The sequence below is a fragment of the Heptranchias perlo genome, chromosome 9, assembly GCF_035084215.1.
Source record: "Heptranchias perlo isolate sHepPer1 chromosome 9, sHepPer1.hap1, whole genome shotgun sequence".
Taxonomy (NCBI): domain Eukaryota; kingdom Metazoa; phylum Chordata; class Chondrichthyes; order Hexanchiformes; family Hexanchidae; genus Heptranchias; species Heptranchias perlo.
The window spans coordinates 65,236,941-65,309,029 of record NC_090333.1 but is presented as its reverse complement, the minus strand read 5'-3'; the positions used below and the strand labels follow the sequence as shown (position 1 = coordinate 65,309,029).

The window sequence follows — 72,089 nt, the reverse complement described above, 5'->3', positions numbered from 1 at the left end:
ATGCTTAATGCTGAACTGTACAAAATCACTCTTTTTGTGAAATGTGCTCATAGCTCAGTGGATGTTATGCCTGTGGTTTGTTAACATTCCTGCCCCACCCACACACCAGGAGTACATCCAATTGTGTTTGAGGTTTTATTAGTAAAAGGAGAGTTAAATATGGACAATATGCTAGATTTCTACATTAGTACTTATCTCTTTCATCGACCATATCTGAAGAAGAAGGCTCACCACCACTTTCTCAAGGACAACTAGGGATAGGCAATAGATGCTGGCCTTGCCAGCGATGCCCATATCCTGAGAATGAATAATTTAAAAAACCACACCATTCGTTATGGAAACCAAGCACAATTGGTTCCTACTGCAAACCTGGGCACGTGGAGACGAGGAGGTAAACTATACGTTAGAAATAATTGCTTTGTCCCTGACTGAATAACAGCCGTCACTCCATTTTGAGGTGTGGAGCACTTAAAAAAGTTTCTGAGAGATGTGACAAGGCACTACGGGGTAATTTTCTGAGCACACGCTGACAAGGAGGGATTGTGGATTGAAAATCTCAGGCTGCGCATTCCCAATTTTTCAATATGTGGTGCTTGCGGGCAAGGTTTCCTCATCGTCACGCGTACTCCGAAAATTAGCCCCGTAATAATGCATATTATATAGAATTCACAGCACAGAAACAGGTCATTCAGCCCAACTGGTTTTTGCCGGTGTTTATGCTCCACACGAGCCTCCTTCCACCTTACTTCATCTAACCCTATCAGCATATCCTTCTATTCCTTTCTCCCCCATGTGTTTATCTGGCTTCCCCTTAAATGCATCTATGCTATTCGCCTCAACTACTCCTTGTGGTAGCAAGTTCCACATTCTAACCACTTTCTGGGTAAAGAAGTTTCTCCTGAATTCCTTATTGGATTTATTAGTGCCTATCTTATATTTATGTCCTCTAGGATCGGACTCCACCACAGGTGGAAACATTTCTTTCTTTCTGCCCCTTGACCCTGTGTCGGAGCTGGAGATTACTGACTGAGATGATTGTACTTTCTTCCTTGCCACTAAGAGCAGTGTTATAACAATTATACATAGTCTCCAGTGATACTGTGAACAATACCAGCATCTTTCAAAGTTCATCACAGCCCTGTGAAGAAAGCCTGAAGGCTCGGCTTGCCAATTAGTAAGATATTTATGCTCTTCATAAATACCAAGACAGGGAGGAATGATGAAAGTAAACACATTGCAACTACAGCTGTGCGCTTTGAATTTAATTTAAAGCAATGCTACAGGGCCCACTGTCGGTGATGATGTATTTTAGGTGCTGTAACTTTTCACTGAAATGCCAATCCTCTCCCACACTGCAGTGATCTATATAATTGATAAACTGTAATTATTTAACTAGGCAGGACAGAACCTCACTGTCGGATTTAAGACATTCAATGGGACGGACGAGAGCTTGGTTATCACCATTTTATTGGATCGTTTTAAGCTGACTACCCAATCATATGCCAAAATTTTCACACCCTTTCTGTCTAGGGTCTGCTTTTGGTACGTGTTATAATTTGTGCTCTGTCCCAGTTCTGCTTAGTCATGGTGACAGCAAAAGACAGTTTCCATGAGCTGACCCACATCCCCGATAGTCTGAAGCATACATCTTTATGTGTGTCACACGATTAGCAATCACCTTTTTACTGCAATATTTCACATTGGAGATGCGTGGGCTGCATCCCTGCACAACCGTTCACCCCAAAAGGCAGAAACTGTCACACCGCGTTATTCAGACTAAAGCTAGCAATCAGATTTATTTACAAGAATTCGGAATTGCATAAAAGAAAAAGAATTCAGCAAGAAACCAGAGGTACAAATACTCACAGAACCAGAGAGATTGAATCAGTCCACAAGAGTTCAGAACACATTTTTATGCAACTTTTGCAGTATGAGAATAGACTGGTGGCCAATATAAAAGGCATGTAAACAGTAAAAGGGTAGTAAGAGGAGGGTGGTGGTGGGTGGGGGGGTGCTGATCAGGGACTATAAAGGAGATCTATTCAGGGAGGCAGAGGGGATGGCCGAGGTACTAAATGAGTACTTTGCATCTGTCTTTACCAAGGAAGAAGATGCTGCCAGAGTCTCAGTAGAGCAAGATGTAGTTATCTGTTTTTAATACAACTGGACATTCTCTCTCTTTCTCTCTGCCTTTCGGGTCTCTTTCTCTCTCTGTCTTTGTAATCTGACCCATTGTGTATTCAGTGTACTGGGATGTACTGTTTTCCGTGGCTAACCTGTCTGAACACCAACGACACCTTTGATTACTGTGATCGTCTCCCAGGTGAGGTGTTATAGGGGGCAGTTGGAAAGATTATCTGTAATCACCAGGCATTGTTCTCTGACTATATATACTATGCGTTTTTTAGAATCCCTTCACTCACCTGACGAAGGAGGTAAGCTTCGAAAGCTTGTGATTTAAAATAAAACTGTTGGACTATAACCTGGTGTTGTGCAAGTCCTTACAGATGTAGTTAAGATATTGGATGGGCTAAAAATTGATAAAGAAAAGGTTCTTGAAAGGCTAGCTGTACTTAAAGTAGATAAGTCACCCGGTCCAGATGGGATGCATCCCAGGTTACTGAGGGAAGTAAAGGTGGAAATTGCAGAGGTACTGGCCATAATCTTCCAAATATCTGTAGGTACGGGGGGTGGTGCCAGAGGACTGGAGAATTACAGATGTTACACCCTTGTTCAAAAAAGGATGTAAGGATAAACCCATCAACTATAGGCCAGTCAGTTTTAACCTCAGTGGTGGGGAAACTTTTAGAAATGATAATCCGGGATAGAATTAACAATCACTTGGACGAGTGTGGATTGATTAGGTAAAGCCAGCACGGATTTGTTAAAGGCAAATCATGTTTAACTAACCTGATAGAGTTTTTTGATGAAGTGACAAAGAGGGTAGATGAGGGCAACGCAGTTGATGCGGTGAATATGGACTTTCAAAAGACATTTGATAAAGTGCCGCACAGTAGGCTTATCATCAAGATTGCGGCCTATGGAATAAAGGGGGCAGTAGCAACATGGATACAGAATTGGCTAAGGGGCAGGAAACAGAAAGTAGTGGTGAACGGTTGTTTTTCAGACTGGAGGGAGGTGTACAGTGATGTTCCCAAAGGGTCAGTGCTGGGACCATTGCTTTTCTTGATATATATTAACTTGGGTGCACAGGGCACAATTTCAAAATTTACAGATGACACAAAACTTGGAAGGGTAATAAACAGTGAGTTGGATAGTGATAGACTTCAAGAGGATATAGACAGGCAGGTGGCATGGGCGGACACGTGGCAGAAAAATGCAAAGTGGTACATTTCGGTAGGAGGAATGAGGAGAGGTATTTTAAACTAGAGGGCACAAAGGGGTACAGGAACAGAGAGATCTGGGGGTATATGTGCACAAATCGTTGAAGGTGGCAGGGCGGGTTGAGAAAGCAGTTAAAAAAGCATACAGGATCCTGGGCTTTATAAATAGAGGCATAGGGCACATAAGTATGGAAGTCATGATGAACCTTTATAAAACACTGGTTCGGCCACAACTGGAGTTTTGTGTCCCGTTCTGGGCAACTCACTTTAGGAAAGATGCGAGGGCCTTAGAGAGGGTGCAGAAGAGATTTACTGGAATGATTCCGGGGATGAGGGAGTTTAGTTACGTGGATAGACTGGAGAAGCTGGGGTTGTTCTCCTTGGAACAGAGACGGTTCCGAGGAGATTTGATACAGGTATTCAAAATCATGAAGGGTCTAGACCGAGAAGATAGAGAGAAACTTTTCCCATTGGCGGAAGGGTCAAGAACCAGAGGACATAGATTTAAGGTGATTGGCAAAAGAACCAAAGGTGACATGAGGAAAAAGTTTTTCACACAGCGAGTGGTTAGGATCTGGAATGCACTGCCCAAGGGGGTGGTGGAGGCAGTTTCAATCATGGCCTTCAAAAAGAAACTGGATAAGTACTTGAAAGGAAAAAATTTGCAGGGCTACAGGGATAGGATGGGGGAGTGGGACTAGCTGGATTGCCCTTGCATAGAGCTGGCACAGACTTGATGGGCTGAATGGCCTCCTTCTGTGTTGTAACCTTTCTATGATTCTATGATTCCATGATTCTCCCTGATGGGACGTTTGTATGCGGATGAGGTCAGATTCCTGCCTCGGCCGTCGAGTCCACACCTGAGACAACATGGAAAACTGGATTAATGAAACAGGGATAACCCTCTGGGTCTCCAAGACAAAGGAACAGGAGTAGCCATTCAGCCCCTCGGGCCTGTTCCATCATTTAATTAGATCATGGCTGATCTGCACCTCAACTCCATTTACCCGCCTTTGCTCCATATCCCATGGTACCCTTACCCAACAAAAATCTATTAATCTCAGTCTTGAAAGCATCAATTGACCCAGCCTCCCCAGCCTTTTGAGGGAGAGAGTGCCAGATTTCCACTTGCCTTTGTGTGAAAAAGTGCTTCCTGATTTCACTCCTGAATGGCCTGGCTCTAATTTTAAGATTATGCCCCCCCCTTGTTCAGGGTCTGTAGTAACCCAGATTAATCCTATTGCCTGTCTTGAAAATAGATGCCATTAAATGCAACGCACAAGATCAAAGGAGCCCTCTCATACCAGACTGATAATTATTATTCAATGTTGTATTTCAAGCTGAAGAGAATGAACAATGGTCCATTGGCTGTCTGTTGGCAGAGTTTACTTTTAAGACTTCACTTGCATATCAAAATATTATAGCTTGATTTTAAGAAAAGTTTACGCAGTCTGATAGTTAGCTGTAAGTTTTGCATATGTTTAAAAAATTAAAAGGCATGAGGGAATTGCTTATATAATTAATTTATAAGTGGAGACAATCTGTAACATTATGGGAAAGCAGCTGGCTACCTCTCAACACCAGTAATGCTCTCTAGGCATTGGGCATTGTCTTACTTCCTTACTGACATAAAAATAAAATAAACTATAGTCAATTCTAAAACAGAGTTTTAATCTTAAAATGCACAGAAAATAGATGTAGTACAGAAATTTTATTATGTGAGGCATGACGGGGCTCTGCACCCATCACAGTCCAGTCAGCTCAATTTTTAAGCTGGCTGTCCAGAAATTTCTAAAAGTTGAACAGGACACCAAAGTTCAACTAAAGATTGGTCTCAGGGATGCTCTCACGTCACCAGATCAGTGACGTCACTCCCTAGCTACGCTGCAGTTTCTGAATTGACGCAATGTGAAAATTACAAGAAATCAACGTAAGTACTGCATTATAGCTGGATCATTGAACTGAAATGTCAGCGTGGGCCTTTCCTTTCAGAAGTGCCGCACGAGTGGAGTGGAACAAAGGCAATGCTGAAGTATAGTGCACAGACTTGCGCATCATGTGTCATGTACATAGGGCTTTAAGAACTTATATTTTACTGCTCTGTATTAAAGCTTTATGGGGGTATTTAGTTAGGGGAAAATAACTTATGAAGCTGAAGATAGATAAAATGAAAACAAAGTAAAAAATAGAGAAGGTTTGCACAGTGAAAGCTCATAGATACATATATTATTGCAAATATCATTTGTAATTAATGAACAAAAATATTAGTGCAATGTGTGTTTGTCCTATTGGCAGGTTAATAGTATACTTAATTTTTGTTAGCCATCACCTAAATTTATTGGAAAAGGACTTTTTTTAGACCTCTTTAAAGCTTCTAATCCTGGGACTTAGCCTTTGGACATCTGAGAGGGAATAGAGCCTTTAAAGTTTTATTGTTGTCTAGTGTTTCAATGAGGCACTGCCAAGGCGTGCCATCGATCAGGCACTATTAACACTGAGAGGATATTCTCACTAAACTCTGAAGACTATGATATTTTGGTTTTTGGTAAAGGAGGTTTAGACAAACTGGTAGCATTTGAAGCAACTATAAAAAACAAATAAATTAGCTAACAAGTTTTATACATTGGTACTGCACCCACTGCCCTCACCTCTGCCTTATATATTGAGGCAAAGTGGATATATGTTGTACATTATAACTACTGCTGATAAGTGAAGTTAATGAAGTTAAATCCATCGGGTAAAATGATAGGCAGACTCGGTCCTTGTTTCTTGTCGTGCCTTTATTTCAATGTTTCAGTGCAAAAAGCAGGATACTGTCAAGCCTAGGCACGAGCTCTTCAAACAATACCATAGCTTTAATCGAATCATCCCTTTTTATCCATTCAAATCTCCCGCTTATTTCCCTTAACTCTGTGATTAGTTATAAGTTTGTGCATTGCCTTATATGGCACATCACCCTCTTTTCTGTTTGTGCTACCCTCAGCAGTCTTGCTGTTCCCAGTTTCGGCCTGTGGTAAATGAGTTTTCAAAATATTAATTTATTCAATTGCTGAGGTGATCAGGGCCTTTGTCTTCTGCTAATTTAGTCACGCACACATTATCATATGTCCCAACTGTCCTTTCTGCTCGTTTTCAACTTAACTCCTTCCCATGTCTCAACAATAAGTAAATAGCAGCATTACTAGAATGATTCCAGGTATGAGGGACTTTAGTTACGTGGATAGACTGGAGAAACTGGGCATGTTCTCCTTGGAACAGAGATGGTTGCGAGGAGATTTGATAGAGGTATTCAAAATCATGAAGGGTCTAGGCAGAGTAGCTAGAGAGCAACTGTTCCCATTGGCGGAACGGTCAAGGATCAGAGAACATAGATTTAAGGTGATTGGCAAAAGAACCAAAGGTGACATGAGGAAAAACCTTTTGAAACAGCGAGTGGTTAGGATCTGGAATGCACTGCCCGAGGGGCTGGTGGACGCAGATTCAATCATGGCCTTCAAAAGGGAACTGGATAAGTACTTGAAAGGAAAAAAAAATTCAGGGCTACGGGGAGGGGGGGAGTGGGTCTAGCTGGATTGCTTTTGCAGGGAGCCAGCGCGGACTCGATGAGCTGAATGGCCTCCTTCCATGCTGTAACCTTTCTATGATTCCAGTAGTCTATGATTGACATTCATAGCCATAAGACATGGTTCACAGTACATAGGTTATAATGCCTACAAGTCAGAATTCATTTACCTTAAATGAATTGATGCCTTTACATTGCCATCAAAAATTTCTCTACCAATTGCTGTTACATTCATGAAAATATCAAATAGAACTCAATGCCTGTCAGACATACACATCATTTTATATATCATAAAAAGTTCCAGATACTGATATTCTTAGACAATGCTTCACCGTTGAAATGTGTAAAGTAACTAGTGCAACAAACTCTGAACAATCCTGTATTCTGGATACTCTTCAATTCTCAATTCAGAAAACCTTGAATCAACTAAAGACACCGTCATGAGTCGGATTGGGCCTCAGCTCTGCTGTTTTCCCATTCTGAAATTTACCCATATGCACCATAGCAAGGTATAGTGAGTATTCCAGTCAACTGAAGGATATAACCTGAGATTTTAATCTTCAACCACATAGCTTATTATCATTCCCCAGTATAGTGCAAGCACTCATATGTTAATATAGCTATATAAGCTATTGTGCCATTAGCTTTTTTACAATCTAATGATAAAATAGCATAGCAAACTATAAGTCCTGCATGTAATCCAATGTACCTTTAAGTTTAGTGCTTTAAGCTGGTGGTGATTTCATTTTGCCTATATGGCATGACATTATCTCAAATAGCACCATTTCTTTTTACAGCAAACTGAACTGACTGACACCAATTAAAAAACAATCTAACCCAAAACTTCACTTCAATGTAAAATGAACATTTACAACAGCAATTTAAGGCATTAAGCCAAATCTGGAATAAACTTGAAGATCGTAAAGCACTGATGCTCTGCACTTATGGTTTATAATGTTATCTGATCCCTTGGGTGGATTATTGTCTTTCAATTTACTTACGGGTATTCTTAACCCTCCATAAAATCTGTTCAGTCATTACTTCAGTGTACACCATGGGTAAGGAAAAGAAAGACATTAATCAACTCTACTATCAATTTTATGTTTACCGGTCTACTTATTTAATTCTTTATAAATGGTTTTCTAAGATGCTGTTGCTGCAAATTGAGGATGAAAGAATGAAGGAAGGGCAAAAGGAATTACTAATTCTGGAGGTGCACCCTTAATATTACCATTGAACGTATGGGGCACGATTCATAACTGGCCTGGCTAGATACAATAATGGACATTATAGAATGGCACATAATGGGCACACATCATGCATAAAGTTTGTGATTAGGATTACTTATATCTCTGTGCATGGCAGAAGAACAATTTGGCTAAGGAAATGAATCATTTACATTAAATTTATTTAGTTAGTGCATTGGAGCATCAGGAATTACCATTGCTGTTCCAAAAGTGATCACAAGGGGGGTCAGTGTTGTTATGCTTTGAAAGGCTTTCCATAACCTCAAAATTCCAATTGCTATGTATTGAGTTTTTAACCATTTATTATTGAAAGGTTACGAGTTTATACAATCAAACTTCCTGACTTAGGAGAGGTGAGAAAAGTCCCAAGTGCCCCAGATTTGAATGTATCTGGCACACAACTTCTTTAACCATCCATTGTCAGAGCTGGTAACTCACATCAAGCACTATCGGGTCCTGCTCTCCTCTGCCAAAACCGTCCACTACTCCAGGAATGCAAAGATAACCCCTGGCTTCTTTTCTCCACTGCCAACCATTTCCTTAAACCCCTCTCCTCTGCCTCCTCCATCCTCACTTGCAACAAGTGTGAGGAGTTCATGGACTTCTTTGTCACTAAGATTGAGACCATTCATTCAGCTTCCTCTGCCACATCCACCCCTTCCCCTAGCCCACCAAGCCAAACTTCCCCCAGAGTTAACCCTGCCCTCACCCTGATCCTACTTCTTTCTCTAGTCTCTCTCCTATCTCTCCTCATGCCCTCTTTGGGCTCAACTCGTCTGTGAGAGCCACCTCCTGTTCTCTCAACCCCATTCCAACTAAGCTGATGACCACCCAGCGTTCCTCCTGGCCCCCATGCTAATTGACATTGTAAACTATTCTCTCTCCTCAGGTACTGTCCCCCTCCCTTTCATAACTGCCACCATCACCCCCTACTCAAAAACCCCACCCTTGACCTTTTAGTCCTTGCAAACTACCACCCCATCTCCAACCTTCCTTTCCTCTCCAAAGTCCTTGAACGTGTTGTCACCTCCCAAATCTGTGGCCATCTTTCCCGCAACTCCATGTTTGAATCCCTCCAATCATGTTTGTGTCCTTACCAAAGCAGTGAAATGGCCCGAATCAAAGTCACAAATGACATCCCCTGTGCCTGCGACCGTAGCACACTATCATTCCTCGTCCGTCTTGACCTCTCTGCAGCCTTTGACAATGTTGACCGCACTATCCTCCTCCAATGCCTCTCCTTCACTGTCCAGCTCAGTGGGACTGCCCTCACTTGGTTCCACTCTTACCTATCCAGTTGTAGCCAGAGCACCTCCAACAATGGCTTCTCTTCCCACCCCTGCACCGTTATTTCTAGAGACCCTTGATGATCCTTGACCTCCTCCTCTTACTCATCTACAGCTCATCCAACATTTCTAATTTAACAGAAATGTCCCCCAATATTTTCATTAAAACTTTCATCCTCATATTTAAATGCCTTCATGGCCTCGCCCCTCTCTCTCTGAAACCTCCTCCAATCCTCTGAGAATTCTGCATTCCTCCAACTCTAGCCTCTTACGTGCATCCCATTTCCTTCCCTCCACCATTGCCAGTCGTGCCATCAGCCATTTCAGGCACTAAGCTCTTGAATTTTCCGCCTCTCTACCTGTCTCTCTTCCTTTAAGATTGTCCTTAAAACATACCTCTTTGACCAGTCTTTTAGTTGCCTCTTTTAATATCTTCTTCTTGGGCTTAGTGCCAATTTTTGTCTGATTATGCTCCTGTGAAGCACCTTAGGAACATAGGATCTACAAGGCACAAGTCAGGAGTGTGATGGAATACTCTCCACTTGCCTGGATGAGTGCAGCTCCAACAATACTCAAGAAGCTCGACATCATCCAGGACAAAGCAGCCCGCTTAATTGGCACCCCATCCACCTCCCTAAACATTCACTCCCTTCACCACCAGCGCACTGTGGCTGCAGTGTGTACCATCCACAGGATGCACTGCAGCAACTCGCCAAGGTTTCTTTGACAGCACCTCCCAAACCCGCGACCTCTACCACCTAGAAGGACAAGGGCAGCAGGCACATGGGAACAACACCACCTGCACCTTCCCATCCAAGTCACACACCATCCCGACTTGGAAATATATCGCTGTTCCTTCATCATCGCTGGGTCAAAATCCTGGAACTCCCTACCTAACAGCACTGTGGGAGAAACTTCACCACACTGCAGCTGTTCAAGAAGGCGGCTCACCACCACCTTCTCAAGGGCAATTAGGGATGGGCAATAAATGCTGGCCTTGCCAGCGACACCCACATCCCATGAACGAATTAAAAAAAAAGGAACAAGAGTAGACCATTTAGCCGCTCTGATCTGTTCCGCCATTCAATGTGATCATGGCTGATCTGTGACCTAACTCCATATATCCGCCTTAGCCCCGTATCCCTTAATATCTTTGGTTAACAAAAATCTATCAATCTCAGATTTAAAATTAACAATTGAGCTAGCATTAAGTGCCGTTTGCGGAAGAAAGTTCCAAACTTCTACCACCCTTTGCGTATAGAAGTGTTTCCTAACTTCACTCCTGAAAGTTCCAGCTCTAATTTTTAGGCTATATCCCCTAGTCCGAGACACCACAACCAGTGGAAATAGGGTAGATAGAGAGAAACTGTCAGTTCCCCTTAATATCTTGAAAACTTCGATCAAATCACCCCTTAATCTTCTAAATTCCAGTGAATACAATCCTAATTTGTGTAATCTCGCCTCAAAATTTGACCCTTGGAGTCCAGGCATCATTCTAATAAATCTACCCTGCACTCCCTCCAAGGCCAATATATCCTTCCTAAGATGCGGTGCCCAGAAATGAACACAGTACTCCAGGTGTGGTCTAACCAGGGCTTTGTACAGCTGTAGCATAACTTCTACCCCCTTGTATTCTAGTCCTCTAGATATAAAGGCCAGCATTCCATTAGCCTTTTTGATTATCTTCTGTACTAGTCCACGACATTTTAATGACTAATGTACATGGATCCTAAGTTTCTTTGGACCTCCACTGTTTCAAGCTTTTCACCATTTAGAAAGTACTCTGATCTTTTTGTTTAGGTCCAAAGTGGATAACCTCATACTTGCCTATATTGAAATCCATTTGCCATCCAATGCTGCCTACCTTTGTGTCATCTGCAAACTTGGATATCTATCCCGTCAACTAAGTCATTAATAAATACAGTTGAGGCCCCAACACAGATCCCTGTGGGACACTACGAGTCACATTCTGCCAATTTGATTACCTGCCAATTTCCTAACCAGGTCAATAACTTGCCCTCAATTCCACGAGCTTTAGCTTTAGCTAACAGTCCCTGGGACACTTTCCTATGTTAAAAGCGTTATATAAATACAAGTTGTTATCAGATGCACATTACAGATGCGTTCTGTCTTTGCACACTTGCTGTATTAATAAGGCTTCGAAGAGCCTGTTCTCATAACATAAATGCAACAGAAGCAAGAAAGTCACTAAGTATTTTCTGAGTTGTACTTAGCATTAGTAATTCTTTTATGCAAGTATGAACCGATGGCAGTCTGTGTTTCAGCAGTTAGTAAACAGATCCTAACCATAGTTTTCAGATAACGGTCTGGCCCATGTTATTGTCAAAGCATCATCCTCAGCATAGCATTAGGTTCGTACTTGCTCTCTGTCAAAATATTCACTCAACACAGCCTTATCACCAAATTAAATTGCCAACATTTTCTCTTAACATGGTTCCAGTACTAAACTGAAATATTCTCTTAACATAGCTTCATCAGTGAGCTAAATGCCGTCAAAATATTCTTTTATCACAGCCTTAATACGGAAGTTAAAATACTCTTTCTCGACACCATTTTAGCACTGAACTAAACTATCTGTTATGATGTACTTCTAGCTTGGCTCTGAATTAGCCCCTGTTAAAACATTCTCTTAGCACAGCTTTGACATTGACGTAAACTAGTCTCTTCCAAGAACCGATCAAACATTCTTTGCTCCCTGCAATCTAGGGTTGCCAACTCTGATTGGACGTATTCCTGGAGTTTCCATCACGTGACCTCCTGCCTCCAACTGCCCCGCCCCCACACTCCCACCATTGGTCGCCCGATACGTCCATCCTCGCCTTCTCAGCCAATCGGAGCAACACACTGCCTTCTCAGCCAAGACTCCTCGTCACGTGATTTGATGAATCTTGACTGTCAGTCAAACAGCACTTTTGCCCCAATTGCCAATATTTTTAGAACTAATAAACGAAAGTGTTTAAAGAAAATAAAAAAAACCTTTTTCTTTTAATGCCCCTATAATTTTTCCCCAGGTTGCTCACAGCAGTGTCCTGGAGATTATCAATCTTCAATTCCTGGCAACTCCAGGACAATCCTGGAGAGTTGGCAACCGTACTGCAATCCCTCACCATGTCAAGTAGCAACGCTGGTATTATTGCAAATACAGAACGACCCATTAAAAAGCAAATCCTGCAAATGCCGGAAATCTGAGACAATAACAGAAAAGGGGCTGGAAACACACATCAGGTCAGTTGATTGCATTTTGGGCTGACCTTCAAAACTGAGAAATAAAAGAGGAACAAGATTACTAATATAATCCAAAAAGAGGAAGGGAGTGGGAAAAAAACAAATCAAGAGGAAGTATCAGCTCTGAAGAAAGACCCAGCCCATAATGTTGACTTGTCTGTCATCTCCACAGGAGGACCTGTTCTGCGTTGCCAACTTTTGTTTCAGAATTTTCCATTTGTTGTTTTGAGCAGGTTTCTCAAAATGGCTAATCCTGTATATCTTGGGGCCTAGTTTGTGACATCAGGCTGAGCCTGCACCTCCAGCAGTCAATTTCTTCCTGAGGTTGCTGGCTTCTGCTGCGACACCTTTCCATAGATAACAACAAGCTTACCCAAAGCGACCATTCTTCGCGTGAGCCCGGACGAAACCTGTCAGCAGGCTACTCCCCGTCACCTTACGACCTTCAAGCAGGACTAACTGGATAGCAATCAGGCGTGGGTACATTAGCTAATCTTAAATCTCCTCCCTTACCCTAGAACACTAAAGGCAATTGTATCACTCCTAATGCTACTCTGGCTGAAGTCAGCCCAGACTAGGAATGTACCCACTGAAAACAAAACCTCGTCAGAGAGGCCTTCATATTTTTTTTTAAATACATTCGGATCATAAATGACTTCCCCACCTTATTCATTGAGAGAGGATGCAGAGGAGATTTACTAGAATGATAACAAGGATGAGGGACTTCTGTTATGTGGAGAGACTAGAGAAGCTGGGGTTGTTCTCCTTAGAGCAGAGAAGGTTAAAGGAAGATTTAATAGAGGTGTTCAAAATTATGAGGAGTGTTGATAGAGCGGACAGGGAGATTGGCAAGATTGTTTCCACTGGCAGGAGGATCGGTAACTAGAGGACATAGATTTAAGGTAATTGGCAAAAGTACCAGGGCGGAGATGAGGAGAAATGTTTTTACGCAGCGTGTTGTTATGATCTGGAATGCACTGCTTGAAAGGGTGGTGGAAGCAGATTCAATAGTAACTTTCAAAAGGGAATTGGATAAATACTTGAAAAGGAAAAATGTGCAGGGCTATAGGGAAAGACCAGGGGAGTGGGACTAATTGGATGGCTCTTTCAAAGAGCCGGCCCAGGCACAATGGGCTGAATGGCCTCCTTCTGTGCTATAAGATTCTATGATTTTATTTTTCCTCATTTGGCTGAGGGAAGTCAACACCGTGGAATGGAACAGATTTTTTCTATATTGGGCACTGCCAGATATAGCTTGGGCAGATGCTTCCTTTACACTGCCCCATTGTACATCACTAAATCCCAACTCAGAAGAGCGGCCTTTGACTGCACTAATATGAATTTTTCTGCTTTCCATACCAGCCTTTCTTATGGCCTTTCAGATTGAGGGTGAGCTCGCTAACTTACTGGCAATGAATCGACAGTTTTATGCTGTGAACCCAGGCCCATCACCCCTTATAACTGGATTACGATTACCCAAATTCTTTTCACTTGAGATCATTACAGACAGCAGATAGATAGAAGTTTAATTACGTCAATCTAGGTCAAATTCGAACTAAGGTGCCAGCAGCACCCAAATCCGTAGGAATGAAATGTTTTTAACAGTAAACATTAAATATTGTAATTTCATTCTGATAAATTAATATAATATATAACAGGAGTAAAATTTCAATTCAAATTATGATCGTGGGGAAGATTTCCTCTGTGTATTGTGTAACAAAATCGTAACCCTAACATACTGGCTTCACCACGAAGCTTCTAATCTACACTCATTGATGTCATTCTACAAGTTAGTTGGTCAAGACTTTTCTGCTTGCACCAGAATACTTGTAGCTTTAGTGATTTTACACTTTCTTGTCAGCGTCTTTCCTCTTTCTTCATCTGTTAATAAAACCTGCCTTACCTGCCAGATGCGGTACGTCACCCGTGTGTCCAAACAAATCAATAATAGGTCAGCACATATAAACGACACGTGCATTACTCTTCAGCTTGGAGAGGCATGGTTTGACCAGCGTACCTTACTGCCTGAGACCAGCCACAGCCGCTATTACTGGAGTACGCTGTAACAGATATACCAGTTACAGGCAGGTAGTGCAATCATTGCTTCAGGTGATGTGCAATCATTGCCAAGCTTCATTCTCATGGTTTATGACATTACCTATGTGAATTCAGCCTTGGTTCTGACTTTCAACAACAACAACTTGCATTTATATAGCACCTTTAACGTTGTAAAATGTAAAAAAGAGCTTAGGGCCCAGGCAGTTGACGGCACGGCCGCCAATGGTGGCGCAAAGGAAATCGGGGATGCACAAGAGGTCAGAATTGGAGGAACGCGGAGCTCTCAGAGGGTTGTAAGTCTGGAGGAAGTTACAGAGCTAGGGAGGGGCGAGACCATGGGGGGATTTGAATACAAGGATAAGAATTTTAAATGTGAGGCATTGCTGGACTGGGAGCCAATGCAGGCCAGCAAGAACAGGGGTGATGGGTGAACAGGACTTGGTGCGGGTTAGGATACGGGCAGCAGAGTTTTTGGATGAGTTCAAGTTTACGGTAGGTGGAAGATGGGAGGCCGGCCAGGAGAGCACTGGACTAGTTGAGTCTGGAGGCAACAAAAACCCGTGGGCGAGGGTTTCAACAGCAGATGAGCTGAGGCAGGGGCAACCAGTTCAACTTTAACTGACCTCAAACTCCAATCCAGGGCCAAACCAATAAAATTGTTATGCTTAGTTGAGGTACATAAAACATTAAACAGCTCGGATAAAATAAGTCCTGAATAGCACTTCAAAAGAAGGCAAGATAATAGGATCAAAGGTAAGAAATATAAATTAATGAATAGTAAGATACGAACAGGTATCAAAAGGACGTTCTTCATATATATGATTGGTCTGCCAGGAAGGGAAGTAGAGATGTAAACTTCAGGGTATTCAAAATGAAGTTGGATACCAGGCTGGGAGAGCTGGAATAGTAGAGAGAAGAGCTTTAGTGGGCCCTACGGCCTTGACTCATCTTTAACATTTCCTAGATTATTATGAAATCTTGGTTCCAATTTGCAGAAATCCTGCGCTTCAATAAGGGATTTGCACATTTGAGTTTTTGCACTTGCCTCTGATTTTGGGTCTCCACCGTGCATCCATTTTTCACAAAAATGGAAAAGGCATAATGTTCCCAACTCTTCCCCACGCGCCCCTCCCCCCCCCCACCCCCGTTAAAATCAAACATACAGAGAGTGCGGGAGGTGTTTCTTCACAAAGTTCTCTTAAGCCCTCTCCTCACCTGCAATTTTCAAAATGTCATCAAGCTGCAATTGAAACCTCTTACAGAAATATGACACATTTAAAGAGGTACCCTCTTAGTCAAAAATTGTCCATCTAACCCTTTTTCATCTGCGCCATTATGGAAACTGTGCCAATCGCATTCTTGCGTCACTGGTCCCTAATGTTGCCACAATGAATGTGACATAATGCTCTTCTGCTTTCTAAACTCTTTTCCCAAAGACAATTTGCATCCAGTGTTCCTTAGAACACGATTCTGGCGCCAACCTAGTGATCACACTCTCCAGTGCCCTCCGGCACTGACTCCGCTGGATTTTGGGAAGTGGGGGGGGAGGGTCAGTGGGAGGGAACCTAAATTGCATGGGACAGGTAGACGCACACACCACTACAGGTGCATTGTCCAGTACCCACTTGCCCCATGTGCCCACCTCTCACTGGGGTGAGGAATTTGCCCAGGCCACCCCTCTATAGGCCTCCTAAGTAAAGGGGCTGATCATTTTGTTTGTTTTTTTAAAAATTCACCCTTCCTTCAGGGGCCCAGGCTAGTTCCTGAGTCTGCAAACCACCAGTGGGGCCCACTTACCCCCACCTGGAGGCTAGTACCCCTCAACTCATGTGGCGTACCAGTCTCCAAAGCCTGACTGAGCCAGGCAAGCAGGAACTGCCTTGTGTAAGGAGTCCCAGGCCCTGGCTTGGCACAGCAACCCCTCCCCACCAACCCCACAACCCCAAATACCATTTGCCTCTTCAGGGCCGGCAGAGGTCCCACCCCCTTAAAAGGTCGAGGTAGATACTCCTGGAAACGACCATAACCTGGCGCGATCGGGTCTCTGCCGCTTTCTTGCGCTTCTGTTGGTCTCTCACCGGAGTTGAGGCGAGGGATGGGCAGACCCCCAGCAGATTATCGGGACCTATGACTTTAGAATCATTCTTAGTCATTCACAAGGGATATCAAAAGGCAGACAACTTTGAGCTTGGTATTTACAGGATGTCTTCATGAGAGGAGTTCCCTCGCCTCAAGATTATCTCCCTAAGGTAGCATTCCTGTGCCAGCTGGAGAGTTACATTATATGGAGTCATTACCATAGCTAAATGGAGACTTGTGCAAGGAGAGCCCTACAGCCAGGAGGTATATACCCGACGGTCATACTAAGAAAGCTGCCTCCTCCCCATAGCAGCGGCACCTTCCAGATGACAGATTAGTCTCTGTTAGACATTTGGTTAGGTATATGGGGTGCTAAATTGAGCCACATAGTGCCCGTTGTTTCAGCACCAAGTGGCCTTTCGAGGTGCCAAGATGGCATGCACGTTTCCAGTGTGACGTCCACTGGACGCCATCTTGGTACAGGAGTTAGTGCATGCGCAAATAGTGAACACTGGCTGTATGTAAAGTAAGGAGAAAATGGACACAATTAGTGTGCAACGCTGATTTAAAGTGATAGACACCATTTTGGCACTTAACGCTCAACCCAATGCATAGTCTTAACTCCAACCATCTGAACATGTCTTATAGTGCCTGGAGGACCTCCACCAGTGCTATTTAAAGGGACCATGCAGGATTTACAGGTTAGTGGCTGGATTATTGCTTCTGGCTGCCGAGACATTTGTAACTGTTTTTGGAAGTCTCCTATACTTGAATCTTAGGATGCGGGGACACAGCCTAACATTTAGAGCCAGGATGTGCAGGAATGAATTTTGGAAACGTTTTTACATGCAAAGGGTGGGAGAAGTTTGGAACGCTTTTCTGCAAACGGCAGCTGATGTTAGCTCAATTGTGAATTCTAAATCTGAGATAGATAGATTTCTGTGAACCAAGGGTATTAAGGGATATGGGGCTAAGACGGGTTTATGGAGTTAGGTCACAGGTCTGCCATGATCTCACTGAATGGCGGAACAGGCTTGAGGGCTAAATGCCACTGCCACTTGCTGCCTCCTGATATGCGCAACCTTCTCCTGCAAGAAAGCAGGAAGTGTGTCTAGGTGATGTGCCTGTCATGGTTGAATAGCTGCCAGTGTGAATGGCCTCTGAGTTGTGGGTGTACAGTGGTAATGTGTAGGGGTGAGAGGAAGCATTTGATTGGAAAAGCTGAGTACTGATGGAAAGAGTTTGTTGGTATGTGTGTGATGGGGGGTGTAGTGCATGGAGCAGTGGATGCGGCTAGTGGTGCAGTTGGTAGGAGATGCCATGTGACAGTTGACCTTACTCACCTTGACTAATCGTGTCAAACATTGAATTTCTTACTGCACTGCATCCATATTTGTGGTGTTATGCTCCTGGCATTGACTTCATCCTCTACTGCCTCCCACTGCCTTTTGGGCATATGTCTGGAAGGCCTCTTGCCTCCCCCCCGGGGGTATAGGATGTCCCTCCATTTGTCCACCTCTTTCACCAAGGTCTCTAGTGTATCAGCAGAGAACCTTGGTGCATGCACTCTCACAGGCCTGGTACAAACTCAGATCGGCAGATTGGTGAGGTCTGATATGCAGATTGGAGGATGTGGGATTTAGTAGTGCACAACCTTTATTCAATTTTTTAACATAACTCATCAGTGTGTAATCATAGGGATGGGACCTGCATCTGTGTTTTACGTGCGTGATGTCTGATCTCCATTCAGACTCCGTGCAGACAGCAGACTGTTATTTTTAACAAATAGCAGGTACCGTCTACCTTTAAGAGATTTGAATAGACAGCCTCCCTTTAAGAGATTGGGGCTCCCCCTGCTGGTGGAAAGTGCGAATTGCATTGAATCAACGTGCAAGACCTGGATGTGAACGCAACTTGCAGGTGAGTACTGAGGCAGGACAAAGTTCTCGCCCTGCCTGCGCAGGGGCCATTTGGCGCGGGTTAATTGCGGATCACGCTACCTACACCCAATAATAGGCGCAATCAAATTTTTCCCCCATGTTGCCTTGATTTCCATGAGCAGTTTGTTGTATCTGTTTCCCCCTGACATTGCTGTAGCAACATTAAGTTAAACGGGAGCTGGGAGCTGTCTCTGGGACTTGCAGTGTTCTGGGTGCGATTGATTGCATGCATACGTCCCACTAGCACCCTCACAGGGATGAGACATTGACCATAACAGGAAAGGTTTTCACTCGTTGACGCTGAAAATGGTGTGCAATGCTAAGTATCAGATCAGTAAAGTGCTTGCCAAGTTTCCAGAATCCTGTCATGAATGTTACATCCAGCTAATAATGGCTTGGCTGACATATTCAACAGGAATGGACTTGGAGGAGGCTGGTTTTGTGAGTATGTTTGCCTGCTGAAATTTTTGAATTATGGCAATAATGCTTTGCACTCATATTTCCACACTTTCCTCCATAGAACAGTAACTATGGCTTGAAAACCTGAACAGCAGACCCCCAGGACCCACCGGTGTATCACAGTGCAGTGAATTGCTTGGGTATGTTATAGATGGAAAGTTTGGGCTTTTGAAAAGATGTGTAGGATGTCTTAATGTTTCAGATGTAGCAATGCAGCGCAGCGCTGGAAATATCTCTTTATGGATCATGCTGTGTCTTATACACGTTAAAGCTTTGTGGAAATTCAACTGACCCTGATTAAAATCATTCACCCACTGAAGCAGAACCAGGATAAATTCGACAAGATCTTCCCTCCATTGTTGGGTTTCTGTCAGCAGTAAATATCAGCATCAACATCACCCCTTATGCCCACAGCTAGAAGTACAAACAAAGCACACAGCAACTCCCTCAAATTAAAGAAATGGCTAGAGCAGCAGAGAAGGTTAAATAACCCATTAAATCATTTAGGTTCTTATCATAACGTGTAAAAAGTAGCACATTACCGATTTTTTAAATAAAGTACCATCCATTCCCAGTGCAGATTGGCCTAGAAATTTGACTGCAGCCTCCTAAGTCTTCTATATGGCCAAAGAATCGCATGTAGTGCCCATGCCTGAAACAGGTGTTAAGACCTTTTGCACTTACAAATAAGGGGCCTAACGGTTAGGCCCCTTATTTGTATGTGCAAAAGGTCTTAACGCCTGCAAAATTGGTTTGCCCTAAGGCAGTTGGCACACTGGTACCTATCAGAGTGATTTATCAATACAGCGGGTCATTTCAGAGGAATTGATAAATACACAGGGACCTATCAGACTAATCAGTCCCTGCGCCCCACGCCCGAATTTCCAGGCCAGTAAATGTCGTCACCTATGACTTTATAGACGGTATCATCAATGTAATGTGACATTACACAATGTAACACAACTGTGGCCGAGGTATTCCTCCAGTTATGTTTTCATGCGTGAACTTGGCTCAGTAGGTAGCACTCTTGCCTTTGAGTCAGAAAGTTGTGGGTTCAGACTTCATTCACAGACTTGAGTACATAATCCAGGTAGGTACTGCAGTGTGTTATCAAGGGAATGCTGCACTATCGAGCTGCTGTGCTTCAGATGAGAGGCTAAAGCTGGATGTAAAAAAAATCAAGAGCCCTGTTTTCCTCCTGGCACCTAAACCAGTGGGACTTTGGCGGAGCGGGATTTCCAGTGGGCTTCCTGTGGTCAGGCTCATGTCAATAAATTTGGGCAGATTCCAATAGGATTCCTGCCTGTGTGGACCCAGCTTCAGGGAAGCGAGAGGAATCATTGCCACAAGCCTTGGGAATCCTCAACAGCGTTAACATTGCCAGTTGCCCCTTGGACAGGCGAAGAAGATTTATATATTTAACAAAATTGTTTAACAATGGGCAGGTAGAATGCAATCAATTGATTTGCATTCAATTGCACTTCCTTTGGGACATTTAAAATTTCCAATTCTGCAACCTCCCCCCACCAAAGCAATGGTAAAACCGTATACCAGAAACACACAACGCTCCCAGCGTTTAGTGTCGCTGTGGTGACAATAACAGGAAATTTGCATGTCATTATAATATGCCCATCCATTTTTGGGCAGAGGTATTGAATGCCTGTTGTCAATTCCTGCAGGGAATGCCAGAGGGAGCAATAGAACAACTCCCCGCTCCATTGTTCACACCTGTTTGTTGGGATTACAGCAGAGAGGCAGTATAATATCAGAGGAAAATCTGTCCCTTTGACTCTCAGCCCAGAAAGGAGGCAAATAAGAAGCAATCTTTCAGAAGTACAACAAAGTGCATTTATATAGCGCCTTTAACGTAGTAAAATGATCCAAGGAGCTTCACAGGAGCGTAATCAAACAAAACTTGACACCAAGGCAAAGCAGGGGACATTAGGACAGGTGACCAAAAGCTTGGTCAAAGAGGTAGGTTTTAAGGAGCATCTTAAAGGAGGAGAGAGAGGTAGAGAAGTTTAAGGAGGGAATTCCAGTTCTTAGGTACATAGGATACAATTAGAGTAGAAAAGGCTAATCATAAGCACGATTTCATGAGGACATTGCTGCAAAGGCTGGTTTAGGGCTGGTGTCAGGAAACACTGCTTCACTCAAAGAATGATCAGAACCTGGAATAGTCTTCTGGGTAGTGTACCTGGACAGTGGGAGAAGGTACCTCTGTAGTCATTCAGAGGGAGATAGATGTTGGGGTGGGGTAAATTGGTAGATTTCTATGGAAGGATGAAGCAGATGGCCTCCCTCATCATTATTTATCTTTGTGAAAGTCCCTGCCAATTCAAGTGGACATTAAAAACTCCCATTGCATTATTCAAAGAGTTTTTCTAGTGTCCTCAAACAACACCACCAAACAGATTATGGGAAAATTCATCTCATCCTTTTGAGCACAGCACCCTGTGTGGAGCACAACATAGGTGAGTTAACATTATATATCCTCTCTTCAACCTCACTGCTAATATTGCCTAAGTGTGTATGTCTCTGAGTTACTGATTGCTTTATATGGTGCTGTTGAAGCAGGGGATGGGGGATGATCCGTGAACTGTGACACATTCCCCAGAAGCATTCAAGGTCCTTTTGACCAAACCCGCCTGTTGGAAAACTGAGGGGATCAGGTGCGAGGCTGGTTTTACACCCCGGCCAAATTTACTTTCCATTGAAATCAATAATATTGGGCAGGGTGTAAAACCAATGTTCCACCTGATCCAGTCAGATTCCCGCCAGGCGGGTTTGGTTCAAATTGTCCCCACTGTCTTTGTTACCGTTGGGTTTTTTCCTGAAAAGAGAGGGTGGCACATTGGGGTCGATTTTGACTTTTGGTCGGCCGCCCATTCCAGCGGAGAAGAGCCCCCCTCCCGTAATTTCGAGGCTCCAGCCTCATTTACATTTGCCAGGCGAGCTGCAAAGCGCCAAACAGGTGTTCCGAGACAGCTCGCCAGATCGGCCGAAGGAAAATGGACCAGAGTTGCCGCCAGGAAGATAAGTTGTGATCACAGAGGGTGGGGGTTCCTGGGATGGTAGCGGCCAAAATTATTTTTGTGGGCCCCGGAGGTGCACTCCTGCTCTTCCGGGATCTACAAACATAATTCAAGACTTAACTTTGCTGAGCGTCCTCTCTTCCATCTGCGCATACTCTGACCTGTGCCGACCTATAATTCCAAATTAAAAGGGGCCTTTCGCCTGAATTAGGCGGGTGCTTTGGACACGCCGTTTTAAAATGCGCCGGCCGCATCGCCAGTGTTAAAAGGACGGTAAGGCTACTGTCCAAATTTTGAGGCCGTTACCTCCCCTTTACCCAAGGTAAAGGGAGTCAAAATCGACCTCACTATGAGTACATAGGTTGTATTATCTATATTGCTGCAGCACATACTTTGTTCTGCACTGGTATTAGAACATAAGAAATAGGAGTACATGTAGGCCATACGGCCCTTCGAGCCTGCACCGCCATTCAATCAGATCATAGCTGATCTTTTAACTCAACTCCACTTTCCTACCCTATCTCCATATCCTTTGATTAGAGTTCAAAAATCTGTCGATCTCAACCTTGAATATACTCAACGACTGAGCATCCTCAGCCCTCTGGGGTAGAGAATGCCAAAGATTCACAACCCTCTGAGTGAATCTTTCTCCTCATCTCGGTCCTAAATGGCCAACCCCTTATCTTGAACCATGACCCCTCGTTCTAGACTCTCCAGCCAGGGGAAACAGCCTCTCAGCATCTATCCTGTCAAGCCCTCTAAGAATTTTATACGTTTCAATGAGATCACCTCTCATTCTTCTAAACTCCAGAGAGTTTGAGTAAATGAGAGTGCATTTACGTTATATCAATGCAAAGCAAAAACCATTGCACACCAACGCTACAGCTGGAGTGTAAACGTGCCCTGAGAGTGTGCAGTGTGCAGTGAAAATGTAATCATGCAGAATAGTCTAGATGATATCATGGATAGTGAACACAATCTGCATGTCGAAACACTTACTCCCTAAATTTGGATTGTCAGTTCTTTAGGCATGTGTACTTGTTACCTGTAATTTCCTATAATGACCACATATTATCTATTTTGTGGCTTCACATTAACAGTTATTGCTTAACTTTGTGTTTCACTTGCAACATGTTGCTTTATTTATATCATTTGGTTTTGATGTAATTTAGCACTATTTCTGTGGTCAACAGGAACTTCCTATTACACTTGTTCAGGTATTTCACATTAGCCTTTCACATTGCTCTTGTTGTGCTGATATGTGGCACATCCAGATAATTTGTATTAATGCTCAATGCTCACCTGTGCACTCTCATTGAGGTCAATCATTTTGCATATTTCCTACCACATCCAATGGGTGTTATTCACCACGTAGACCCCACTTGTGACTTCTTCCTATGCGTGCTGTACCCTTTAACTATTGGTGGAATGTGCTTTCAACACAGAGAAGGCACCCCCACCCCCATCATTCTGCCCATCAGAATGTGCAGGGCTTTGTTACAGAGATGGGAGTTTCTTCTCCGAGTCCATTACCACACAATGTAACTTGCGCCCAAAACGGGCACAAAGTTGGCAGAGCGACCATTCCTTTTGGTGGTCTGCCATGGCCTGAAAACTGAGCTAACTTCAGCTTCAGGCCTCATTTAAATGTCACCGGCGCCAAAACGGGGCCCCCACTGCAGCATGCTGGCCAGGATGCCTATCAGCTCCCGTGCGGAGCCGGCTGGCTGTCAGCTCGGATGTGGGGGGGAGGGGCGGTTAAGTGATCAGGGGGATGGCCTTGAACGGCTGGCAGAAGGCCGGAGCTTTTTTTATGGGCCCAAGAGGAGCACTCCTGCTTCTCCTGGGTCTACAAAAATAAAAACTGAACATTTCTTGGGCTTGTTTTTTTTTGAGCGACCTCCAGCGGTCCCTTTAAGGACCACTGGTGAGGCCACTCAAGTGTAAAACTCCACCCATTTGTACCAGAATTTCGCACTCGGCATCCAACAAACAGCATAGGCCCCTGATTTGCATATTTAAGGAGCCTTACGCCTGTTTCAGACAGGCGCTCTGGACAACTAAAAACTGCCTAAGCTCAGTCTGGCGCTCTTCTGGTCCAGAACAGGCGAAACAAATCGTGCCGTGAATCGAGGGCTAATGTCCATTTTGCAGGCGCAAAACAGGCAGCCATAAGTTAAATTTCTCCCCCAATATTGTGCACTCCACAGATGGTTTCAGGAACTATGTGTGTTTTATACTGGTTAAATGGCCCATCTCATGTTAACCAAATGGCTTCACAACATTATTGCTGGTTTCTTCATGTTTGGTTCATCAGCAGTTCTCGCAACACTGACCTCACATAAATTACATTATTCCAAATAGTGCATTCCTGTGGGTTCATTAAAATGGCAAGCAAAAAAAAATCCACTACATTAGCACAAAGACAAATTTTACACCCATAATACAAAAAAAAATCTAGTTTTAACTCTCTCAGCTCTCCCAACAAGATAACTCCTTTTGTTGTACCTATCTCCCTGGGTCACTAATGATTTAACTTACTGGCCACATTGGGCTTCCAAATAACAACTTGAAAAAGACAAAGTCTGACCAGTCTTTTGGAACCAGTATTTGCCCAAAGGGAACCAAATTTTACTTATGAGAGTCCCATGTCCAAAATGGATGGTAGGGCAATAGCAGGAAAGAAAAACAGGTACACCTAATATTTGAACTGAAAGTAATAAAACTAAATATAGGTAACAAGTAATGTGAATTAAAAGTTAAAATTGTAAATAAAGAACAATGAGAAAGGAGAGGACCATAGAACTATAGAAGGTCATAGCACAGAAAGATGACATTCACCCCATGGTGTCTGTGCCAGCTCTTTGCTAGAGCAATCCAAAACTAATTTCATTGCCTCACTTTTTCCCCGTACACTTGTATCTTCTTAACAAGGCGTGAGCCTTGGCTCAGTGGTAAGACACTCATCTCTGAGTCAGAAGGCTGTGGGTTCAAGTCCTACTCAAGAGACTTGAGCACACAATCTAAGCTGGCACTTCAGTGCAGTACTGAAGGAGTGTTGCACTGTCAGTGGTGGCATTTTTTGGATAAGACATTAAACTGAGGCCCCATCTGCCTCTCAGGTGGATGTAAAAGATCCCACGGCACTATTTGAAGAAGAGCAGTAGAGTTCTCCTGGTGTCCTAGCCAATACTTTTCCCCATATCATCACCTAAAAACAGATGATCTGGTCATTTATCTCATTGCTGTTTGTGGGATCTTGCTGTGTACAAATTGGCTGCTGCGATTCCTACTTTACAACAGTGACTACACTTTAAAAGCATATCGGGATGGGAGGTCATGAAAGGCGCTAAATAAATGCAAGTCTTTCTTTCCTCTGCTTCAAATATTTACCAATTTTCCCCTAAAAGATGCAGTGGTCTCTGTCTCAACTACTTCCTGTGGCAAAATATTCCATGCTCCAACAACCCTCTGCATAAAGAAATTTCTCTCAACCTCTCTCCTCGTTCCCTTAGTGGAAATTTTAAATTGAAGACCTGACTTTCCAATCAGAGGAAATAGTTTCTCCCTACTCACTATCAAAAACCGTCATAATTTAAAAACTTCTATTACATCTCTTCTTAACCCTCTCTGTGCCAGTGGTATGAAGCACTTTAAAAAGCCTAACTTACAGGAGCTGCTTTAATGTTTTCTTCAAGGCCACTGGCAATGCTGGATGTGAATCTGTGCCCCATTATAGGACTTGAGGAAAGCACATGGAGAGAAAAACAGTTCTTTTAAAACTTGGGCTCTTGGTTCAAAGGAATCTGCCGTTTCCCAGATCAAAATTGATCCAAACCCAGTTCAAGTTCAGACGAAGCAAGTACATCTTCCAGTTCTGACGAAAGGGTCATCGACCTGAAACCTTAACTCTGTTTCTCTCCCCACAGATGCTGTCTGAGCTGCTGAGTGTATCCCCAGCATTTTCTGATTTTATTTCAAGTTCAGATGAGTTTGACTTTTCAACCTCAGGCTGGACCCACTCCAATAAATTAATTCCAATTTACAGGACTACCTGAAAATTGCATCAGGAGGGCTTTGGGCGCCCAAGGGTCGTCTGAGGTTCCCCCATCACCCTCTCTCCTTCCCCCATCACGCTCTCGCCCCCCACCCACTGATTTTCCTCTGCCGGGTGCCTGTTTTTCTGGCGAGAAATGAGTAGGTGGCAGTTGCAAATCGCCCCCTATTAGTAATCACCAGCTGGAAGTGTCTATTTTAACCAGTGATCTCAGTAATCAAATTATACCAATACATATGACGGTTCCACACACACTATGCAAATTACAACTGGACATTGTCGCTCAACGTGCACTCTACCCGTATCTGCCAGAGTACATTTGGTTCCAAAGAGGTAATTAGATGTTTAAAAACCTATCAACGTCACTAACATCAGATTCATTCAATAGGTACATCTGAGGGCAGAAGCTCCGACCGGTGAACTTCATGTACAAGGACTTAATGTTCCCGTACTTCTTCCTGTGTGCGCTATTTTTATACAGAGGATAAGCCTGGGGTTAGGTTGCCTGCAAAGGGATCCAAAAACAAGTGTGTGAAGGAGTAGAAATTAATTTTCATCATCAAACTATGATTGACCGCTGGAGGGTAAATAATGCTTCAATCCGCATTATAGTGTAGTATTGAGGGGGTATATATCTGATCCGATCAATCTAGAACTGGGTACGCAGCTAAATCTCTGGTAGCCTAGGGGGTGGGAACGTCCTACTCTGGTGATATGACTGCCATCATGCTCCCGAGTCCCAGGCATTTAAATGTAGACGGTTCAGTGCCCGGTGTTCTGATGGAGATACGCAGTGTAGTTCTGCTAGACATGAGGGAAACAATTGAACATTCTTCCCATCAAGGCTTTCCTTCTGCAGACCATGTATAACCCACCCTACTATTGTCTCTACCCCACATACATAATGTCCTGAGAGTGGAATCATGCCAGACATTGCACAAAAAATGGGGCAGTGAGGGCTAGCAGGGTTTCCCTCCCCTGCCCCCGCCATGAAAATTGCTATCCACTCCTTCCCCACCCACTGCAGAGGGAGGATGGGGCACCAATCCCAGAGGGCTCTATGGAGAAGGTGGCGGTGGGTCCTTGGAGGTGGCGGTAACTGGTAGCTGCCCTTAGGTGCCCCATGGAGGTAGCAGCCTCCTCTCCCTCCCCGCTGTCCCCAGTGACTTACTTGTTGAAGGACCTGGTCTCCGCCGAGGCCTTCAGAGAGTACTTTGTTTCAGATCTTGGGGGCGCGTCTGCCCCTTTAAGAGTCCTTCACTTGATGTTCTGAAAATCTAAGTAAATGACATCCGCTACATAACCCACAACTACTATTTGAGCCATTTCCTCAAAAATTTGAATAGATTCATGAGACACGACCTTTAGCTCCCAAAGCCAAGTTCCTTGCAGCTTCTCTGCTCTTTAGCTCGACAGTGACAACATCCCATAAATTGGGCTTGAGCACTGTTCTCCACCACAGATGCTGGTCAGTAATTTTGTAATTCATCTCATTCTGCGCTCTTGAATATCCAGATAACATCCACGATCCTCCAGCCCCCAGGCACCCCTTTATTTGAAGAAAAAACATTAACCAGGGCCTCCCCTAAGTTTCTTACTCATTTCCTTCAGCATTCTGGGGCGATCTCATCTGGAGCAGGTGCCCTGTAGACATTTCATTTTCACAGAAGCCAAACATACTTGGAGCAGTGTTTAAATCGACAAGGAGTTGGCATTTGTATCGTTCTGTGTGTCTTAACCTAGACGATCAAGAACAGCTGCCAATCCTGCACCCACTCCACGCAAGACGGCCACAGGAGCACTTAACTCTATTGGAAACTGTTCAACAATTTCTCAACAATGTAATATGAGAATATAATGGAAGATGGCGGGGGGGTGGGGGGAGGAGGACTTTTCTGGGACATCCTAATTTAAGGAAAATACCCCATTTTCACATATAAAGAGCAAGGAAAATGAAACCAGCATTATCACAGTTACACAGTTCACAGAGGACAACCAAATTTTGAGACAATCCCTCAGGCAATTACTGCAAAAATAAACAAATGCAAATCAATATGTCCTCCCAGCTCTGCATAAGAAAATAATGTACCTGTTACAGGTGACAACTCTTCAGCAATGGAGAACTGGAAAAAAAACTGCACACACTGCTCGACAAAGACTATTATTTTTTTACAAGATAAGGTGCGTGTACAAAATTCTACATTATTACATACCTGTTCAGTTTGACCCCAGGGTTACACTGGAGCCTGTTTCTACTGTTTGCTTTTTTATTCTGTTCTTTAAAAGACGTCTTCTACATTCATAATGCATCTGATCTGGTCGGGCTTTGTTCTTATTATAGCCTATTTCATGCACTTCTTCAAGATCAAGTGTAAAGCCAAGCATTCACCCACATAAAAAAACACACTTCTCTTGTTGTGCACTACAGGGGTAACTCCACCCTTAAATAGTGAACAAATGAGCATCCGTGACCATTTTGTTTTGTGTGCCAAAGAATAGCGATCACAATTAATCAAAAAATTCAGATTGCAACAAACTTTCTTCTTAATTAAGAAAAACTGCAGGGTAAATTTTCTAAGGCCAGGATGGAGTGGGTCAACGGGAGGTGGGGAAATCAGGCAGGGATCCGACCATTGCCAACTATACACTAACTGTAGGTTGCACATGATCATCCATCACTGGCACACCGAGCTGCAGTGTGTCCTATCTACAGCATGCACTATAGCAACTCACCAAGGCTTCTTCGACAGCACCTCCCAAACCCGCGGCCTCCACCACCTCGAAGGACAAGGGCAGCAGGTGCATGGGAACACCATCACCTCCGAGTTCCCTTCCAAGTCACGCACCATCCCAACGTGGGGATATATCGCCGTTCGTTCATCGTCACTTGGTCAAAATTCCTACCAGCAGTATTGTGGGAGTACCTTAACCACACAGACTGCAGCAGCTCAAGAAGGCAGCTCCCTGAATATGCTGCGCATTCAGTTCACCTGTACAAAAATGGCCTATCTGGGTCAAGAATGTGTTTAAAAGGACAGCAGCTGTGTTTTTTATTTTGATTGTATATGCGAAAGGATTTTAACCTTGGGTTTGTGAGAGCTGTAATTTCCAGTGATTTTTTGTTTTGCAATTTGTTTACCTTTGGAGGTTTTTGTCCCAGATTTTTGGCAGCAAGGGACTATGATTGAAAGCTGGACATGGAAATTCCAAAAGGTATTCCTTTCTTTATATTTTTAGTTGGAGGAAGGAGAAGATAGAAGGTGGAATCGAGGCAGGTCCAATTGCACCAGAGACAATCTGCCCGCAGCTGTGCAGCATTTCTTATGGTGTAGAATAAGGTACTAACAGGTCAAAAGACTGGCATTCATGATAGTTCAGTTAGTGTGGAGGGCAATGTTGCTGAAGCTGTATTGACCCTGCATCGTGCTCATGTGGAGAGTTTTGTCTATGATTCTTGCTACCTGTGAAGGAGTCCCTAAAGGTTGGGTTAATTGAAATTTTCAAGACTGGAATCAGCAGATTTTTGTTGGATAAGGATATCGAGGGATATGGATCAAAAGTGGGTAAATGGAATTGAGATACAGATCAGTCACGATCTAATTGAATGGTGGAACAGACTCGAGGGGCTGAATGGTCTACTCCTGTTCCTATGTTCCTGCAGGGTTATCTTTTGGCTGATCATCAGTGTCTTACTCTGCCCTTAGGCTGTGGGTGGGCCTGCTTCATTGTTAGGCCTCTCTGGATGCAGAGCTGTGTAGCATGCATCAGGCCATGACAATCTTCAAGACCCTGACTAGGCTGTATGGGATCTTTTACTTGACCAGAGAGGGTAGACAGGGCCTCAGTTTAACCTTTCATCCGAAAGACAGCACCTCCAACAATGCAGCACACCCTCAGTGCTGCACTGAAGTACCAACCTAGATTAAGTGCTCAAGTCTCAGGAATGGGTCTTGAACCCACAACTTTCTGACTCAGAGATGAGAGTATTACCACTGAGCCAAGGCTTTGTTGAGGAAGATACAAGGCTGTGGGGAGAGAGCGTGGCAGTGAAATTAGTTTTGGATGATTCTAGCTAAGAGCTGGCACAGATACCAGGCGGTGGAATCATAGAAAGGTTAGAGTGCGAAAGGAGGCCATTCAGCCCATTGAGTCCACACCGGCTCTACGCAAGAGCAATCCAGCTAGTCCCACTCCCCCAGCCTATCCCCGTAGCCCTGCAAATTTTTTCCTTTCAAGTACTTTTCCAGTTCCCTTTTGAAAGCCATGATTGAATCTGCCTCCACCACCCCCTCGGGCAGTACATTCCAGATCCTAACCACTCGCTGTGTAAAAAAGTTTTTCCTCATGTCACCTTTGGTTCCTTTGCCAATCACTCTTAAATCTATGTCCTCTGGTTCTTGTCCCTTCCGCCAATAGGAACAGTTTCTCTCTATCTACTCTGTCTAGACACTTCATGATTTTGACTAACTCTATCAAATCTCCTCGCAACCGTTTCTGTTCCAAGGAGAACATCCCCAGCTTCTCCAGTCTATCCACATAACTAAAGTCCCTCGTCCCTGGAATCATTCTAGTAAATCTCTTCTGCACCCTCTCTAAACCCTTCACATGTTTCCTAGTGCCCAGAACGGGACACAATACTCCTGTTGTGGCCGAACCAGTGTTTTACAAAGGTTCATCATGACTTCCATACTTTTGTACTCAATGCCTCTATTTATAAAGCCCAGGATCCCATGGATGAAAGGCTTCCTTCTATGTTGTGTACTTCTATAGTTCTATGGTCCTCTAATCTCTCTTTGTTCTTTATTTACCATTTTAACTTTTAATTCACATTACTTGTTGCCTATATTTTAGTCTTATTATTTTCTGTTGTTGACCGGAGGTCACCGGTTATTGGCTTAGTACAAAGAGGAGAAGAGTCAATTCTCTCTTAACTCTCAATTCATTTTATTCACGTCGTTAGATCATATACATATAACTTATACGTCTGGTTAGATATAGACATGCAGTTTACACCAGGTTATACAGTTTTATACCCAAACTAGGATCTAAACGCACACCCACTAGGTTTCTCTGACACTCCAAGTGGTCACAGAATAAAAAGACTAATACCCGAAAAGGAGAGCTGACGCTGGCCATGCGTTCCGTTCTCTCTCTCTTTCGACGTCGTCTCTACGTCCCTGACATAGGTTCTTCCACTTCCGCAATGGTTGGTCTCCGGAGTCTTCCCTGGCTCCATGCCCGAGATTCTTCATTCTTATTCCGAATCTTATCTTTTCAAGCTGTGCTGTCTCTCTCTCCCTTTGGTTTAGGCTTGCTCGAATAGTCCATGTCTTCTCCTCATTGGCTCTGTCCCAAGGACTTAGGTAGCATTACCTCATTACTCCTTTTCTAAATAAGGACTTGTGTCTTATCACATCTCCTTTGCCTTTCACAAAACTTAGCTAATTCAAACCGGTTCCAGTCAGCTCAGGCCAGCGACTGAACTCAGGTTACTTCAGTTCAAAAGTTGCTTTTGCCTGTGTGTCAGCAATTCAGAATAAACTCGGTAGTTTCTGCATCCCCTGGCCAACACTGTTTAAATATAAGGTTTACCTGTTTATCTCACCTGCCGTGGACCTATCATCCATTTTGGGCCTGGGACTCAGGTAAGTAAAATTTGGTCTCCTTTGGGTAAAAACTGGTTCCAAAAGACTGCTGGGTCAAACTTTGTCTTTTTCAAGTTGATATTTGGAAGCCCAATGTGGCCAGTAAGATAAAGCAGTACTGATCCTGGGAGATAGGCTATGGAGTTTTCTCTGACTAGCCTGTGGGCACACTGGTAGAAATTCTGCAAGACATTCCATGTAATAGCAATCACCAAGACATGTGGTCTTTTACAACTGTTTCTGACTGCACCCCATTGTTACGGTACCTGATATATAAAACTAATGACTTAGAAAATAATTGGCATCCTCAAAACACATTTCCTTGTTTCATTTTTATAGAAGTCGATCAAAGAAGTAGCTTTGCGAAAACTTTATTCCCTGCACAATATAAAAGAAAGACTTGCATTTAAATAGCGCCTTTCATGACCTCAGGACATCACAAAACATTTTACAGCCAATGAAGTACTTTTTAAGTGTGGTCACTGTTGTAATGTTGTAACGTAGGAAACACGGCAGCCAATTTGCGCACTTGGTGAATTAAAATTTGTTTTTCTTAGTTTGCCTACTGTCCCTACGTGGTGCGACCCCTGGGGCTTCACCAGAGGTAGTGGCAGGCTGCTCAGATTCCTGCCCTGACTGCTGAGATGCTCTTGGCCTTCGACCTCTGGGTGTTGGAGCCTGTGAGGGCCCCGCCTAAGACTGCTCCACCTGCACCTGCGCAGGGGAAGACTCGGCCATCGGGAGAGGAGGCAGCATATCGGGTAGTAGCTGAGGGGAGGGGTGAAAGGGCAACTGGTGAGACGTGGGAATGCTTTGAGTGGAGTTCCCACTTCCACGTCCCCTTTCGCCATCATTCTTCTCCTGGGCCGGCGCAACATCACTCGTCTGGACAGCAGCTTGGTGCAGATCAGGGATGCCTTGTAAGGCCACAGATCCTGTTTAAGGTGGCAGACACGTTGGCATCCAAAGTCTGCATGGCCGTGGTCATGGCCTGCATGGATTGGTTTGATAGCTGCGCTTGAAGCTCAATGGAGGGGGCCACTCTCTCCATGGCAGACATTCTTGCAATGGCCTGCGACATCAATCCACAAAGGATCGAACTGGGCTCCTCCAACCTCTCTGCTATTGTGGACAGTGTGCATAAGAACATAAGAAATAGGAGCAGGAGTAGGCCATATGGCCTCTCGAGCCTGCTCCGCCATCCAATAAGATCATGGCTGATCTTCTACCTCAACTCCACTTTCCCGGCCTATCCCCATATCCCTTGATTCCCCCAGAGTCCAAAAATCTGTTGATCTCAGCCTTGAAAATACTCAACGACTGAGCACCCACAGCCCTCCGGGGTAGAGAATTCCAAAGATTCACAAGCCTCTGAGTGAAGAAATTCCTCCTCATTTAGGTCCTAAATGGCCGACCCTTATCCTGAGACTATGCCCCTTTATTCTAGACTCTCCAGCCAGTGTATACAGCCACTCAACATCACCTCTCATTCTTCTAAACTCCAGAGAATATAGGCCCATTCTACTCAATCTTTCCTCAAAGGAGAACCCTCTCATCCCAGGAATCAATCTAGTGAACGTTCGTTGCATGCCTTCCAAGGCAAGTACATCCTTCATTAAGTAAGGAGACCAAAACTGTACACAGTACACCAGGTGTGGTCTCATCAGAGCCCTATATAATTGCAGCAAGACCTCCTTACCCTAATACTCCAACTCCCTTGCAATAAAGCCTAACATACAATTTGCCTTCCTAATTGCTTGCTGTACTTGCATGTTAACTTTGTGATTCGTGTACAAGGACACCCAAATCCCTTTGACTACCAACATTTCTTAGTCTCTCACCTTTTAAAAAAAATTCTGCTTTTCTATTCTTCCTACCAAAGTGGATAATTTCACCTTTCTCCACATTAAACTCCATCTGCCACCTTCTCGCCCACTCACTTAACCTGTCTATATCTCTTTGCAGCCTCTTTGCGTCCTCCTCACAGCTTACTTTCCCACCGAGCTTTGTATCGTCAGCAAATCTGGATACATTACACTCAGTCTCCTCATCCTAAGTCATTGATATATATTGTAAACAGCCGAGGCTCAAGCATTGATCCTTGTGGCACCTCACTAGTTACAACCTGCCAACCCAAAAATGATTGTCTGGCAGTACCTTGCAAATGTGCTGCTGTCCTTCAATAATTCTCCTTTTCTTCGATGGTCCCAGAGGTTCAGCATCTGTATGCAGCTGAGCAGAGCTTAGAGAGGAGTGCGCCTCCTGACACTGACTCTCCACAGCTGTCCCTGCCACCATTCTCTGCTCGTGCTCACTTGAGTGTGGTGAATCACCAGGTGAAAATCCAACTAACTGTCTAACTGGACCCACCAAAGTGTGAGTATTTGCACGTGTACATCCTGTGACGGTGCACCCTCAGAAGGAATTAGGTCCTCTATGGAATCGTCCTCAGGAAAGTAGTCAGATTGCTGCGACTGCTGCTCTACTTGTGAAGGCCCTGGAGGAGAGAAGAAATGGATTTGAATTAGTACTGGCAATGTTGCAATGTTAGCACTTAGCATAATCATACTTATCATATTTCACTTGTTGCTGAAATCAAGTCAACATGACTCGGTCCTGTATGAGATGTGGGTCAGAGATATTTTTAATTTTGTCACCAGGCAGCTGTGAAGTCCCAGTCTCTCCATCTCCGATGGTCAGGGACGCAGAGATGCCAATGATCTCCATGGCCTCTTTCTCTGCATCTGCCAGCTGTGCAGTCTGTGGCAGGCCACCTCCAGTCCTCTCCCTCTCCCTTGTGTTTTGTGCTCTCTTCTCCTGCAATGGGGGAAAGAACAAAATTACGAATGACTGTAAGGCACGTGTTTATCTGATGGATGCAGACATTCAGTGAGGGTGACTATCAGGCAGATGCATCACATTGCACAAGGATCGGGGTGAGTGGCAGTGGTGGGTGGATAAATGGGGAGATGAGGAAGTACACAGAAAGTGAAGGATGGGTGCTGTTGAAACTTAAGTGAGTGTGAGGAGAGATGTGGTGGAGTATGCTTGACAAGACAGAATGAGAGGAGGGTTGTTATACACCACAGGATGTAGGTCAATCTGCAACTGTACTCACCTTTCCTGACCTGGTTAGGTCATTAAAGCACTTCATGCACTGTATCCAGCAACAGGCCACAATATTCCTGCTGCTGACCTCCTCAGCCACCTCCAACCATGCCTTCTTCGTGACAGCAGCTGGTTTCTTCTTCCTGTTGCTTGGAAAGATTATTTCCTTCCTGCTCCTCACTGCACTCAGTGAAACCTCATTAAATCGAGACATAGCCCTTGACTGTCCAGAATCCATCAATAAATCTCACTGTCTCCTTCCACAAACTCCTAGCTCCATAAAATTCCATCTTTGGATTGGCCCTTTAAATAGTCGAGTTGAGATCACATCATGCGGGTGCACACTGTCACGCACTGGAGATGCGAAACCAGGAAGTAAAATTATATTTCGGCCGCCATGTTGAAATCGGACATTCCGGCAAGGCAAAACGTCTTCAGAGTTAGGCGCCCGCTATCGCCCCCCCCCACCCCAGTTCAGATGCTGCCTCTGTTATTACTGTGCCCCTGGACACTGCTGCAAGCAACCAGGGAGCAAAATCATTGAGGCGTTAAAGAAAATTGTGGGTCTTTTTAATTTTCATTAAACATTTTCGTTTATTAGTTATAAAAATATTGGAGATTGGGAGAAAGGCTATTTGACTGGGTGGGGCGGTTGGAGGTGGGAGGTCATGTGATGAAACCTCCAGGAATACCTCCAACCAGAGTTGGCAACCCTAGCTGTAAGCTAAAATGCAGTCAGGAATAGTCTGGAAAGAAAGCTAATGTCAAAAACAAGTAAGACAGCCTACGAGAGTCACGGGACACATGGTTTATTATTTTTTCTCATTTTTTGAGGACAGAAGTGAGATTGAGTTAATAAATGGAATTTGCTTTGGCTGCTATTCTGTATGTTCTCTTGCTATCCATGAAATAAAGGAGGTTAATAATTTGTGTTTAGCCTTGTGTCACTATAGTGGTTTAGTTTGCCTCTGAAAAGAATGGAAATGTGCACAGGGGCCGGTGCGAAAGACAAGTTATCCACGTCAGATCACAAAGGGAGCCTTATTGTTAAACCCCCATGTTACGCTATCGGATAATTAAATATCGGCAGTAAGGGCACACTCCTGAATGCACAATGCTAGGAGCATTTATGGGAGTAACTGGCACTGTTGTACCCAAGAGAATATCTAAGGCAGTCCCAAAATTTGTAATACCTAGTGTAAGAAAATGATTAATCAAACTGTCATGAAGTGTGCTAATGCAATATTACTAGCAATTTTTCTTCATATTGTAGTAATGTTAGTCTTTAGCCTTTGTTTGTTAGTGGGGAAGCATGATTCAATTCAAAGTGGAAAGCAAAATATTTACATCTTTACCCATGTCAATCAATAAAAGTATTGTAAAATTACCCATCAGTCACTACTCTGCAGTTTATAGATGTAAAGCTATACACGTGAACAAGATGTGATCATGTCTGTATAGTTTACCATATATGGACATTTTGATGAGGAACCTATAGCTCAGAAAGGTGTACAAAGTGGCAGACTGTAATGAAATTTGAATTAATAGGGTTCGATCAACCTGAGCTCAGAACCGCTACGCGTTTGAGTCCCCAACAATCAGGTGTGGCTGTAATTATTATCTTTTAATTGTATGTCTAAGTATCATTGCATGTACTGGATGCTTAATAAATCTATGAACACTTGACTTCAACGTTTGACAAACCTCATTGATTTTGAGGAATGGATAGAACATCCAATCATAAATAAAAACCATCCTCCAACACCTGGGAAGGGGTGTATGTGGGCCTCCTTTCCCTGACAACTCATATTTAATGTGAGTCAGTTTGACCACATACTTCAATTGCAGGCCACTTAGCGCGTTTTTGGTTTCACCGCTTCAGGGGGCATTTGTGTTCAGTTGGTCCGCACACATTGCCAGATTCCACAAACCACACATGACCAGCGCAAGATTGGTGTTTGGTGTTCGTTACTTTTGCAATAATCATTTCCAGCTTCTGGTCTGTAAAACAAATTTTTTTTCAGGCAATCTATTTCTGAGTTTGAACGCATTTGCATTGCATTCTGGGCCCAGAGCCAACTTTGGCCATTTTTGCACAGCATGTTTGATTTGAGGTCATTAGACATTTTTAGCTCACTTGATGCGTACAATTGGCCGTCATAGGCAGAGTATTTGTATTGTGTGCAGAAATAGGTGGTAAAGTAACAAATGTGGAACAAAGATAGCACTGAATGAAAAGCAGCTGGACTCTGAATCTTCAACATGCACTGTAATCACAAGCGGACATTGCTCTCCTGATTCATCAGCATATAATCCAAATTCAGCCCCAATTTCCTATTGTCCACCACCCATGGTCTTGCTGATCTGAGGAATGAATGGCAGTTTCTATTTTGTATGTATTTTCAGATCATGGAAACTTTTCTCGCGTCCAACCTGGTTCTACTGCAGCTGCGCATGGCGTTGATTCAGCTGATGATGTCTTCCCAGCTTTGTTTATTGCCTATGGATCAGTAGGGTGTGTGTGTCTGCACCAAATAATATTGTCAACCTGACCAGCACCTTTTCTACAAGGACATACACCTCAGTGTCATCAACCAGTCCTTGTGATGGTTTTTGAAGCTTGTGATCAGCACATCCAAATTAATGACCAGTTCATATCTAATGTGGATCATGAGGCTTATTTACTGCTTGTTAATGTGCGCAATTGTAATAATTGTGTCTCTGCAGTGATTCACTAAACTCCATGAACTGCAGGTGTTATAAAAAAAGAAAGACTTGCATTTATAAAGCGCCTTTCATAACTTCGGGACGCCCCAAAGCGCTTTACAACCAATGAAGTATTTTTTGAAGTATAGTCACGATTGTAATGTAGGAAACATGGCAGCCAATTTACATATAGCAAGGTCCCACAAATGGCAATGAGATAATGACCAGATAATCTGTTTTAATTATATTGGCTAAGGGATAAATATTGGCCGGGACACTAGGGAGGACTTTTACACCCACCCGAGAGTGCAGACGGGGCCTCAATTTAATGTCTCATCTGAAAGACAGCACCTCTGACCAGTGCAGTACTCCCTCAGTACTGCACTGAAGTATCAACCCAGATTATGTGCTCAAGTCCCCAGATTGGGACTTGAACCCACAACCTTCTGATATCGGGTGCGTTCCTGGTGGGGGGGGGCCCGAAAATCGGGAAATCCCAGAGCGGGACTGGAGCCCGCCTCGAACCCGCGCACTTCCGGGTTCCCCGCTGACGCGCCGGCGTGCGCGCACAGCCCCCGCTGGTGGGAATCCCGCAGGCAATTAAAGCCAGCGGGATTCCACTTGAAGACATTTATTTCGCTTGTTCAGGTCATTAACTGACCTGATTAAGGGATTATGTGAGGAGGGGTGGGATTTTAGAGCAAACTGGGACTGTTTTCCATACTGGGGGAAACACTCCCAGTTCAAATGGACCTGTTGCAGCTGTCAGCCTGTGGCAGCTGCAAAGGTCCATTTGACAGGTGGGGGTGGGGGCAGGAGGCCACTCTGTCACTTGGGACAAAGTTTGGCCTCCACCACCCTCCTCCTGACAGTCAAAGTCACCAACTTGCACACTTAACCCGGGGTCCGGAGACATGTACCTACCTTGTGGACCCCCTCAGATGTACATCTTCCGGATGGGGGCCGCCGTAGCTGCAGTCATGACCTCCTCGGAGGACGAACAGCCTCACCAGCCTCACCATCCACGCCGTCCACCTCTGACACGTGGAGCTCCACAACAGAGTGCTGTGACACATCCACCTGTACAACAGGAGGGAGGGCTACCGCAGAGAGAGATGCGTCGCAGAGGGCACTACCCTCGCCACAGGGTCCACAGACCGAGACTCAGCTTCCTGGACCTCTCTGAGCAGCAGTGCACACGGAGGCTCAGAGTCACTCGACATGTAGTCGTGGACATCTGCAGCCTCCTTCATGCCGAGCTGCTCCTGGCTGGCCCGAGCACCATCTTCTTACCTGTCGCTGTCAAAGTCACCACTGCCCTCAACAACTTCTCCACCGCATCCTTCCAGGGTGCAACCGGGGACATCACCGACATCTCTCAGCCATCTGCACAAAAGAGCCCTGCAAATGCACCTACACCCACTCTGCAGTGACACAATGAGTGTCATCAGTTGTGGGTCTTCATAGTGATCCTCAGGAAAGGGCATTATTGCACAAACCAGACAAGATTCGCGAAGACATGGCAGTAGTGGTGCCAATATAATATGTAATGTGAGTTGGTCAGAAATTCAATATAAGTAACAACCATGACAAACCCTCAAACACCCTTGTGCATCCCCTTCATGCTCACGACACATTTGCCTTACGCTGCCTACTGCACATATGTGATGCATGCCCTGTGGCTGCAGCACAGGTAGTGGCAGGTTGAGTGAGGCTGACCGTGAAAGAGATGCATGAGAGGGTGAGTATGAGATAGAGCCATGAGATTGTATGAGGATTGGGTTGAGTGGTAGTGGCGGGATGAGTACTGGCGAGGTGAGTAGGTGCAGGTAAGATGAGGATGAGGTTTGAGTGGGTGTGAGGGGTGATGTGACAGAGTAGTGTTGGCAGTGCAGAAGGAGATGTGGGGTGGGGGCAGTGATGTGGCAGATGGAGTGTAGGGGAATGAGTAAGTGTACTCACTTTGGCTGACCTACTGAGGTCATTGGAGCGCCTCCTGCACTGTATGCAGGTGGGCGATATGTTGGTGGTGCTGGTGACCCCCTCTGCCACCTCGAGCCAGGCCTTCCTGGTGGCGGAGGTAGGCCGCTTCCTCCCGCCCGCCGGTGGGAAGATCTCTGTCCTCCCCCTCCTCCTCACCCCATGTATTGATACCTGGAGTGAGGAATCATTAAACTGGGAGCAGCCTTCCCCCTGGGCTGCTCCATGCTGTAATTTTTTCTGTTTGTTGCAGCATCTGTCAGTGGAGGACTGCCTCTTTAAATAGAGCTCCTCCAGCTGACAGATCTTACTGCGCATGTGCAGCCCGCCTGACGCGCAGATCAGCAGTGGGGAACCCGGAACAACAGGCAAGTGGATCCAATTATGCTACGATTGTGCGGGGAGCTGACTGATTTCGCCGGGCGCGGCTTCCCCGCCGAGAACCCGCAGCCCTGGTAACATCGGGCCCAAGAGGTGAGATTGCTACCACTGAGCCATACCTGACATTATGGGCTGCTTACAGGAAACTGCAGCTTTTCCAGCTGTTTGCCAAATACTCACGTGACATAAAGAATTCCTGTGTTGATTGCCCCAATGGCTGACACCCAGAAACTCAACACTATGGTGATTTTATATATGTCAATGCTATAGGATGGCACAGTGATCTTATTCTTAACATTGTTTTAGCCTGCCTTCCCAATTGGATCAGTGGATAAGTTTATTGTGAAACTGAACTCTAAAGATCAGGAAGGTTCCAGGTTTGATTCCCGGGTTGTACTGAGTTAACTAATCTCAGTCAACGTGGCAGTAAGGACACTACAGTCGACCTTAGCAGTCCTAAATGGGGGTGGGTGAGAGGTTCCTTTCTTGTCCAGTAAACCATGCTGGAATGTGTCCATGATTATACATCAGGTGAGGAGACAATCAGGTTGTAATGACCCCTACAGTCAAATAGCCTACTAGCATTCGCTGTCTATGCTCACACACTCTGGCCACTTAGGGGAGGTGCGAGAGGGCGGCCAGTTGTACCCCGGCAAGAGTCAGCTCCTTTGAAAAGAGTGAGCCAAAAAATGGAGGAAGTAGGGGGATTTTGGTATAAGCTGCTTAAGACATGAGACTAGGATGGAAAGGCCCACATTATTATTGCATCTTAAGTCACCCAGAAAAGTACAAGAATATTCCATCCACGGACTCCCCCCTCAATTTTCCCTGTGGTAATCTCGGTGAGCTGACTGAATCGTCTACCCCAGTCAGTCAGACACGGCACAGAACCTAAGGCATCTCCAAGCCCTTCATCACTACATTATGCATTTTGTGTAAAACCCCTAAGCAAAATTTCCCTTTCAGATTTTAATGTTTGCCGCTTTGCTGATGGAGCGTACAACATTGTTAAAACCTTCCCCCTCTCCCCCCGCTCCCCCCCCCCCACTTCAGAATCTAACTCGTGGACTTTTCATTTAGCTAGTCTTTTTTCTTCCCCTGCTACCTAAGCACTGGTTTCACTTCCCTTTCTGCCTTTGTACACACAAAACAGTTTACCTTAACCACAGTATTTCACGAGATTATATATCTCGAGACTGATGTTTGCGTGCTTCGAACGTAATATGTGCTGAGCATCATGAGCTCTGTATATGAGGTCATCGCACCAACGCTCCTGGTCTAAAGCAGTTCCCAATACAGCAAGTAGAATTGGTTCCATTGGAATCTTGACTTCAGTCATGTTTATTGCAAATTGTAAACAATTTTACAACACCAAGTTATAGTCCAGCAATTTTATTTTAAATTCACAAGCTTTCGGAGGCTTCCCCCTTCGTCAGGTGAAGCCTCCGAAAGCTTGTGAATTTAAAATAAAATTGCTGGACTATAACTTGGTGTTGTAAAATTGTTTACAATTGTCAACCCCAGTCCATCACCGGCATCTCCACATCATGTTTATTGCAGCAGCTTTTGCTGGAGGGGACACCCACAGCAACTTGCTCAGAAGACTTCAGTGTTTGATGGTTTCATAGTAACAGAGTGCCTTTATTTAAAATTAGAAGTAGGTCACTGTAGGAATTTGTCACAGGATTGACATTGAAATAGTGGATTAAAAATAGTGCAGCAACAGAATCAACTGTTTGTTATTTTAAAGAGTGTCATTAAGGGAATCACCTGATTTCCTAAGAAATCATCAATAATACCCAACTCTTTCATATTCACTGTGGTGTGACGCTTGGGATTTTTTTGCAACTGTCCAATTTCCACGGACCTTTCACAGCTTCCCTGTGGCTAAGTAATGGTGAGATAGGATGTAAACGATGTGAGTGACACGAGGATCCATGTTCGATATAACAGATTCAAGGGGCCTAAAATACAACCAATTGCAACAAATTCAAATTAGGATATCCTTGCGACCTGTCGCCCTTTGCCCTTGAGCACAACATAGCTCGACATTTCCCTACACCGAGGGAGGGAAAATTGCTGGGGAAAATCACCCTTTCAAACTTCATAGCATAGAGTCACAGAGTACTGCAATCTCCATTACACCATGAACTGGGATCTTGCAACAAGTCAGGTTTCCTAAACGTTTTGTCCCATTTTTAAATGCTTCATTTTGGGCATTCCACATCTGCATTAACTACTTTTTTTAACGTTTAGACCTAATAGATGGCTCATTAGGTGTTTGAGGAATGTGAAAGCGCCCCCCATTTACGAGTGCATAATGACTGGCCGGCTTTCTGACCCTCCTACAAACTGAATTAGGTTTCTTAAATTGCCAGCAGGAAAATCACACAAACCTGCCATTTTGATCAGTAGTCATAATAATGTACAAAACGATGATGTTCTTACCTAATTACCCACAAGAGAAAAATAATCCTCTTATTTTCTCAACGCTGTGCTGAAGTCAAGACTTGTTGCATCACCTCATAATCTGATTCATTCTTTCCCACGTCCTCAAAACTGTGAAATTCTTTGGGGGTGGGGGGGTTGGTCATTTTAACCCATCCCGCTGGGCAGGAAACCCAAGGGATCGGGTGGATCGCCAATTTTACACTCCGCCCAATATTACTTTCCGTTGACTTCAGTGGAGAGGAGCGTCAGGTGGGGTGTAAAACCAGCATTGCACCCGATCGCGTCAGTTTCCAGACAGGTGGGTTAAGTTAAAATTGCCCCCCTTACCTACCTCAGCCTTCCCTGCATGTAATCCACCATAAGATCAATTTACCTCATCTATTCACCTCTGGTATTCAGCCTTCACTTGTTCTGTGCTATCGCCCTTAGTCCTGCATCTAGATTTCTCAATAAGGAGCTAACTTTGGAATTACACAAAAAGCACATCATATCAAGTGATGCATTACTAGCAAGACACAAGGGACTTCGTATGGTTTCTCTATTACTGAGACAGCCAACACTTGCCACATCAAAGTTTGTGATCCACCAACAGACATGGGAACGTTCACTCAACCCTTCTGCAATTCAGTTGGGACACATTTGTAATGTGAGAAGAAAAAGCCCGGAAAATCAATGTTTCTATGAGTTAGTTGCAGGCATTTGATTATTTCACTATGCTCTTGCTGCACATCCCGCTGGACGGCAGGACTTTTAAATTTGGGTTGGAGGATGAATTTTACCTGAGGTTCCTGCACTAACGTTGAGATGCTGAGGACCTCACAGCAATTCAACAAGTCACATGCCCGGTTTACATTCTTTCGGCTCTATCCTGAAGTGTTTCACATATTTCAAAACAGCTTCAAACTTGCTCCTTATTGTTCCCAATCTTGATATTAACAGCAGGCATCCATGGTTCACTTGAAAGCGTGATAAAGAATGACGTGAAGACATTATGTGCAGTGACAGGTTGGTGCAAATTGGCGTGCAGACATCAGGAGACAATCTGTCTGCAACTGGTTTCCTCACGGAATTTGAGAATGGAGCACCTACAAACATCTTTGGGGAACACCTGCCATTTACATTATCCCCCGATTTTAAAATATTCTCTGCACTCAACAGTTGGACCCCCCAATATGCTGCACTGCAGAATGGTAAGATGTAGGTTGTTGCCTGCAATTCTCCCACACACCAAATCCCTGTGTCACTATACGGAAGCACCGAGTAGAAGTCAGCTGCTCTCACAAGGGAACACAGTCAATTTTAGGGTAACACCCTAGTGCAGGTCAGTCACCCCACTTTTTTGACCAGGGAAGGTGTGTGGTGTGCGAGAGGAGAAAGAGAACATGAGATCATAAGCACATAAGAACATAAGAAATAGAAGCAGGCGTAGGCTACACAGCCCCTTGAGCCTGCTCCGCCATTCAATCAGATCATGGCTGATCTTCAACCTCAACTCCACTTTCTTGCTCGATCCCCGTATCCCTTGATTCCCCTAGAGTGCAAAAATCTATCCGTCTCAGCCTTGAATATATTTAATGACTGAGCATCCACAGCCCTCTGGGGCAGAGAATTCCAAAGATGCCCAACCCTCTGAGTGAAGAAATTCCTCCTCATCTCTGTCTTGAATGTCCGAGCCCTTATCCTGTGACTATGCACCTTAGTCCTAGACTCTCTAGCCAGGGGAAACAAATCTTGTATGTTTCAATAAGATCGCCTCTCATTCTTCTAAACTCCAGAGAGTATAGGCTCATTCTACTCAACCTCTCCTCATAGGACAACCCTCTCATCCCAGGAATTAATCTAGTGAGCCTTCGTTTTACCGCTTCTAAGGCAGGTATATCCTTCCTTAGATAAGGAGACCAAAACTGTATGCAGTACTCCAGGTGACGTCTCACTAAAGCCCTGTACAACTGTAGTAAGACTTCCTTACTCTTGTACTCCAACCCCCATGCAATAAAGGCCAACATGCCATTTGCTTTCCTAATTGCCTGCTATACCTGCATACTAACTTTTTGCGTTTCTTGTATGAGGACACCAACATTTAAAAAATATTCTGTTTTTCTATTCTTCCTACCAAAGTGAATAACCTCACATTTCCCCACATTATATTCCATCTGCCACCTTCTTACCCACTCACTTAATCAGTCCACATCCCTTTGCAGACATTTTGGGCCCGATATTAGGAGGGAGGCGGGTTGGCAGCGTGGGTAACCTGCCCAGTAAAATCGGTGGGTTCCCCACGCAATCGTAAGTAAATTGAAGCCACCTACCTTGGCTTTCGGGTTTCATGTTGGAAAGCTGCGCAGCGGGCGGACTGCGCACCCACATCATAGGCTGAAAGCTGGAGGAGCCCTATTTAAAGGGGCAGTCCTCCACTGACTGATGCTGCAGAAAGGAGACAAAATTACAGCATAGAGCGGCCCAGGGGGACGGATGCTCCAAAGTTTAAAGATGCCTCACTCCAGGTCCTACTGGATGGGGTGAGGAGGAGGGGGAGGACAGAGGTCTTCACCCCGGCGGACGGGAGGAAGCGGCCTGCCTCTGCCACCACGAAGGCCTGGCTCGAGGTGGCAGAGGAGGTCACCTGCACCACCAACATATCGTCCACCTGCATATAGTGCAGGAGGCGCTTCAATGACCTAAGTAGGTCAGCCGAAGTGAGTACACTTACTCATTCCCCTATACTCCGTCTGCCACATCACTGCCCCCACCCCACATCTCCTTCTGCACTGCCAACACTAATCAATCATATCACTCCTCACACCCACTCAAAGCTCATCCTCATCTTACCTGCACTTACTCTCCTCGCCAGTACTCATCCCACCACTACCACTCAACTCAATCCTCATACAATCTCATGGCTCTGTCTCATACTCACCCTCTCATGCATCTCTTTCACAGTCAGCCTCACCCAACCTGCCACTACCTGTGCTGCAGCCACAGGGCATGCATCACGTATGTGTAGTAGGAAGCGTAAGGCAAACGTGTCGTGAACATGAAGGGGATGCACAAGGGTGTTTAAGGGTTTGTCATGGTTTTTACTTATATTTGATTTCTGATCAACTCACATTACATATTATATTGTCACCAGTACTGCCACGTCTTGGCCATTCTTGACTGGCTTGTGCAATAATGCCCTTTCATGAGTTCTCCATGAACACCCTTGATGCCACCATTGGGTCACCCTACAGTGGGTGTATGTGTAGTTGCACAACTACTTTGTGCAGGTGCCTGTTGCGCAGCACTGTGTTGTGTAGCTCCACGTGGCGGAGGTGGACGGCATGCCTGGCGAGGCTGGTGATGTTGGTTGTCCTCCAATGGAGTGATGAATGCAGCAATGGACCCCCCCCCACCCCCCATCCTGACGGTGTGAGTGTGAGGGGGTCCACAAAGTAGGTAAATGTGTTTGGACAGCAGAGTTTAGGGTATGATTTAATAATTTGGAGTGTGGAGACAACGGTGTGGCAGGCAAAACTTTGTCTGAGGTGACAGAGTGCCCTGCTGCAATGAATGAGGGTTTACCCCGCACCTGTTAAATGGACCTTTGCAGCTACCACTGGCTGCTGGCTGCAACACGTCTGTTTAAACAGGGAGTGTTTCCCCCAGCATGGGAAACACGCTCTGGGTAGTCCAAAATCCGAATCCTCCTAAATTCTCCAACTAATGAGGTCTGTAAACGACCTCAAGTGCCCAGATAATGACCTAAAGTGGGATTCTGCCGGCTTTGATTGTCGGTGGAGTCCCGCATGCGGGGGCTGCGCGCGCACCGATTCGCATCATTGGGGAACCCAGAAGTGGGCGGGTTGGAGCCGGGCTCCGGACCCGCTCCGGGAATCCCCAATTTTAGGAGCCCCCCCGCCACGAACGCACCCACTCGGCCATCCAAAAATTGACCACTTTGTGTTCCCTTCACAGCTTATTTTCCCACCTAATATTGTCTCCTCAGCAAACTTGGATACATTACACTCGGTCCCTTCATCTGAGTGATTAATATATGTTGTAAATAGCTGAGGCCCAAGCACCGATCCTAGTGGCACCCCACTAGTTACATCCTGCCAACCTGAAAATGACCCGTTTATCCTTACTCTCTGTTTTCTGTCCTTTAACCAATCCTCTATCCATGCTCATATATTACCCCCAACCCCGTGATCCCTTACCTTGTGTAACAACCTTTTGTGTGGCACCTTATCAAATGCCTTTTGAAAATCCAAATATACTACATCAACTGGTCCCTCTTTATCTACCCTGCTAGTTACATCCTCAAAAAACTCTAATAAATTTGTCAAAAATGATTTCCCTTTCATAAAACCCATGTTGACTCTGCCTAATCATATTATGATTTTCTAGCTGCCCTGTTACCCTGTTACTTAAAAATGGATTCCAGCATTTCCCGATGACCGATGTCAGGCTAACTGACGATGAATAGGATGCTTTAAGAAGAGGAAAAGTAACTAATGAACTTTCTGCTCTTTTTAAGCTCCCCACCATGACAGCGTGCTTAATAAGAGACAACTTCCCATTGCTACTCAGCATCTGACTAGTTAGAAGTGTGCATCAGCAGCTCAGCATGACACACCACCTGATTCCCTCTGCCTGCTGATGGGACAGGGCATCACCTCTGCTCAGATCCTTGCCCCGATAACCCGGCTGAGATCAGAAACTTGCAAATGTCGGCAACTGCAGGCACAAGCCAGTAGCATTGATGCTCAAAGTTTAACCAATTCCTGTACAGGATCATCCAGACCAAAAAGTGAGCAATAAAAATAGGTGCACTGGGGTTAGAACAAGGAATGAGAATCTGTGGTTCCTCATAATGATTCTTTTAGTTGCACAATGAATCAGAACACTGAAAGCTAACAGGCTCTGTGATTTAGTGCATGAAAACATTGCGTTGCCAAGGTGCCATGGGGCACTATAATTATATTTTTTCTCCAATGGAGATGAGATGTACTTTTGTTTATAAACAGAGAACTAACATTCGTAGCAACACATGTCCTGCAGTGTCAGTTCCTGTTTCTAAATTGATCAGGGCAGCCCGGCCATATGCAGCCTGTGTTAGTAGCAGCAGATGTGACCTAGATCATAAACTGCATGCTTAAAATTATAAATTAGACCAAATATTTTCCTTATTAGAAATATGAGAAGCTTGGGTGCGTTGTGATAAAAAAAAATTATGTGCATTATGAAAGATGCCTCTTAATATCCAATATTGTGTAAAGAATGTTTATACTAAGTAATATTGAATAGTGGGTATGACAGGGGTAGCAGAATAGTCCAGTGAAATTGCGCTCCAAAGTATCATGCTCGTTCATCGTCCCTGATCCCAGGCTACCATGGGGAGCAAGGAGTCAAGGTCAACAATCCCCAACAAAGAGGGAAGAAAACTCAGGTGGAGAATCATCTTAGTCTGTTCACATGTTATAGAACATCAAATCATATTCTGTCATGCACTGTTGCCTGATTTGAGAGAACCCACAGTCACTTAGGCCTCTGCCAATTTCACTATGTACCCAGCCATTAAGAGATGCATGAGAACTACCCAGTTTGCTCACTCTCCCTCTGTAGAAATGCCTCACCACCAGCAGGATTCATGGCGGGGTTCAGATATTTTTTGGTCGAGCCTACACTCTGAACAAACAGCGAATGTACCACGTTCATGTTCAGTTCCGGTCTCAGGATTACGAGGGTTGTGTACGATGCAGTCCTGTCATCAGTGTCAGAATAGTGAGATTTGTGTACGATGCTGTCGTGTAGCCAGTGTCAGGATTGTAAGATTTGTGTATGTCACTGGTATGTAGTCACAGATGGGATTTCAGAGGCTGTGTACAACGCTGGCGTATAATCAGTCTGAGGATTGCAAGCTGAAAAAATAGAACTGGTTAGATTAGAGAGTCATAGTCTTTGACCCTAAATTGCAAACGCAGCCATTTCAAATCCAGCAACCCCTTTTACTGAGACTAAACTTAAACTTTGCTGCCTTTTCCATTTCATAAAACACTCAAGTCAGTAACACTTAATCAGCTTGTATCTGATAGTGTGGAATTCCTGATGTATGGAGTGTGATGGACAAAAGAAAGAGCACCAGCGATTATGTGGGAAGTGAGATATTGCTAGTAAAGGAAAGAATAAAATGCAGGGTGAACTGATATAGCACCCTGGTGACTCCATCACAAAGATCTGCACAAGGAGTTCACTTATTGTACCTGTCATTTCTTGGCAGTCCTATATACAGGCAGTGCAGTTTAACCACTGAGGAAAGAAAAGAAAATAGCATCTTAACACTTCTCTCAGAAATAGCCAAAAGCACTTCACATATAGAAGTTACTTTGAAGTGCAGTTATTGGTATGTGGATAAACAGCAATGAGGCAATTAACTACATAATCTGTTTTGGTGATGTTAGTTGAGGGAGGAATGTTGGCCAGGACACCAGGAGAACTTCCTGGTCTTCTTTGAATAGCACCATCACATCTTTAACATCTTATCTGAAGGACATTGCCTCCCTCAGTACCTCGCTTGAGTATCAGCCCAGATTTTGTCATGGAGTAGGGTTTGAATCCATGACCATCTGACTCTGAGGCCAGAGTGCTACCAGCTGAGACAAGCTGAAGGCCTAAAATCTGTCCATTTTTCACTAGGCCCTAAGTGAGACCATTCAAGAGTTACTGAGCTACTTTTGCATTATAGTGGACAGAATAGAATGGTTTCCTGCCACCAAGACAACCAACCAGTGAGGCACCACTTGACATTCAGCCTGCTATTACATTAAAAGAGAAGGAGTTCATCCCAACTCCCTCCCCCAAATTATTATTTATCACGCCTCCAGTATTGAAGGAATGGAGCCTTGTAGTCAGACAGTCAGGGGTTCAATGTACTCTGTGATGTAATCTAGGCTGATGTTCCAGTGCAGCACTGAGGGAGTGCTGTATTGTCAGAGGTGCCATCTTTCAGATGAGATGTTCCAATGAGACCCCATATGGTTCATGTGGGCATGGCCCTATTCAAAGAAGAGCTGCGAGTTCTCTTGGTGTCCTGGCCGTCATTCCTCCCTCATCCAATACCACCAAGAACACATTGACTGTTCATTCATCTCTTTGCTGTTTATCCAAATAACAACAGTAACTGCATTTCAAAGTCACTTGTGACATGTGAAGTGCTTTCGGATATTTCTGAGAGAAGCAATGTGGTACGAAAAAGCAGTTTTTTTTTAAAAGAGATACTTATCTAGGTCTTTCTAGATAACTTCTTATAATAAATTGCAATGGCAAAGCTGAGCTGACCAGATTTCCTGCTGCACCATTTTCAATGCCGCATCATGTGGGAAGTCAACGCATCACCAGGTTGTGAATGACATTCAAGCAGCGTCAGATTTCAGCCTTTTCATCACTTCTAGTTTCAATGAATGGAATTAAGACAAACAGGCAACTATTAATGAATTGGAAGTGAATTATTCTTCAAAAAACCGTCCAGGTTCAATTGTCACCTGGGTATCAGCATTACTTGCCCTTTGGCACGTGGCCTTTGTAACCATGACGAAGTACAACATGAGCTTTGTGTCCTTTTCGTAGTCTTTGCACCCAAGACTGAAGACAAAAGCAGCTTTGTGCCCATCTCTTAACCTCCATACCCAGGGCAAAGCACAAAAATAGCTTTGTGACCTTTGCTTAGTCTCCACCCTCCTCAGCATTGAGTTATGAGACAGCTGCTGTAAGAACACAAGAAATAGGAGCAGGAGTAGGCCACACGGCCCCTCGAGCCTGCTCCGCCATTCAATAAGAACATAAGAACATAAGAAATAGGAGCAGGAGTAGGCCAACCGGCCCCTTGAGCCTGCTCCGCCATTCAATAAGATCACGGCTGATCTGATCCTAACCTCAAATATAAATTCATGTCCAATTTCCTGCCCGCTCCCCGTAAACCCTCATTCCCTTTACTTCTAGGAAACTGTCTATTTCTGTTTTAAATTTATTTAATGATGTAGCTTACACAGCTTCCTGGGGCAGCAAATTCCACAGACCTACTACCCTCTGAGTGAAGAAGTTTCTCCTCATCTCAGTTTTGAAAGAGCAGCCCCTTATTCTAAGATTATGCCCCCTAGTTCTAGTTTCACCCATCCTTGGGAACATCCTCACCGCATCCACCCGATCAAGCCCCTTCACAATCTTATATGTTTCAATAAGATCGCCTCTCATTCTTCTGAACTCCAATGAGAAGAGTCCCAATCTACTCAACCTCTCCTCATATGTCCATCCCCTCATCCCCGGGATTAACCGAGTGAACCTCGGTGAATAAGATCACGGCTAATCTTCTACCTCAACTCCACTTTCCCGCCCAATCCCCATATCCCTTGATTGCCCTTGAGTCCAAAAATCTGTCGATCTCAGCCTTGAATATATTCAACGACTGAGCACCCACAGACCTCTGGGGTAGAGAAATCCAAAGATTCACAACCCTCTGAGTGAAGAAATTTCTCCTCATCTCAGTGCTAAACAGCCAACCCCTTATCCTGAGGCTATACTCCCCAATTCTAGACTCTCTAGCCAGGGGAAACAGCCCTCTCACTCTGAGGAGGGACTGGATTAAATGCAGTGGTATGCCCACTCTCGGCAAATGTTTCATGTACAAACTCCCACATTGTGGTTCTGTTGTTTTGCTACTTTTTTTTGTGCTCATCAAAACGAGTGAAACCATCGCTGGCGAGTAGAATATTTTTTAATCTCCACTTCCGTCAGTTACTGTCATCGTTGGGCACTCAACGGATCAAATAATGCAACCCTCACTTCATTCCATCCATTGTGCCTTAACCCTAAACCCAGGCTAGCGATCACTATTTGCACGAGTGTGAATTCTTCCGGTTCTTGTACCAGCCAGAGCCTTTGAATGGGATTGCCAAATTTTTTTTTGAAAAGTGGCAACTTGTGCCAAAATATGGGCAGTTTTTGTTTTTGTGGTAATGTACCTACTGAAACTTAAAAGGAAACTTTGAAAAGGTACTGACTTCTTATGGGTATTTCCTCTGCCCATTACTTCCTCGCGCAAATGACACAGTGGGTGGCAACATGATATCAGTGAAGCCAGACACTGAGAAACATGACTACCATTTGCCTTTGTAATCTGTGCGGGCAAGGGAGGGGGTGGAATTCATACCCGCCCACAACTGAAATTACAAACAGCTAAGCACCCAGTGTCTCAGACACAGAGAATCCGGTCCCGTCTGTTTTGAATTCTTCCCAAAAAAACAAGCAAATGACTCATTTTAAAATTATTTTTACCTAAATTGTCACAAGACAGTTCCATTCATTTTACCAGTGCTCGATCGCACAAGTTCTTTGAATGTATACTGACTAAGGACTGATTAGCCAACGGCAGTGTGATCCCTGCATGACCAACACTGACTCTTTGTATGTCGTAGATCCAGGAAGGTCGCCGGTTATTTTTGCTTAAATGGTAAATTTAGCAAATTTATCACATTCCATTACTCATCTAGCAACACTCTAGGAACTGGGTCATCAGGAGAAAAACATTAATTACATTGAGCCAGATTTTGCTGTCAAAATAACAGTGAGGCAAATGGCGCTCGCAAATATTAACGTGCAAATGGTACAGCAACTTCAGGCAAGGAGCAGATGCGCGGCTAAAGGCGAATATCCAAAAGTCCGAGTCCCGTCCCTCCGCCGTTAACTTTGTGAAAATGACATCGCACTGTCTGCCTCACCATTGAAATGCATTGAAAGGCGTGAAGTTGCTGTATTTGTGCGGTAGAAACGAGCTAAACTCGCCACAGGAAGTTAAATCTTGTCATTTCAAGTGTAAGTATTTTTTTAACTGCCAGTCAACCTCCCTGGCACTGAAAGTTAACTATTACAAGGGTGGAGTCTCATTCAGGCATTCATTGTTGTTGGAGATTTTTTTTAAAAGTCAAATTTAAAAATGTTTACTTTTTTAAAAAAAACTTTTCCTTTCAGTCTCTTTCTTCTCTCTCTCTTAATCCAATCTTTCTTTCCCTCTCTTTATTTCTCTTTCTGTACCTGATTTGACATTGAATTCACCCACTCTAATTCACCCTCCTTCTCAGTTCTTGCATTGTTAATTTCTCAATCTGATTGATTAAGGAGATACACAGTTGCTGGCCCTGTTCACTCAGGTTCCAGATGCCCTGATACCCTCGCTGTGACGTTATCAACGCGCACTCTCAGCAACTTGCCATGCAAAAAATTTTAAAATTTAAACGTGCAAGGGCAAGTCTAACTAACGGCAGGCATCATTAGATGCCCTGCCACAACAAATTATGGCCATTATTACGTACCAGATGTCCCAGTGTGTCCTGTGCATTCTAATATAATAAAAAAACTAAACATTGCAAACAAACAGATTACAAGCTGAAACAGGAAAACTAGCAAACATTTGCCAATTAATGATCCAGGAAAGGAAAAAAGTTGTACAATGGTTTTCATACTGATATAGTACTGGTGTACATTCTCACACTGATACAATACTACTGCAAATTTTCACACACTTCAGGTGTGAGGGAAACACAAGGTGGGGGCAGCACAGCTGGACAGGGATTGACATGGGTCATCCCACCCTCTCTAGGGCTGTTTATGGATTAGGTCACTTTGAAAGCTGGGAACCAGAGGTGGTGAGTGTTTTCATTGGCATTAATCCATTGCTCTCCCTGTAGGGATGTGCTGTGGGATTTGTGAGAGAGAACATGTTGCATAGTTCTCCGAGAATGGGCTCGAAGCAGAACCCATACATCAAGCCCTCTGACTGGCATGGGCCTATGTGGTAGGAGGGGCTGGGTTTTGCCTTACTGGAGAATACATCTTGCCACAAACTGTGACATTTGTGTGCTAATCTGCACCTCAGGTGAAAGACATGGGAGAGGCAGTGCAATACCTTTACATCCTAGTTTTTATGAATGTTGCAATAAATCTTTCTAAGGCAGTTTTATTTTTGTTCAGATGCCCAAAGAGAGCTATTTTGGTAAAGAACATGAGGACATAAGAAATAGGAGCAGGTGTAGGCCATCTGGCCCCTCGAGCCTGCTCTGCCATTCAACAAGATCATGGCTGATCTTCTACCTCAACATATCTAGAGGACCGAGAGTAAAAGGGGGCAGAAGTTATGCTGCAGCTATACAAAACCCTGGTTAGACCGCACCTGGAGTACTGTGAGCAGTTCTGGGCACCGCACCTTCGGAACGACATATTGGCCTTGGAGGGAGTGCAGCGTAGGTTTACTAGAATGATACCCGGACTTCAAGGGTTAAGTTACGAGGAGAGATTACACAAATTGGGGTTGTATTCTCTAGAGTTTAGAAGGTTAAAGGGTGATCTGATGGAAGTTTATAAGATATTAAGGGGAACAGATAGGGTGGATAGAGAGAAACTATTTGGTTGAGGATTCTAGGAGTAGGGGGCACAGTCTAAAAATTAGAGCCAGACCTTTCAGGAGTGAGATTAGAAAACATTTCTACACTGAAAGGGTGGTAGAAGTTTGGAACTCTCTTCCGCAAATGGCACTAGCTCAATTGCTAAATTTAAATGTGAGATAGATAGCTTTTTGGCAACCAAAGGTATGAAGGGATATGGGCCAAAGGCAGGTATATGGAGTTAAATCAAGGATCAGCCATGATCTTATCAAATAGCGGAGCAGGCACGAGGGGCTGAATGGCCTACTCCTGTTCCTATGTTCCTAATGCCATTTTCCTGAACCATCCCCATATCCCTTGATGCCTTTAATATCTAGAAATCTATCGATCTCTGTTTTGAATGTACTCAATGACTGAGCTCCACAGCCCTCTGGGGTAGAGAATTCCAAAGATTCACCACCCTCTGAGTGAAGAAATTTCTCCTCATCTCAGTCCTAAATGGTCTACCCCTTTATTCTGAGACTGTGACCCCTGGTTCTAGATTCCCCAGCCAGGGCAAACATCCTCCCTGCATCTACCCTGTCGAGCCCTGTACGAATTTTGTATGTTTCAATGAGATCACCTCTCATTCTTCTAAAGTCTAGAGAATACAGGCCTAGTCTACTCAATCTCTACTCATACGGCAATCCCACCATCCCAGGAATCAGTCTGGTGAACCTTCGTTGCACTCCCTCTATGGCAAGTATATCCTTTCTTAGGTAAGGAGACCAAAATTGTACACAATACTCCAGGTGTTGTCTCACCAAGGCCCTATATAATTGCAGTAAGACATCTTTACTCCTGTACTCAAATCCTCTTGAAATAAAGGCCAACATACCATTTGCCTTCCTAATTGCTTGCTGCACCTGCATGTTAGCTTTCAGTGACTGATGTACAGGGACACCAGGTCCCTTTAAACATCAACATTTCCCAATCTCTCATCATTTAAAAAATACTCTGCATTTCTGTTTTTCCTACCAAAGTAGATATCTTCACATTTTTCCACATTATATTCCATCTGCCATGTTCTTGCCCACTCACTTAGCCTGTCTATATCCCCATGAAGCCTCTTTGCATCCTCTTCACAACTCACATTCCCCCTGGTTTTGTGTCATCAGCAAACTTGGAAATATTACATTTGGTCCCTGCATCCATATCATTGATATAGATTGTGAATAGCTGGGGCCCAAGCACCGGTCCCTGCGGTACCCCACTAGTCACAGTCTGCCAACCTGAAAAAGACTCATTTATTCCTACTCTCTGTATTCTGCCTGTTAGCCAATTCTCAATCCATACCAGTACATTATCCCCAATTCCATGTGCTCTAACTTTGTTCACCAACCTCCTGTGTGGGACCTTATCGAAAGCCTTCTGAAAATCCAAATACACCACATCCACTGGTTCTCCCTTATCTATTCTACTAGTTACATCCTCAAAGAACTCTGATAGTTTTGTCAAACGTGTTTTCCCTTTCGTACATCCGTGTTGACTCTGCCAAATCCTATTATTATTTTCTAAGTGTCCTGTTATCACATCCTTTATAATAGATTCTAGCATTTTCCCCACTACTGATGTCAGGCTAACAGGTCTATAGTTCTCTGTTTTCTCTCTCCCTCCTTTCTTAAATAGTGGGGTTACATTTGCCACCCTCCAATCTGCAGGAACCGTTCCAGAATCTATAGAATTTTGGAAGATGACAACCAATGCATCCACTATCTCTATAGCCACCTCTTTCAAATCCCTGGGATGTAGATCATCAGGTCCTTGGGATTTATCGACTTTCAGTCCCATTAATTTCTCTAGTACTATTTTTTTTACTCATACTAATTTCTTTCAGTTCCTCATTCTCGCCAGACCCTTGGTTCTCTAGTATTTCTGGGAGGTTTTTTGTGTCTTCTTCTGTGGAGACAGACACAAAGGGGGTGATTTTAAACCCCAAGAACGGGTGGGTTGGGGGCAGGTGGGAATTGAAAATAGTTGCAACCACAACATTTTTGGACTTGGCTTTCCCAGTGGGAAGCCTGTACTTTAATGCACTGACTTTAAACCCAGAAATAAAGCCGGGTTGCAGTCGCGACCCAAAAAACAACTATTTTCAACTCCCACCCGCCACCAACCCACCCGTTTTTGGGGTTTAAAATCACCCCCAAAGTATTTGTTTAATTTCTCCACCATTTCCTTATTCCCCATTATAAATTCTCCCGTCTCCATCTGTAAGGGACCCACATTTGCCTTTGCCGGTGTTTTCCGTTTTACACACCTATAGAACCTTTAACAGTCCGTTTTTATGTTTCTCGCTAGTGGCGGAGGAAGAAGAGTTAAGAGTGATCAACACTTGAACCCATACTCTGAACTAGAACAAGGGTCCCAAACTCAGCCAGCAGTTTATGCAAGCCCATTCTCTCCAACTCACCTACCATATCACTCTTCAAAGACACTTTGAAAAACATACACACACTGCTTTTCCATAATGAAAGGCTCCCTATCCCAACCACAAATATATACTTTAAAGGCAGAGTCTCTCAGTTTCGCAAATTTGAAGGGTTGGTTGGAAAAACCTGGTGACATTTTCTGGCTCAGTAACAAAGCAATGAGGCTTGGTTCTCACCTCCTAGTGCTGGTAGCTTGTATCTATTCAACGTGCTCTTTTTTTTCCAAAACAAAAGGGATCAAAACAAACAAATAACAAGATGGTTTTCAATACTCATGAATCCCTGTTCCATAGTACTTCCTGTTGAAATTTTGAATGCCTTTGTCATTTTTTTTATATCAGATTGACTCCACCTACCAAAGGACAGAAATGTACCGAGACCCAGGCATCTTGCAAAATTTGATCCATGTGGTCATTCCACATTTTTTTTTACATTGCGAGACCTGAATGAAGAGCTACGGCCTCTAGTGTAGGAGAGAATAAAAAGATCACAAGACAACATCGGGGAGAAGATGGAGGGAGATAAGGAGTTGCACCGTTAGTGGAAGCAAATGAGTTAGAGAAGGAAATGGTTGCAATGAGTCTTCATATCAACACAATGAGGAAGTAGGGAGGATGAACTGAATTCATTAGGCATGAAGAGACAGACAGATCAGTCACTAAATTCATCTACTATTTTTCAATAGAAGAGAAAATAAAATATTTCCAAAAGTATCTAAACAATACGGCCCTATAATATTTTAGATCAAAAACACTGCAAGCATTCTGTGCAAATTACACAGATAACAACTATGCAGCCATCATCAAATTTTGCTTTCAGTAGCATATCTAAATATTCACAGACTTCCTTCCTTATAGTATGGAAAGTTGATATGGATGAAGTAACTTCAGTATGTGTTTACAGTGCAGTTAGCAAACCCCACCCACCTGTAGGTAATAGAATAATAGAATCTTACAGCACAGAATGAGGCTATTTGGACCATCGCACCTGTGCTGGCTCTCTGAAAGAGCTACTGATTAGTGCCACTCCCCTGGTCTTTCCCCATAGCCCTGCAAATCTTTCTTTTTCAAGTATTTATCCAATTGCCTTTTGTAAGTTACTATTGAATCTGCTTCCTCCACCATTTCAGGCAGTGCATTCCAAATAATAACAACTCGCTGCATAAAAAAAAAATTCTCCTCATCTTCCCTGGCTTTTCCCCCCAATTATTTTTAATCTGTGTCCTCTGGTTACTGACCTTCCTGCAAGGGAAACGGTTTCTCCCTGTGTACTCCATCAAAACCCCTCATGATTTTGAACACCTCCATTAAATCTCCTCTTAACCGTCTCTGCACTAAGGAGAACAATCCCAGCTTCTCCAGTCTCTCCACATAACTGAAACCCCTCATCCCTGGAATCATTCTGGTAATTCAATAGATTATCAACTTTAGCTCAGCAACAGTTTCATTTTTTGTCAGTTTATATGACTTGACTTGTTTTTCCAACAACCCAAAATCTTTGTATTTGGAAGATCCAAAGGAACCGGCTTATACTCAGTGGTCGAGACTCACTAACTGTGACACTATGGTGTGTGTGACTACAAAGCTCTTTTAAGGCTGGACCAGAAGGGGGTGTGTGTGTGTGTGTGTGTGTGTGGCAGAGGATTGGGGAGGAGGTGGTCCCTCCATAGCAACTGGTAAATATTCTACCATCAAGTACTACAGTCAATCAAAATAAATAAAATCTATAAAAGGACCCAGCAAATTACCTAAAATTAGAATTAGAGCTCGGCCATTCAAGGGTGATGTCAGGGAGCACTTCTTCACACAAAGGATAGTAGAAATCTGGAACTCTCTCCACCAAAAAACCATTGAGGCCTGAGAACTGAAATTGATACATTTTTGTTAGGCAAAGAGTTACAGAACCAAAGCAGGTAAATGGAGTTAAGATACAGATCAGCCATGATGTAATTGAATGATGGACCAGTCTCAAGGGACTGAATGGATTACAGTTTTTGACCAAGTAGCTTGAGATAACCGACTTAGTAATCTTTCCAGTATGTTTATATAGCATTTATCTGGCAGATATTACACAGGTTAAAGAAACAATACCAGATATTCATGTTTTTATATCTTTTACACGTGAATGTTTTTAGATGGGCTCCATAATGTATCAGTGTTGCGTGAATTATTTCAATTACTTTTGCTCTGTGCAGTAGAATATCTTTTCTTACTATTTGCCCTGCAGCTAGGTGAATGCAAAGGCTTTCAATTAGCCTATTTTGCTGCAATAACATTCATGCATGGAAAGTCTCAGTTAAGCAACAACCAATCTTTATGCACAGCTGTAACCAAGCTACAGGTGCACACTGGATTCATACCAACTGCAGTGTGGGTGGGTTATTAGACAATGTGATGTGGGGGGGGAAGTGGGGAACTCCGTAGGTGATTTTAATCTGGATGGTCAGTCCTCCACTGGAGGAGGTCGTCAGTCTCCGGGGCATCACCTAGCATACAACAAACCAATTGCTGCTCAGCTTCAAAACCCGTCTTTGGAGCCCTTTAAGATTTTAATAAATGTGCAATAAAAGTCTCTGATATTAACTAAACATACTGGCCATGTTATCAACCTCATTAACCAGTCCGGGGGGGGGAGAAACGTGTGCATCATAATCGCATTAAAAACACAGCCCCTGCGTAAAGCAAGTGTTTTAAACTGTAGCAAAACATCCCAGTGGGTACACGGTTCTCTAGTCACATTGACGAGACCTACGCAAAAGGACAACATTTGCATGATCTTGAGACTTGTATTTATTTAAATTAAAAACTAGAGTGCAACTCTACATGCGCACGAGACTGCCGTTTGGTTGCAACCACGTCAACAATGGCCCAAAAAATAAGAGAACTTCCTTTTTTGTGGTATCATGAACTCACATCACCCAGTTCTACTCGCACAAACACTGCTTCCCCCACCCCTCCCCCCTCCCTCGCTCCTGCCTATATATCAGTGCAATGTGAGAGGAAGATGAAACATCAGAATAAAGGCGTACAGAACAGCAAATGAAGCAGAGCTTACAGTTTCACCCAAGACAAGTCAACCAGCTAGACATGCCTGAAATCATGCTCCCCCAGAACGCTTCAACCAAGTTGAAAGAAGTCAACAACTTTACTACTAGTGGCACTCAAGTGACAGAGAAAAGGAAAGCAAAGAATCTGTAAGCATTATCATCTTACTATGACTCTAAGGAGCCTCTATTTTTAAGAAGCTTCCACTGGTTTTATTGTGCAACATGACATGGTTCTGCACCACCATCCCAGGCTGAACTTTAGTATTAAGCATGCACATTTTCAAATGAATAACTTAGATCGTTTGCTCTTTTTAAAAATATATATTTGTAAGCAAACCGAGTAAAGTATGGATCCAGAAACCTTTTAGTTTTTAAAACAGGTGTGATGATTTTGAACAAATATTTCTCTTATACATTGGAAACTGTTTTGCTAATTGATAAAAATACAAGCTGCAGAAAGGTAGATGTAGATTATAATGCAAATTAAAGTTGTACTTTCCTATAAGTACTTTGCTGTTCATTGTGCTAGTCAGAGTATGTAAATACTACTCTCTCAACTGAGATCTACAATGGAAAATTAATGCAAATTATTTGAAGACATAGGCTAGACGTCAGCAGAGCTCAAAAAGACTTCAACAAAGAGGCTTTATCTATGAAGCATAGACTGCTGGCATTAGTCTATCAATACCTCAGGCCGTTTCAACATCACATTTGCAGAAGTCAACCCGTTCCATTTTGCCTAAGACTATATTTCCTTAATGAGTTTTACTTCTAACTGTTGGTTCTGTCTAGGTAACTTTCTGCTATTTAACTGTTAACCCAATTTTTAAAAACAAATATGAATTTTATATGAGTAAAGTAAATCTAATAGAAGTAAATTCCAATTAATATTTCTTAACAGATTGTTCTTACTCTGGTGATTGTAGTTATTTAGCTATAAGATCTATCTTTGATAATACTGACACTTTGTGTGTGTTACTTTCCTCAGAGCCAAGGATCTGAAGACTCGTCTGTTTTCCGTACTACTGAATTCCGATTCTCAACACCCATCTATAAATTTTCTACCCAACATGTCAAAGAAACTGGACCTGTCCATTGGGTAAGTGCTTTCTCTTTCATTCCTTTAAGCACTGAATTCTCTTTGATAGACATTTGCTCTAAAGTGAAATATTCTAAAATTGAATCTGAGAAATGTAAGAGAGTGCAGAACATATGTTTCATTATTGGAGATGCAAAAATTGTACTACCAGAAAAAAAAACATTTCAGAATCAAACTCACTTCAATGGAAAAGTTCAACACCCCAGCGTTCTTAAAGTAATTTTGTCCAAACTACATATGATCTTGCTGATATAAGAATCAGAAAAAAATACCTATTTTAAATAAGTTGCTTTGAATTTAGGAATAAAATATTCTAAAATCATTCCATTTTCTTTCTACAGCCTCACGCTTGAGGAAGCAATGCAATGGTCCAAGTCTTTGGACGTACTGCTGGCTGATCCATGTAAGTGATATTTCCTATTCCAATGTTTGATGGTTGCTACCAATAATATCTTTTGTGTTTTTTGTAATAATAGCACAGTAAATAACAATTTGAATTCATATTTTCTCTTCCTCTAGGCGGCCTTGCTGCATTCAGAGCTTTCCTCAAGTCAGAATTCAGTGAAGAAAACATTGACTTCTGGCTGGTCTGTGAGGACTACAAGAAAACCAAGTCTGCTGCAAAATTGGACTCCAAGGCTCAACATATTTACACAGAATTCATACGGAGTGATGCCCCAAAGCAAGTGAGTGTTTTTTTTTAAAACTTCAACAGACTTAATCACCTGGCTCTGACCTGTAAAAATAGTGATGGAAGTACTAACATAATTTCTTTTTCATAATTCATCTGTAAATAATGAAAAAAGCAGGTCTAGTAGATGTTACACAAGTCCTGGTCTGTGGGTACTCATTAATGGTGGTTTCAGACAGGGTCCCTGCAGGCATATACAGCCGAACTGTAGCAAAACCAAAGAATATCACTATGGTCTGGCCAGCTCCAGAGAAACTGTCCTAGAATCTTTAGTTCACGTAGTTGCAACAATCAATGCCACGGGTGAAGCAAATGTGAGTTATGACCCCCCCACTTCTTGAAAGATAGCGTGTTCTATTCAACTATCACAGCAAAAGAAACATCTGTACTTCTACCGGTATCTCTCAGTCACCCTAGTTACTATGTTTTATGCATTAAAACTTTGGTTAGAGACAATCTAAAAGCAGACAAATATTTTCAAGTAAATTTTCTTCAATTGGGTAATAGGCAAAAAGTTGGCACGAGTATAAAATCGATTTTTCCATTTTATACTCACACTGACCTTTTCACTCAGATTTCCACTAGAGGAAAATACACCTCCCCAATATGGGATCAATAACTGCCATAACTAGGAGTGACCGAGAAAAATGCATGCAGATATCTCCCAAATAAAATACTTAGGATGATACAACAATTCAACACAATACACTGCAGAATACCACTGCGTTCCCCTATGAACACGGTCAAGTAAACCAACTTGGAGTAGATGTGACACCGATCCAGGCTGAGCAGGTTGAATGTGGCACAAGCTGAAGGACGGACTTGGCTTGTACTGCATTCATGGCACCAATGATACTGGGCAGTGCTGCACTGTTGTGACAGCATAAACTCTAACTTCCAGAAGAAAAACTTCATCACACCAGTATATCTAGTCTTTTGTCCCTATTTCAAGGGCTCAATTTTACAGAACTGAAACTACTGACTGTCATACTTTAAATGAATCTTCATAGTTTCAAGGCTGTAGACAGTTCTTTATAGTGTGGGGAATTTCAGCAGTTTTTCTGAAGAGATGTACATTGGGGAGGTGGACTTATTATCACGTGATGTCTAATGATTACTTCACAGTTTTGCTCAGGGTATAGAAGAGGACTATTTTCAGACTAGAAAAATAATGAATTTAAAATACAATGTTACAAAGAGGGAAAAAAAGGGAGTATTGTATTAAATTGGTATCATTATCTATTTATAGGTCAACATTGACGGTAATACGAGAGATTTAGTCGGCAAAAGTATTCTACTGCCAACCCACAATTGTTTTGAGGGGGCCCAGAAAATTATCTTCAGTCTGATGGAAAAAGACTCTTACCCCAGGTTCCTGAAATCAGATGACTACTTAAATCTGATAAACAAGTCACAGGGCAGCAACAGCAATAGTTAAACGAAGAGTTTAACTCCAACAAGGTAATCGAAAAATGGATCACCAATTCTGTATTGCTCATTCCCGAGTACACCACAGTACTGCATAGAGCTAGAGAGATGGATCTGCCAGGAAGCAGAAAAAGAAACTGAAGCTCGATATCAGATGAACAAAGACACAGTACATGACACAGTCAAGGTAACACAGAAGAAGGGCAAGGAGTACTGTCCACCTTCAGGGACAAATATGTTTCACAGCGCTGTGAAGTATGTGTATAATTGCAAGGCTTCTCACCGTTATCAAGACAATTTTTTTTAATCCTTCATGAGAAGAATTACACGGAGAACATATGACAAATTTGATTTGGTAGAGAGGCAGAATATTTTTGTACAGTGGAATATGAACTGAATTCTCTTATTAATGCTGACTGGATCTTAAAGACAAACTGAAAAACATTTCCCTTGAGGGTTGCAACATAAGCTATGGGGGACAGTTTTAGCAGATGTGTGTGTGTGCGCCTCTCAGTACTGAATATCCTGGATACAGAAAGAAGGAACTGTGGTGAACAGATTAGAGTATTTATTTATTATTGATATCTTTTCTCATTTTAAGTGGAAAGTTCTTGGGCTCAATTTTAAAATCAAAAATTGCGGGTGCGTTGGGGGCTGCGAAAACGGCAAAAATCCTGAGTGGGTTCGGAAACCGGCTCCGACCGCCAACTTCCAGGGTTGCCACAGACACACTTGTGTGAGCGCTTCACAAATCCGGAAATCCTGCCGGCAACTAAAGCCGGCGGGATGATAGTTAAAGAACCAAATGTACCTCATTGAGGTACTTAAGGTACTTTATTTCTGACATTGTAGATAGTTAAAACAATTTTAAACTTACCTGGGCGGCTTTCCCACGGCTTCCAATTCACACCTGGTGAAACCAGGGTCGGATCAGGCAAAAATAAATGAATAAAATAAAAAACCATTGCACAAAGTGAAAAAACAAAATCAACCTACCTTTCCACCTTGCTCCGATGTCTCCCTCTCTGATGTCCCTCTCAGCCCCCGATGTCTCCCTCTCCGATGTCCCTCTCCCTCCCTGATCTTCCCCTCTCCTCCCCCGATCTTCCATTCTTTCCCCCCTGGATCTTCCACTCTCCCCACCCTGATTTCCAACACCCTCCACTCTCTGTTCCAGCACCAGATGACCTCTCTCTTTCTCTTTCTCTTTCTCTTTCTCTCCCCCTTCCCCCTTCCCCCCCCCCCCCACCCCCCACACCGGTATTGCAGCTCCTAATTGACAGGCTGGCTGCCGGGCGCAAAACCCAGAAACAACTTTAATCACCATCAATGACATTGTGATAGCGTCGGAAAAGGTAAGTTTTTTTAAACTCGGGTTTGCCAAGCGCACCTTGCCCCCACCCCTGCTGCCAACCCACCACCATTTCAAAATTGAGCCCCTTATCTTAGTCTTATAGCGATAGCACGAGACAGACTGTGGGTCATAAACTGTGCTAAATATATTGATGTAGATAATGGCAGTATATGTCCTCAGTTCATTACAAGCACTTTGGTGACTTGGTAGCCTGGAGCTTCTTACCAGCAAGGCTGAGGTCATGCAATACAATGATGGTAACAGCTACAATACATGGACTGTTACCACAGTAACAGTGCCTGCAAGATGTCTTCTGTGGGAACCATCGTGAACCATTCAATAGTGCCAGGTATTAATGCTGAAAATGAATAGTTGTTACAATTTCTCGAATAAAGCTAGATTTTAGCCATTTCGATACTAAAGAAGGGTTGCCCGCTGGCAATTACATTGGAAACAGGGTGATGTCATGAACAACACAACAATGTAATGGTGAATGAATGGCAGGTTATGATTTGAAAGCCAAATATTCCTGATGACACAGTTTCCTTTTCATCAGTGGTACTAAAATATCCTATTAGGTCAGATAGTTTGTTTGGCAGGGAAATTATAATCACCACTTTTCCAGCAACATTACCCAAAGAACATTTTGTATGAATTGGTTACTCTACTTCTGGTACATCCTAGCATTTTATTCATTCTAATTGCTGATGCTCTTGAACAGGCAATAAAATATTTGCTGTTGCAATTAAACTGTCAGGATTATTCATTCTTTCTTCAATCTCAACTGCATTATCATTTAACAAGAATAGTAGGTCCCTCAAGGCAGTCGATGGGTTTAGCTAACATTACAAACAATGCACAATGGTTTAATAACACTTTAGGCCCTTTCTTTCCCGGTTGGGGGATTCTATTGGCCAGCACGATGTCTGAAGTCAGTCAATGATACCATCCACACTGAAGAATTAATGACCTCAGGCCATGAATTGAGTAATATTCAACAGTTGGCTCATGGGAACTAACAATCATCAGCAAATAGGATATAATAACAATTTTTATAATAATACACTTTGCTGGGCTATATCTTCCTTCGTTCACTAATTTTGCAAAAAAATTAAATGAGAATATAAACTGTGGCCTAGTACTTGACTCTTTACAATACTTCTGTTTCTTCAGTATAGTATTCTGGGACCATAAAGAACAATATGATCACTGCTGGACATTATTATCCCATCTATATAGGCTACCCCTCACAGGCTTTAGCAATGATGAACCTAAAGGCTGTTGGGCTTCCTTCGTATCACTGCAGGGTGGGGCTCTGCAACCCTTCTACTCTGTGCCCCTCACCTCATCAGATCAGCTGCCAAGATCATCTACAAACTACCAGTAACTACATGCATGATGCCAACCCATTCCATGCATAAAGCTTATTAATAATAAGAGTGCAAAGTGTAATGCACCATGATATCGTCAATGTACAACCATTCTGCAAAACAGAAATCAAAATTTATTTTTACTATTGTTAACTCTTTATGCATTAATGAAACCATATGCAGAAAAACAATACCTGCAATGATTATATTTGGGATTGACATACGGCCATCTCCTCCAATAAAGGGGCTAGGTTCTTTTTTATCTTATTGTACAGCTACAGATTTCTAAATTACTCACGTACATGCACAGAAACTGTTTATCAAAAGAAAGTACACAAATACTAAACAAGGCTTCATAGTAGTCCTTTCGAGCCGGAGTCTCATAGATTTTTGGACTCTAAGGGAATCAAGGGCTATGGGGATCGGATGGGAAAGTGGAGTTGAGGTAGAAGATCAGCCATGATCTTATTGAATGGTGGAGCAGGCTTGCAGGGCCATATGGCCTACTCCTGTTCCTATTTCTTATGTTCGTAAGATAGTGATCGAGTGTCAGGAAACAACACAGCAGGATGTTTTTGCCTTTCACGTGAACTTCATCAGCAAATCAAAATGATAAGATCATGTCTGATCATTCTCAGCTGGTTAATGTGACATCTAGACCAAGAAGGTTAGGAAGGATTTATTCACTTCCTGTCGGTGCTCAGTGCATAAAATAGGCTTTGTAACAGAACATCCAATGGTGCAGTCATAATTACAATTTATTGCACAAGTTATCATGACTCCATCCTATAAAAATCTAAGTGCTTTGCGACTGATTAATTTTTCAAAGAACGTATTGATAAATGCAGCAGATAAGTGATAACAGGAGAAGACTGTTTGCATTGTATGTGTGTAGTGTAGATACAACACCATTAGTATAACATCACAGTCCTTTTAATTGTCAAACCAACGGGAGCCACTCCACTTTCCATGTACTCACATTCCTGGAGGTCTCACTGCAATGAACGTTTCCCATTTTAAAAAGCTGCAATTTTATATCAGTTACAATCAGGAAATGCAACTCCCACTGTTGCTTTGCATTTATGTCAGAATTGTAGCAAATTGCCCAAAGATTTTCCATATTGCCACAGGTATTTCATCATTATCTACAGTAACTGCAATTATTTCCTGTGTTCTCCCCCTTGCCTTCTTAAGTACATTTTTATGCTCATCTTAGATGAGAGATATTAGTGTTGGAAAACTGAATACTTCACCACTTGTTCCACATGGTGTCAGTATCAAGCACTTTCAGATCTGGCATGGGGCAGATGTTAAAGTTTGAACTTCTCAAACATCACTCTCCCATTCAAACAGCTTGACAAAAGTTTCTGTGAATGCACCCCCTTCCTTAATATCGGAGATCTACGCTTTTTGCTTTCTGCCTTGTAGAGGTAATGTAGCCCAGATATGACAGTTAACCCTGACAGTTGTATCTTGGAGTTTATGAAGGATTCCCATTGTGTCTTCAGTCAACACAAACAGATTTGTACAGGCTAAAAAAAAACTCAGATTTATTTACACTTGAGCAATTTGCAGCACAAAATATTCCATACGGTGCAAGTAATAATTTATAATTTGAACATCTACTACAAGAGCAAGCCCTTCAATCAGTTTCTATACAGTGTCTTGCCTTGATCGAAGGATTCACTTGAAACAATGTGAAGCAAATACTCATAGAATTCTTCAGCTTGAACAGTATTCAGACAAACCAGAAGAACTGAAGAATCCGCAGTCCAGGGTCAGATTTATACCAATCCACTTTGATGCGGACTCAAATTAATCTCCTCAAACAGCTCAGTGTTTCCGTCAGGCAGAGGGAGAATAAACCTCCTTAAAATCCCTTTCTGTTGTACCAAACTATTAGTAGAAAAAGTGATTAATGTAAAAGATTTAGGACAGAGAGCAAGAGAAACTTTTTTTTAAACACAGAGAGTTGTGAAGCTGTGGCGTACACTACCAGTGTTAGTGATTGAAGCAGAGACCATGTCAACATTTAAGAATCGGTCAGGTAGATGGTTGAAGGAAAGGGAGATAAAGGGAAATGGGAACAGCAGGTGGAATTAGGTCTACTGCTTGGATGAGGGATAAATACCAACACAGGCTGGTGGAGCAATGGCCTGTTTCCTTGTAATTCCATGTAATACTTTTTGTCATGTTAATGATTTAACTAAGTGTATAACTTGTTACAAATAGTCATTGCAATTTTTTTTACCATGCCAACTTCCTTTGAAAAGTCTTTACAAGTAACTCCCATAGTAAGGATAAAGATCCTTGTTTTGATCTCGTCTTTGTTTATCTGAACAATATTAGGGCACAGATACACTCTGTCCTCTCAGAAGCTACAGCAGCATCAGCTTCGAAACCCATCCGCTAATAACTGGCAAATGAGGTATTCCTACTAACAAAATATTGCTCCACTGTAAATTTGGGCCAGATCTGATGATGCTGCAGACGCCACAACATTTTGTGGGAAAGCAGGATGTTTCAGATAGACTAAAATAGTTCAAAGATAGCTTGAGCCATTTATCATCTGGACAGAAGAATAACAAACAGCATCTGATAGAGAACTGTAAGGAACTGGCGGTTGGGGGTTAAAATAACAGGTATGAACAAGAGGGTAGATCATTAAAATTCAGTGGCAAATAAATATAGATTATGCTCATTGAATCAACATTGAAAGTGGCATCGTGTTGTATTGCAACAATTATGGGAAACTAGGGCATATAAGCCGATTCATTTAGGATGAAATCGGACTGTACAATATTAGTAATAAATGAGTTAATGCATTTTGAGGGAAATTCCCCAGCACACTTAACAAAAGTATTAACCCGGATAAAATAAACAGTTAACAGCTTTGTTAAAATAGAAGAAGAATTTCATACAAATGCATTATTAACATTGTACTGTATGATTTTAATCCCACAGATGTTAAGTCTGGGTGATATAGGGCTCGATTTTAAAAGGGTGGCGGGATGGCAGTGGGGGGGGGGGTCAATGGGCGTGCGGCAAACCCAAATAATAAAAACTTACCGTTCCCCACACAATCAGGACTTAATCGCTGCCTCTTCACCTTGTTTCCGGAATTGCCATCCAAAAGCTGCGCAGCGGGCAGACTGCACACCCGCATGACAGGCTGTCAGCTGGAGCATCTCGATTTAAAGGGCCATTGCTCCAATGTCTTTCGATGGAGCAAAGAGCCAGAAGACCCAATGGAGAAGCACAGGGCCAAGGCTGCTCCAAGATTCAGCGATGCCTCACTTCAGCTGCTACTGACCGGGGTGAGGAGGAGGAGGGAACTATTTTACCCGGCTGACAGGAGGAAACGCCCGGCCTCTGCCACCAAGAAGACCTGGCTCGAGGTGGCAGAGGAGGTCACCAGCAGGAACAACATCTGTCACACTTGGGACCAGTGCAGGAAGTGTTTCAATGACCTACTAGGTCAGCAAAAGTGAGTACACTTAATGATTCTCCTACATTCCGTGGTGCACGTCACCCCCTCCCCCCCAACTCATTCTGCACTGCCAAGACTATTCCATCACATCACTCCTCACACCCACTTAATGCTCATCCTCAACTTCCCTTTACTTCCTGAGCACTTCCTCACCTCCCCATTTGTGACCCCCCCACTACCACTCACCCCAATCCTCATCCAATGTGATGTCTCTGTCTCATACTCACCCTCTGATGCATCTCTTTCACGGTCAGCCTCACCCAAAGCAATGCATTCATCGGCTGACCATTTCACCATCACTCACTCACACGTCTGCACTTTCTCCCCTTCTAGGAGAAGAGAGCGAAAAATGCACGCGAGAGGGCGAGGACTGGAGGGGGGCCACAACAAATAGTGGCCCTCACAGACACGGAGGAGGAGGCACTGGAGATAAGCCGCACCCTCGAGTGCCTGTCCGTCGGGGACACCGAGACTGGCACCCCACAAACATCTGGTGTCACAACTTTAACATTCATCATACACAACATGAATTGGTGTTAACAACAATTGGCATGTTGAACACCTCAATATGCTCATCGCAACATGATACATCTGTGATAATGCTTAATATTGCCTTCTGTTCTCTTTCAGGCCCTTCAACGACTGCAGTGACGGGAGAGGGAGATTCCTCAGAGGAGTTCCCGGCCTCTGAGGGTGGACTGTCACATTTTAGCAAGCCATCCACCAGCACAGATACTCACAGCTCAGTGGATCCCAGTAGTCAAATAGTTGGGTTGGCACCTGGTGAGTCACCATACACAAATGAGCACAAACAGACACTGGTGGCAGGGGCAGCTGTGGAGAGTCCGCGTCGGTGAGTGAATTCCTCTCCAGGCTCTGCTCAGCTGGACGCAGATGCTGAACCCTGGGGGCCATCCTTTAAAAGGAGAATGATCAAGGGACAGCAGCACATTTGCGAGGTGCTGGAACAGGTGCCACGCACACTCTCCACAATAGCGCAGAGGATGGAGGAGTCCAACTCCTGCATTAGTGGAATGGTGGCACAGGTACGTGAGGGAATCTCTGAGATAGTATCACAGGGACGCGAGCAACTGTCTGAGATAGTATCGCAGGTAAGTGGGGGGAATGTTTGCAATGGAGAGAAGGCTAGCCTCCATTGAGCTTCAAGCACAGCTCACAAATGAGTCCATTCAGGCCCTGACAACGGCCGTGAGGACTCATGGTGAACAACATTCTGCCGCCTTAAACAGGCAGACAGAAACTTTACAACTGGGCTTCCAAGGCATCATGCATGTCCTCCAAACTGTTGTCCAGCAGGGTGGTAGAAGTGATGTGGGCCTGGTCCAGGAGAGGGATGATGGCAAAAGGGGACATGGAAGTGGGGACGCCACTCAAGCGCTCCCACATCTCACCTGTTGCCCCCCTCTCAACCAGTACCCACAATGCTGCCTCCTGTCCAGGTGGCCGAGTCCGCCCTTGCACAGGTGCAGGCAATGACCATCTCCAACAAGAGAGAATCTAACCACCTACCCTTGATATTCAACGGCATTACCATCGCCGAATCCCCCACAATCAACATCCTGAGTGTCACCATTGACCAGAAACTTAACTGGACCAGCCATATAAATACAGTGGCTACAAGAGCAGGTCAGAGGCTGGGTATTCTGTGGCGAGTGACTCACCTCCTGACTCCCCAAAGCCTTTCCACCAACTACAAGGCACAAGTCAGGAGTGTAATGGAATACTCTCCACTTGCCTGGATGAGAGCAGCTCCAACAACACTCTCAAGAAGCTCGACACCATCCTGGACAAAGCAGCCCGCTTGACTGGCACCCCATCCACCACCTTAAACATTCACTCCCTTCACCACTGGCACACTGTAGATGCAGTGTGTACCATCCACAGGATGCACTGTAGCAACTCGCCAAGGCTTCTTCGACAGCACCTCCCAAACCCACGACCTCAACCACCTAGAAGGACAAGGGCAGCAGGCACATGGGAACACCACCACCTGCACCTTCCCCTCCAAGTCACACACCATCCCGACTTGGAAATATATCGCCGTTCCTTCATCATCGCTGGGTCAAAATCCTGGAACTCCCTTCCTAACAGCACTGTGGGAGAACCTTCACCACACGGACTGCAGCGGTTCAAGAAGGCAGCTCACCACCACCTCCTCAAGTGCAATTAGGGATGGGCAATAAATGCCGGCCTTGCCAGCGACGCCCACATCCCATTAACGAATAAAAAAAAAGGTGGAGCAGTCTTTGGAGGGGCCCCTCACGGGATCCAAAATCCAGAGGGCGTAGGCCCAAATCATCTCATCAGTCTGGCCATGGACATGAGCAACCTGCTGCAGCCACAGGGTATGCACAAAGGTGTCTGACAGACTGTCATGTTTTACATTTATATTTGTTTTTTGTTCAAGTCACATTAAATGTTATCATTCTCACCATTACTGCCACATCTTGCCCATTCTTGACTGGCTTTTGTGATAGCTACATCATGAACGGTGACACTTGTTGCCACCCAGTGGGTGACTTTACAGTGGGTGTATGTGTAGTTGCAGGACTGTTTTGTGCGGGGGGTGGGGTGGGGTGGGGGCAGGGGGACGCCGGGGGCTGGTGTTGGCGCTGCTCTTTCCAGGTGGTGTGAGGGCTGGGCTATTCTCACTTTCTGATCTTATGAGAACCGCTCACATATGAGGGACTCCCTGGCCTCACGAGCAACCAGGTGAGCCGCTGTTCTGCCCATGGGTTCATCCTCCTGCTCAATGGGGATGACAGATGTGGATGGTGGGTGAGGGCATGGAGCCTCCCCAACCGGTACCCCTCTCTGTTGTGCCATGTTGTGCAGGACACAACTCACCACTATACTGTGACCCACTCTCTCTGCTGAGTATTGAAGCACTCCCCCAGAATGATCGAGGCACCAAAATCACATCTTTAGCAGCCCTATCGCAAGTTCAATTATAGACCTGGTGGCGATGTGGCTGTCGTTGTATCGACAGTGTTCCTTGCTGATGGGGTTACTCAGAGGTGTCATGAGCCACGTGATCAGGGGGTATCCCTTGTCCCCGAGGAGCCTGCCCTTAAGGCTGTTTGGTGTGTGGAAGAGGTCCAGGATGTTAGATTCCCTCAGAATG

At 43.9% G+C, this 72,089-nt stretch overlaps 1 protein-coding gene across 1 annotated transcript; it reads left to right on the top strand.

Moving 5' to 3' along the window:
• The first annotated feature begins 59,461 nt into the window (after positions 1–59,461).
• On the top strand, positions 59,462–64,834 carry LOC137325491 (regulator of G-protein signaling 21-like). The gene is made up of 5 exons (XM_067990648.1): positions 59,462–59,659; positions 60,501–60,611; positions 60,953–61,014; positions 61,131–61,297; positions 62,552–64,834. The coding sequence occupies exons 1-5, from the start codon at positions 59,505–59,507 to the stop codon at positions 62,738–62,740; spliced, it is 684 nt and encodes a 227-aa protein (XP_067846749.1). The 5' UTR covers positions 59,462–59,504; the 3' UTR covers positions 62,741–64,834.
• The last annotated feature ends 7,255 nt before the right edge of the window (positions 64,835–72,089 follow it).

Excerpts from the sequence above, each read along its gene's own strand:
- LOC137325491 (XM_067990648.1), top strand. The coding sequence starts at position 59,505 with ATGAAGCAGAGCTTACAGTTTCACCCAAGACAAGTCAACCAGCTAGAC. Across the intron at positions 59,660-60,500 it reads AAAAGGAAAGCAAAGAATCT|AGCCAAGGATCTGAAGACTC; the intron begins GTAAGCATTATC and ends TACTTTCCTCAG. Across the intron at positions 61,015-61,130 it reads CGTACTGCTGGCTGATCCAT|GCGGCCTTGCTGCATTCAGA; the intron begins GTAAGTGATATT and ends CTCTTCCTCTAG.